The 60,948-nt window shown below is 44.1% G+C and overlaps 2 protein-coding genes and 1 long non-coding RNA gene across 3 annotated transcripts; 2 read left to right on the top strand and 1 right to left on the bottom strand.

Moving 5' to 3' along the window:
- Positions 1-1,978: 1,978 nt before the first annotated feature.
- FLT3 (fms related receptor tyrosine kinase 3) lies at positions 1,979-45,261 on the top strand. The gene is given in 26 exon segments (XM_064645430.1): positions 1,979-2,019; positions 2,021-2,089; positions 6,613-6,641; positions 12,894-13,018; positions 14,542-14,744; positions 15,488-15,603; positions 17,815-17,932; positions 20,447-20,583; positions 21,189-21,325; positions 21,407-21,560; positions 26,024-26,189; positions 30,152-30,258; positions 31,353-31,464; positions 32,980-33,158; positions 34,626-34,738; positions 34,830-34,962; positions 35,052-35,156; positions 36,697-36,807; positions 38,804-38,957; positions 39,326-39,456; positions 39,624-39,748; positions 40,105-40,227; positions 40,859-40,970; positions 41,054-41,153; positions 42,500-42,605; positions 43,613-45,261. Coding segments are annotated over 26 exon segments (3,144 nt in total). The 3' UTR covers positions 43,751-45,261.
- Positions 45,262-53,868: 8,607 nt separating this feature from the next.
- Positions 53,869-57,618, top strand: CDX2 (caudal type homeobox 2). Its single transcript, XM_064645429.1, has 3 exons — positions 53,869-54,507; positions 56,752-56,897; positions 57,080-57,618. Exons 1-3 carry the CDS (start codon positions 54,006-54,008, stop codon positions 57,245-57,247), a joined length of 816 nt encoding a protein of 271 aa, XP_064501499.1. The 5' UTR covers positions 53,869-54,005; the 3' UTR covers positions 57,248-57,618.
- Positions 54,948-56,660, bottom strand: LOC135409624 (uncharacterized). Its single transcript, XR_010428279.1, has 2 exons — positions 56,533-56,660; positions 54,948-56,403 (listed from the first exon to the last, which is right to left on the bottom strand). It is a non-coding gene; the product is annotated as an uncharacterized LOC135409624 (long non-coding RNA).
- Positions 57,619-60,948: the final 3,330 nt, after the last annotated feature.

Raw genomic sequence — 60,948 nt, 5'->3', positions numbered from 1 at the left:
ATAACATTTGCTTCCATCTCAAATGCCTGAAACCGTTCTTCTCTAAAATAAATGGCTTGCTCCTATCAAACATGATCTTGCTGATTCAAAATCCAGAACTGAAAAAAAAAAAGAGTGCTTTTTTTTTTTCCTGATTGTACAGTTCTGATGCATGCCTGAGAAAGTTATTCAACAACCTGTGGTCCATTTTCAGCTCCATATACAGGGATAGTAATATTTACTTCAAAGAGCAATTGTTAGATATTATTCATTCATGGTTGAAAGTCTACGTGAGCTATTTGAAGAGAAGGTGGAGTAAAAATGAAAATGAGTATTTTATGATCTCCTGCTTTGCATGATTGCTGATACTACTAAGCAAAGCCTGTCAAAGAGGGATTTCTGTGTTTTCCTTTGACTGAGCTTTGCCAGTTTTGCAGGCTGCGTAACAAAATAAATAAAAATTATTAGCATCCAGGATGTGATGGTGCCCAAAGGCTCTTATCAGCATGGCTAAGAGAGCAAAAGGTGTTAGAGCCCCAAGATGTGATTATCCTCCAGGAGGACTGGTGTTCTTTCTCTTGAGATATTATTTAAGCAAGGCAAGGTATAAAGGGAGGCAGTGTTTCTTCTTGTAGGGCTAGCTGTTATAGGGGAAAAAAGTGCAAATGCTTTTGGACATACCAAACAGCTAGGATTTGAAGGATCAGAAGTATAGTTGACAGAAGAAATCCTGAGATTTGCTAATTCTGTGCATCTCTCTAGCAGATCACTCTTAAAAACAATGTTGATGTAAAAAATGTTAAGCATTCAATGAATTACATATACTTTCTTAAAAATGCCTGTGTTCCCTTTAAGAATCTATTGTCTAGAGATAACACTGAGTAATAAATTGTGCAGACAACAGATGATATCCATATGATGAACCAGAATCATCAGAAATCATAACACTTAACCAGCAAAGGAAAGCTAAACTATAATAACACCTGGAGGACAATGTCTGCAGTATCTTTAGACTTAAGGCACAGGGTCAGTCTTTAAATTATAGGCTCAGAACTGCAAAAGTTTCAGGAAAGAAAAAGCATCTTGTCTGTGTTATTTGCTTGAAATAAATGCTCCCCAGCAGCAAGGAATGTAATCCCGAGAACTTCAGAAGACAATATAAAAAATATATATGTAAATACAGCTATATATATTGAAAGCACTATTCCAATTTCGCATCTTAACTTTTTCTGGTCATACCAAACAAGAGTGTGTGGCTAAAGGGAATGTTATCTAGCGTACAATTAGCCTTGTGATAGTGAAAAAGGTGGGAGGGTGGATGGGCTCTGGGAACTGAGGCAGTAGTAGTTTCATGTTTTACAAATTGGAGAATTTTTTGATGAACAGAGACTTTCAGTGACCTTTCTCATCAGGGGAGGTTTTCAATTAACAACGACTCTTGCTCCCTTTTTTTTTTTTATTGCACCCCTTATTACTGACGGATATTCATGAAACCCAGTTTTGGGGCACCTGAGAGAAATGAAGATGTGAGATGCTGCCTAAGATCTCCCTGTGACTGGCAAATGAGAGGAAATCTTATATAAGCAAGGACTGCAAACTCAGGCCCTAACAAGCTCTGGATTAGATTCTGGTGTGTCTGACTGCACAAAAACTGCAGGGTAATATGGTTGAAAATCCCCTCACAGAACATACATCTGTGTATGTCCATTACATCCCTATGGCAGGAATACAGGAAAATATGAGATGGGCCAGCACACTTCTGCTTTTTAAGGAGAATACCAGAAATGCATAGGACCCAGACACCCACAGGATCTGTCCATCTCCCAACGATACACTGATTTGTCTCCAACAAAACAGCTGACAAACATTCCAGAGCAAGTTCAGGCGCTGAGCTCTGCACTGGCAGGAAGGTGAAATCAATGAGCACCCCAGGGAGAATCAAGTTTGATCCTGTCTTTTTCCCAAAACATACAAACACTTGGGTGCAAGCTGGCTATGAATGCTGGATAAGGCCAGTACCTGGTTGGCTTACTCAGGGAAACTGTTGCGCCCAGCAGACCATATATTCATGGTCATCCATCACCATATATTTCATGGATCAGAAGATAAGGTATCGCTTCTGAAAATTCCAGAAGGGGAAAGATTATGCAGGAAAAGGGTTGTTTTCCAATGGAAGTAAACGCAACTTAAAAATATGGGTGTTTTATTTCTTTTGAGATTTGGAACAATTTGCTATTCCTCTTTTTCTCCAGAAAATTCCTCAGGTCAGCCATATTTCAAGCTACTGAAAAGCAGGAAGATGCCCAGAGAGCAGCATGACTTCCTGGGGTGCCCCCTCTTCTGTGTCCAGTAGTGGGTGGGTGTGTGCTGTTGTGGCTGCTCAGCAGAGGCAGGTTTGTCAGCAGAGCAGAGCTGTGGGCATCCTGTCCTGCTGCAGCATCCTCATCAGGAACCCCTTCTATAATGACCCCCAAAATAATGGAGTACCTCTTGTTCACATGTTTCTGAAAATGTATCTTTCAAAATACCTGAAACTTCATGAAACTCATCCACATCTCAGCTAAGAAGCTGTTTTAGGTCACTGTGTTTAGTTAGGTTTCCTGAAAATCTTCATGGAGATGTTTGCTGCAAAAGGCAGGGATGGAAAGATCCAGAAAGCAGCAGTGGGAATTAAATCAGAGAGTAAAACATTTAAAGAGTAAAAATGTGTAAGAGCAGGAGTGATGACCAATAAACGCAGAAGGCAATTTCAATTTTATATAGTAACACTAGAAAAGGACAAGGTCTGTTTAATCACAGTGATCAAACACTTCTAAATGAAAATAGGGACCAAAAAAATTAGTCCAGAGCCAACAAAAAGCAGCATTTCTCACGTGGGCAGGAAGACCTTATTTCCCATATGGTTTAACACTATTGCTGTTAATAGAAATACATTTAATAAGATGCTATAGGACTCTAAACTGAAACATGATGCAAAATGTTTCCTTAGGGGATCTGTAATCTTCAAGCACAGATAATACCCTAAAAATTGTTGATGTGTTTGAGATAGACTCTTCTTTTCTTCTCTATATTTAATAGGAAATAAGATGATAACAAAGCTAGACAGATGGCTGGATAAATGTCTGTTATCTATATAATGTGCCTATTTCCCATCCAAATGAAGCAATAGATCCCTAGTTTTTCCAAGGAGTTTCCTTTAAAACTGCTAAAAAAAACTGAACAGGGCAAACAGACAAAAACTAGCTTATTGCCTGGATATTTGGTTTTGTTGCTGTTGTAAAAGTAAGACAGCATTTACTCATTTGTTTGTAGATAAGATTTCTAATGTGTGAGATTTAAGGGCTAGTTTGAAAATGTTTTATTTTTACAACATGCTCTTTAAGGAGTATGTTGAATTTTTCATTTGTACAATTGCTTTGGAATTGCAATTATTTTTAACCCTAACCTCCTAATGAGACAAATAAGAACAACTAGTATTTATTTTTTTGTTAATTTTTACCATATTTTGTACCAAATAGCAGATAGTATTTTTCATCAAAGATCTTAGATTCATTTTCATCTTTTCATATTTTGTAGCAAAACTGTTCTCTCCCATTCTCCCTCTTTCTGTCCATCCTTCCTCCATACACAATTCAGGCCTTAAGTGTTCCCTCCTCACTCCCTTTTTCAGGAAAGTAAGGACAATATCCTCTAGTCAGTTGTAGAAATCTGGTTTCATTTAAAAGGGGAGTTTTACAATACTAGGATGACAAGTAGTATCATTTCTTTATCTGCCATCTTCTATTTTCAGGCAGATCTTTTTCTCCTTGTTGATGAAGTGCCAGGAATCTTATACCTTTACCTTTAGATACTTAAAGTATCCCTTGCTTAGAAGAAGTTAATAATTCCGCTAATGTTTGTAGAAGTGCTAGAGCGTGTCAGGCAACAAGACTGGAGTACTTTAACACAGAGCAGTTTAAAAAAAAAAAAAAAAAGAGTTAACGCAAACTTGCTTAAGTCATTAGATGAGATGTAGCTGTTTGCCTTGCTTCAGGCTTGTCTATCCAGCTTCTTAATGACACAAACATGCCATTCCCATGAGCAAACATCCTCTAGAAAACAGTCAAGAATAAGGACAGCCCAATGCCGCTTTCTGATTCGTGGGGGACCTCTGTGGTGGCATCACGCCAGCACTTCTTTGCCCACAGAATTGTCCCGTTGTTCACAACATCACAGAAGGGTTGATATTGAAAGGGAATTCTAGAGGTCTTCTGGTCCAACCCCCCTGCTTGAGCAGGACCACCTAAAGCCAGCTGCTCAGGACCCTGTGCAGGTAGCTTTTCAATATCTCTGAGGGTAGAGACCACCACTTTTCTGGGCAACGTGTGTCCATGTTTGGTCATTCACATGGTGGAAAAGTTTGTGCCCATTGCCTCTGGTCCTGTCACCAGGCACAACCAAGAAGAGCCTTGCTCCATCCTCTTTGCACCTTCCCTTCCGGTATTTATACCTCTGAGCCTTCTCTTCTCTGGGCTGAACAGTCCCAGCTCTTTCAGCCTTTCCTCATAGGAGAGATGCTCCTGTCCCATAATCATCTTTGTGGCCCTTCACTGCACTTTCTCCGGTATGGCCATGTCTCTCTTACACCGAGGAGCCCACGGTTTGACACAGGACTTCAGGTGTGTCCTTGACAGTGTTGAGTAAAGGGGAAGGACCTCTATCTGCTGACAAAACACCTCATAATGTGGCTCAGGATATCATTATTCACCATACTTACTGAGGTATAAAGGTAATGTGGGAGCCAAGAAGCAGCTCCCTTGAGAGGACAAAAGATGTGGACAAGAAGCAGAAGAAGAACCAGCCACAGTGTAGGCTCTTCCTCAGAAAGGGAGGTTGCCATGGTAGCTGAGGTTCATTATATTTTCAGCCACTTTTTAGCCACTTCCCAAAAAGGGGTGTCCTCAGCCCAGTTATTCTTTGTAAAGAACAGTGGCTGGAATGACCCAAAACATGGGTAAAGCAGCAAGGATTTCAGTGAGCACGCTGTGAGAACCAGCCTGAGCAAAGTCACTATAGGATCACAGTCCTGTGGAAGGGCTGTTGTTTATTCATTCAATCAGTCCATGCAAAGCAGAGAAAATGAATAATAACAAGCAAAGTAACAGTTCAGCTGTTTGAGCTGTGCCTTTATCTTGGATCCACAGGGAAGGTAGATGGAAAGTTATCTTAGTGAAATGAAAGGCAAATAAGCGTTTGAATAGAGCCCTGCAGTCTTTCCTCACCCAAGTCAAGGTAAATAAAAACCAGCAGAGGCGGGCCATAGAGATAAAACAGTTAAATGCTTTGCCTTCTTCAGCCTTCAGCATTTGCTTTGTGCTAAGGGGATTTTTTCCTCTTAGGTAAAAAGCATGAGTTATTGGCATAGACTGAGAACTCAAAAAGGTGATTTCAAAGCAAATCTATAAATTAAGGAGCAACACAGTGTTAGGGCTAGTTTGTATTTAGCAAAGAAGCCTGCAACAGCTAAAGGGGTTATGCTGCTTATAAATGTACAAAATCCTTCTGAAGCAGCAACTCCTTCATGGGGAAACAGAAAGTCTTATGTACTCAGTAGGGCAGATATATGATTAGAAAGTCTGAAAAATGATAGAAATATAGAAATAAGACAAACTAGGTTGTTATTCTTCCTGGCTTAAATAGATGCTGAAATCACAACATGAATCACGAAGCATGATTTGGGTATCAGTCTGCAAAAAGTAAATGGCAAAATTAATTACATTGGATATGTAATAGTATCATGTAAAAAATATGCCTGCACTTCATGTCATTCTTAGCTTATTTTTACTACATAAGGTACTGAATCTAACATACCTGTAAGTAACCAGTAAAAAACATGAGTATCTGCTGACTCACAGCTTTGGGGTAAGGTTTTGTCTGGTTCTCCAACAAAGCAGTGTAAAATACATCTTCAGTGTGACACCTTATTTGAAATCTTCAGCTACCTCAATTATTCTTTGTTAAAATCTCTATGTAATTTATAAGCTGCCTGCAAAAATCCATAGGTAGGGCTGTTGACTTTGCTCCTCTAAGAAAGGTATTAGCACTGAAAAGCCTGATTTTACCCAAAAGATGAAATTTGCTGAAATCTGTACCAAAAATTTCTTACGACATAACAAGAAACTTTGGAAATAGTGACCAAGTCCCTAGATATATATTAAATATATATATTTTTAAAAAATATGAAACAGTAAATTTCTTGTACCTGTTTTCATCTGGGACCTGAAAATGGACAGTTGATGAAAAGATGAGGAATAGTAAAAATAACAGAAAATAAATTTGTGGATGGAATTTTCCCTGCTGCTTGTGTCAAACTATGTTGGGGTAGGTGGGTCTTGGCTATGATCTTCCTGAGGCAGATTGAGCAAACTTCTCTCTTTCTCAGACGTTGAAGAAGATCTTTTAGATTAAGGCATAGATTAAATTTGGGAGGACTAGGGAAGTGAACTTCTTAGGAAAGGCAATGTAGTTTCACTACAGAAACTGACATAGAGTGAATGTTATCAACCATCAAAACCCTTTGCTGACACTTCCCCTGAATGCATTAGAAATAGGTTATTCACTGTGACAAGTTCTGGTTTAGCACCACTTCTGAAGAAACATTTTTGAGACTACTATAATAAAGAGCGGCACAACCTACTTGAAGGTGTTTTTCTAAGATGAAATTTTTTGCTGTATATTTACGAGTTGTTCTTGTGAAAAAAAATTCCTTTTTTTTCTTTTTTTTTTTTCCCCCAAATTCAGAGGATCATAGAGTCACTTAGGTTGGAAAAGACCTCTAAGATCATCAAGTCCAGCTGTTACCCTAGCACTGCCAAGTGCGCCACTAAAGCATGTCCCCAAATGCCACATCTACGTCATTTAAACACCTCCAAGAATGGTGACTCAACCACTTCCTTGGGCAGCCTGTTCCAATGCCTGACCACCCTTTCCTGAAGAAATTTCTCCTAATATTTAAACCTCCCCTGGTGCAACTTGAGGCTATTTCCTCTCATCCTCTGACCTGCTACCTGGGAGAAGAGGCTGACTCCCACTTCACTACAGCCTCCTTTCAGGTAGTGGTAGAGAGTGACAAGGTCCCCCTGAGCCACCTTTTCTCCAGGATAAACAACCCCAGCTCCCTCAGCCAATCCTCATAAGGCTTGTGCTCCAGATCCTTCATCAGCTTTTTGAAGTATTTTTAAACTTTCTGTCTTTCAATAGAAAATCAGAAAAATGTTAGCTGGAGACATCGTGGAGGAAAAGAAGAAAATAAAATCGGTCATCAGCGATTTAATTAACGCATGAAAGAATTTACAGGAAGCAGGGCATCTCCTCCATAAGCACGCAGGAGCCAGAACCGGGCGCGTCGCGTGGCCGGCGCTGCCCCTGTATCCCGACGCCAGTCCTGCGGGAGCACCGGGATGCGCGGGCACGCGCGGGGCTGTGCGGGGCCGCAGCGCCCCCTGGCGCCCCCGAGGACTTCCCGGCCGTGCGAGGGTGGTCGTGGTCCCCGGTGCCCCCGCACGGAGACTGTCCTGGGGACAAAGAGTGCGGAGTGCCAGCGCCCGGACGGGTGGGGAAAAATGGAGAGGAAGGCGGCGGGCACATCCAGGTGGAAAAATAATCCGGGTGGAGGGCTGCAGGCCACGGCAAACAAGACTGGCAGATGACAGTAGCATTCCAGGATGCTGAGTAATATCGGTGTTGGTTCCCACGACTAGTTTTTGACTCGGACTCTAAATGAGCACTTTCTGGAACCGCACGACCTTCTCCACTCCCCTCTTCTCACTGCTGTCCTGCCCAGCGATTCAAGTCTAGAGATTCTTGTTCCCTCCCACTAAACCCTACTGAAGAGCTACCACTCTCTATAGGCTTTCCATCTCAAATCTCAATCGTGCTTGAACACAACTGCAAATCATTAAATCAGTTCACGTGATGTTTGTTGTAATTAACTGGCAATACCAGATAAATGACTTGTCCTGACCTAGACATACTCTATCCAGTGTTACAACATCTGGTCACAATTAGCATGAGCTGCAACAGAGGCATCTTGTCACCCACCTTGCTTGTTAAACCTTGTTCTAACATGGTTATTATTCTGCAACATGGAGCAACATCTCTGGCCCCATCATCATGTGAGAATGAACTCATGGGATGCATATTTTTCTAAGCTGGGAGTTGTTTAAGCAGAAAGGGTGAAGACACCAGGGAAGGAAGATGTGCAAAAAGGTGGGGAAGGACAAAAGTTAAGTTTGATGGGAGAGAAAGAATATAAGGGTAGAAGGTAGGAATTCACTGAAGATCAGTTCTTTCTATGTGTCCTGCCTCCCTCTGATTTTTAGCATATTTGTATTGTACAGTTCTCACTTCAGGATCCACCTCTTTGGGGGTAATTTGAGAAAAAGGCAGCCACATGCAAAAGTGTGGGGTTTTCAAGGGTTAATGCATGTGTACTAAGCTCATCCCTGTCACCACTTTGAAGATTTGTGTCTTGGTAACACATGACTGTGGGAGAGCAACAGTTTTCCCAGAAAAAAAGGGTCCTTCTACCTCCCTTGATCAGGAAGAAAATTTTGGAAAGTTGATCTAGAGAGTCACATCCAGAGAAAATAGTCAGAAGCCAAATAAGATCCAAATCATAGTTTGCTTGGTTTGATATCTCTCTAGTAGATTTAGGCTTTTCTTCTCAGCACCATAACATGTAAGCCCACTTTTTGCCTTGTACAGGCATTTCCCCAAGTATGTGCCTACACATCTTGATGAAATCTTGGCTCAGTTTATGGCAACTAGACATTTGTCTGACTTCAGTGAGAACAAGATTTCTCCTACTGCTTTTATTTTTGCATAGCCTATAAAAAGATAAAGATGGAAAGCAGGCGTAAACAAACATTGTTCAGAGGCAACAATATATTTCCAATTCAGCTACACTACAGTTCGACAGTACACAATATAATTATGCATGCTATGTATTTGATATTCTTTATGCAGTGCTTTCAGTCCCTGCAGTTCTTAAGTTGGGCTTTCAGGAGATGACTGATGTGCAGACCATAACAGCAGTCCCTGAACAGGCCAGCTAGAAGCTGAAATATCAGGATAGTGAATCAGCGTTATCATTTTCCCAATATTTCTTTAATTGATTTTGCTTCTTCTGACAGGCTCATTCACGCTCTCTTTTTCTATCTTGACAGTGTAATGTATTTCTGTGAGACCTACACAGGTTTAGGCCACTCCATCATTTGTTTCTCACAGTAAAGCAGCTGGAATTATCTCAGGTTCAAAATATCTTTTCTTTTTCTGAAAACTCACTGGATTTCAAGGAATAAAGGTAGACCAGTGGCAAACTCTAGCAGTTTACAAGACAAAGAGTCTGGTTTTGTCTTACACATGAGGTGTCAGAGTGTTCACTGTGTTTACTACTCCTTTCCCAACATATACTCCCACATACCATCCTTTCCAGATGCAGTTCCAGTTCATCAGACAGCTTGTTTGCATGTCTGGCTCACAGTCTGGTTTCTACATCTGTCTGCTTCTGTCTAACTTTTAGCTGTGAATCTTCTCCCTGTCGATGTTTAAATATGCCTCTTCTACTGCAGTCTCCTAACTGTGAGCAAAGTGGCAATGTGAGCAAAGTGGAGTAATGCCACACTGGGATACACTGTCCTGGCTTGTACAATCAGAAGCTAAAATTATTCACAAATCAGAAATCTAAAGCAAGAGAATGCTCAGCAGGCCAAATGAGTTGAATTTTTGAGGTAATATTTTCAGGTGTTTTCTGCAGATGTGTTTTGGAAATCACTGGATGTAGGTGGGTTTCCATTAGCTGAGTCCTTGTCTTTGAGCGAGTTAAATGGTTTCTTGTTTGAAAAGGGCAAAAGGTAAATCAGCCAACAAACCAACAGAAGCGGAGAAAGCTGAACAGAGAAAGACTTGGCAAAAGGCTAGGGAGGGAGCTGATTGCATCAATGGGAGGAATCGATCATGTTTGGTGTAGATACCTAATGCGTTCTTGCCTCTTAGCTTCCTCTGGCATTCACTGTCTCAAGAAATGCCAATGTTATCTCTATAGCCAAAGGATGGAGATACATGCCTCCACAAAGAAATCCCATTCACCTTTCTTAGGTATAACAAACAGGGTCTTAGAGATTTGCAAAAGCAGACCATTCCCTGTGCATGCTGTGGAAAAGTGGCAACTAGAATGTAGTGTATGTTAGGTGCCTGAATGAGAAAGACTCAAACTACATTTGGCAAGAGGGCTGAGAAGAGGTTGTCAAAGTATTGCCAGATTAAAGCTCAGACACTTCCAGAAGATACAAATGGCAAGGAGGAGATGGCAGCAACTCTTACAAATTTCTCCCTATTTCCAGTTTTTCTGCTTTCATCACCTGCAGAAAGAGTCTCATCACTTTAATCTTTGAAGTGCTTCCTTATATATTTATGGTTTTTCCTCCTTTCAGCTCTGCACCTTGCTTTACATCCAAGCATCTCAGAAGCTGAGGGGGAAAAAAAAAAGCAAGGTGAAAAGCTGAGATTTAGGGCAGAAATTTTTCAAGTTGCCAGGAGAGAGATGTTATTTTATGATTCACTGCTTATTTGTACTGTTGAGAGCTGTCTTTAGGGAGTTAATGGAAATCAGACACATTTCACACTGCCAGTTGTACAGTCTTATTCTCTTTGGTGTAGTGGTGGGAACATGGTTACTGTAACTCCTTTCAGGCTAAAAGGTGACTTTTCGAGCTGCAGTCCCTGAAGAAAGGATTATAGGAAGCATTCCAGAGTGATGATGCCTTTGAGGAATAAGAAGTTTTCCCACACTGCTCCTCATGCATAAGGATAAATAACTTTTGCTACTCCTGCCAATGTTAGGTGCTGGGAAGTGAGCTGCCCTGGCTGTATAGGCTCCTGGGGTGTGATGGAGCCAGAGAGGTTTGGAGGAGGGAGAAGGCAGAAGAAAGAAAGGTCTTTCCCTTCCTTGCCCTCTACTTTCTGCATATTCTTTCCTCAAAATCATAGAATCATAGAATGGTTTGATTAGAAAGGGACCTTGCAGATCATGTAGTTCCAACTCTCCTGCCATGAGCAGGGACACCTTCCACTAGACCAGGTTGCTCAAAGCCGCATCCAACCTGGCCTTCCAGGGATAGGGCATCCACAACTGCTCGGGGCAGCCAGTTATAGTGCTCACCCTCGTAGTTCACCCTCATAGTGAAGAATTTCTTCCTAATATCTAATCAAAACCTACCCTTTTCCAGTTTAAAGCCATTACCTCTTGTCCTATCACTACATGCCCTTGTAAGAAGTTCCTCTCCAGCTTTCTTGCAGGCCCCCTTCAGGTACTGGAAGGTGCTATAAGGTCTTCCCAGAGCCTTCTCTTCTGCAGGCTGAGCAACCGCAACTCTTTCAGCCTGTCTTCATAGGGGAGGTGCTCCAGACCTCTGAGCATCTTTGTGGCCCTTCTCTGGACACACTCCAGTGACTCCATGTCCTTCCGGGACCCCAGTACTGAACACAGTACTCCAGGTGGGGTCTTATGAGAGCAGAGTAGAGGGGGAGAACCACTGTCCTCGACTTTCTGACCACAACACTTTTGATGCAGCCCAGGATACCGGTGGCTCTCTGGGCTGCAGGTGCACACTGCCAGGTCATGTTGAGCTTCTCATCCACCAACAACCTGGAGTCCTTCAGCCCAGGGCTGCTCTCAATCCATGCTCCGCCCAGCCTGTAGTTGTGCTTGGGGTTGCGGCACCTTGCACTTGGCCATATTGAACATCACGAGGTTCACACAGGCCCATCTCTTGAGCCTGTCCAGGTCCCTCCGGATGGCACTCCTTCCCTCAGTGCATTGACTGCCCCACGCAGCTTGGTGGCATCGGCAAACTTGCCGAGGGCGCACTCAATCCCACTGTCCATGTCACCAATAAAGATGTTGCACCGTGCCGGTCCCAAACTGCTCCCTGCAGAATGCCACTCATCACTGCTCTCCACTCGGACATCAAGCTATTGACCGCAACTCTTTGAGTGCAACCATGCAGCCAATTACTTATCCATATCCACTGATTTGTCCCACTGTCAAATTCCTGTCTCTCCAGTTTAGAGACAAGGATGTTGTGCAGGACAGTGTCAAATGCTTTGCACAAGTCCAGGTAAATGACATCAGTAGCTCTTCCCTCAGACACCAACACTGTAACCCCATCCTTTTTTTTTTCCTTTTTGAAAATGAGAGATATGTTTTCCCATTTCCTACCTGTGGGAACCTCACAGGACTTCCACAGATTCTCAAATAGGATAGATAATGGCTTAGCCACTTCCTCTGCCAACTCTCTCAAAATTCACAGATCCATCTCATCAGGTCCCACAGCCTTGTTCACCTTCAGGTTCCTTAGATGTTCTCAATTCTAATTTCCTACAGCAGGCAGTACTTCATTCTCTCCATCCTTGCCCTTGCCTTCTGTGGGAGGAATACTGCATGGTTATCCTCTGGCTCACAATGGGCAAACACTGACCTGCACTGCAGGGTTTGATGCTGCAGGGCCCTTTCCAACACACTGATGCAGAAGTGAAGTGCAAGAGGGAACCTGTCTTTGGTGATGTGGTTTCTAAAGGAGCCTCCATAATACACAGAAGCTTTTATCTTTAGGCATTTTCTGCAATATTATGGGACATACTTCTAAAGTGGGATGTGTTTGTGTTTTTGAAAGGTCAAATAAAGTTTCCACTCAGCTTCAACACACAAATGCACAGTTAGCAAATGCATACAGTATATCTGCATATGCATTTGGGCACTTTTTTAAAAGATTTAATCTTTCTACAGTTTTGTTATATTTTACTTTTACTAAAATTATTATCTCTGAGCAGACATCTAGACTTTATTAGATTTGTTTTCTCTTTCTGTTTTGCAGTTCTTGTTATGACAGCAGTTGCTTTCACTTCTACAATAACTCAAAATACATCTGAGATCACATGTGAGTTTATCGGCCAGAAAGCTGAGGGTTCAGGAGCATCAGAGACATCAGTATCTCCTAAGGTAATATAGCAGAAAACAATTTGCTTATAAAATGTTCCTGTCCATTCCAGAAATACCTTCCCAGAAGCTTACAACTCACTAAACCTTAAGATGTGAGGATGTCACAGTCAAAATAACCAAGGTTAAGCCAAATATGACTACAGAAGGTTAGAGGGATATATATATCACAATTCATACTTTGAAACTGTAAATAGTTAAGTACCAGTTTTCTCTAAAACTGACTTTTTAATTGACACCTTGATGCTGTCATATTCCTGGATGTTGCTGGCAATGTGTCAATGTAAAAATATATTTGAAAATATGTGGCCTTAAGAGGGGATTTCCAAGGCCATGGTGTGAATGGGTGTCCTGCCATGATGTGTGTGTGCCATGGCTGCTGGGACTGATAGGGAAGTTGTACTGCCCTCTATTCCCACCACCAAAGCCCATAAATCCCTTGACTTAGACACCAAAGCTGGACAATAAATCAAATACAACTTTATTTTCTTCTCTTTTGACTCAAAATGGCGGAAATCCAAGAAGAGATGATGTGCAATTAAATTATAAATCAGCTGAGACCTGCGATTAAAATATTTCCTGAGGATCCTTGTTTCATGAAAGTCTTATGAAATCTTTTTCATTTCTGAACAAATAAATCAGATAACAAATGAAGGTGTATCAGCCAAAGCTGTGCTGTCCTTCTATCTGACAAGGCAGAATTTGGCCATTATTTCTAGATACTTTTCATGTCAATCAAAAGGAAAAAGGAGCAAGGAATGAGAAGAACCAATCAGCCAAGCAAAATTGCAGGGCAGAGAATGCAATGAACTCCATCCTTTCATAAACTTACGCTGGATAAATTTCACCCACCAGAATAACAGAGACATTGTGGGCTCCTCTTCAGATGGAGCTATTTACTTGGCACCTTTTGCTGCAGCTGATCTTAGAGACTCATTAATCCACTGGTGGCTTTCAGAATGACTGCAGAGTGTTCTCTTTCTGTTTGCAATTCTCCTTTAGCCATATGCAATGGTGAGGAAACGAAAACCATGAACGCATCCAGCCCCAATGTTCCTTACCTACTAAAACGCCCAAGGAGTTGAGGAGCAGTCTAGCCAGATGATGCAGTGACAAGTAGTGGGATGCTAAAATAAACTCAACATTCCAACCCTGCCTTTACATTAAGGTTGCAAACACACAGGTTTTGTTGTAGTTCTGTGTCTTCCTACAGTTCTAAATAAAAAGAAACAAAGTTGAGTGTAAAGAATAACATATATCACTAAGGGAAGTTATCGAGTTTCTGGCTAAAATTGTTTTGTTATCTCTGTCTAGAGAACAGAATTAACTAATTCAACAGCAAACCTGTAAAGTTTCCTCATGCAGGAAAACTCAACATATTTATGAATAAGTTTGACAGTAGAAATGGAAAAAAAAAACAAACCAAACAAAATGAAAGTGTTATTTTACTATAATTTTTATTCGTATTTTGGCAAATAAAGTTAATTGCTGGTAAATACCTAACAATCTGTCCTTCTGCATTGCAGATTTCTAACATTTTGGAAGATCTTGGGTGTTATTTGAATTCTCAAGGAACAGAGAACATCTATAAAACAATTAAAAATGTGGAAGTCAATCTATTTCAAGATATTGAATTAAGAATAATAATGAGAATTTCAAATATCACTTCATGCTTTTGGTTCTTTAAAGAGAGAAAAGCTTGTAAACTTTTTTTGGACTCAGAGAATCGGTAAGTCAAAGGATGTACTGGATCAAAGAGCCTTTAAAAGGTCATTTCCTTTAGGATTCAAATGGAAAGTATTCTATGTGATCAATTTCACATTATGTATTATCTTTTTCAATCTCCTAATCTTTCTTAATGTTGTCACCCAGCTGCACATTGCTGATTGTCATTTAGATATATGTACACACATGAATCTTAGAACATTCCAAAATAAGCTTGTTCTTTTAACTTGTATAGCATCATGTGTGGGGGTCTCCAGGGGCTTTCTGATGTTGATCTATTTTAGCTTTGTGGTGCTTATGTTGGAAAATTGCAATTTTATAGTCAAAAAACTGAGGCATGAAGAATTATATGACTTTTAGGATCACAGAGAAGATCAGGAACAACAGCAACAGCATTCTAATTCTCACAGCCAAACCTGGGCTGGAACCTGAGACTGAATTATTGCCTCCTTGTGCAAAACTTCTAGGTAAAGCATTTTGATGTGGAACTCCTGAACTGTCTTAAGCTCAGGAAGCCCCTCCTTCCCAGCGCTCAGCATTAAGCATGTGGTACTCGTGTCTGTAAGTTCCTATGTGTGCTTGTGTAGGAAGACACGTGCTGAAAGCACTTCAGGCTGAAGGGCACTATGTAAATAACGAATACTAGTGGGTTTTGCAGAGCTAAAGAGCTAACATTTCGTTGTGTGTGCTGCATATTACCTTCTTTATGTTAACATGACAAATACCACTTCACTTTCTGTTTTATAGATATATTACATCTTTGACTTTTTCACAAATAAAAGAAGGACAAGCTGGAAAATACACCCTCTTGGTCACAAGCGAAACCAGCAATTACACAGTAGTTGTGCCTGTTCTCATCCGAAGTGAGTACATCTACATGAAAGGGGTCATACCACCAATAGGTCCAAGGGCAGAGGCTCAAGTTCAGCCAAAGCAATGAAGCTTCCATGAGCTGCATTTCAATCATCTTCCTAGATTAGCATAGGACTTGGAGGCTGAAGTCAGCATCACAAACTCTGTGAGAATCATCTTTCTTCAGTCAATAAACCATGCAAGTGAACAAATAAGGATGTAAATGCATGGTAGCTCTCTTCTGTGTGAGAGATTCCCCTCTGTGACAAAAAGGACAAATCGAGAGTGGTGGCTTTTGTGTGCTTTCAAAGCTTTTGGACTACATTTGTTTGCTTTCATTTTAACCTGTTTATTCTGGTGTTGCTGGCTGGGTTGTAATCTGGACCAGATCAGGATGTGCCTTTCATATTCTGGTCTCTGGTGCTCCCAAGTCACAGTTTGAGCCACTGCCACTTTTCCACCTGTGCCTGCTGCTGGGTCTTTCACTTCTCTCACAGCTTTTCCTTTTACAATTCTGTGTTCAGCAAGAGGTACGCTGAGGGAAGGTGAAAGAAAGTGTCCCTCTTCTCATTGTCAGCCTTTACTTGTAATTTACTGTGTTTTAGAGTAAAACCCTAACCCCATCAGTTCTGCAGCTGCTTACACAAGAGTGCCCAAGAAGCTGAGATTTTAACTGTTGTTAAATGTTCATGACAGAGCACCTGTGAGATGTGACTTTTTGAAAGGCTGGGAGTGGATTTGATTGATTTTTTTCAAGGTTAACACAAGAGACATTTCTGATGCAAAGGCAACTGCTGCAACAAAGTGCAAACTTCTGTTTCTAAGTTGGGGTGTCCAAAAACATCTCAAAGCAAAAAAAGACCCATGTTGACACAATTTTTTGAGAGAAAATAAAGACTATATTATTTTGCCTGAAAAGAGCCAAATTTAAAGATAAAATTTAAAAATGCAAAAGAAATTTCAAAAGCATAAATCCAAAGAGCTAAAAGACCCTTCTAGATACATGTTTAACAATCATCACTACTTGCCTTGTTTTTAATAAAGTGTAACAAATCAACATTTTTTATTCCATCTTTTAAAATATTTCTTTTCTTTAATTTTTTTCTTTCTCAAGTGTCAGAAAGTCACCTCCAATCTCTCCTTGTTTTATTTGAAAGCTTACTGTATGTCTCAATTATAATTTTAACAGCTTCATTGAGGGGACAAGGTATTAAATCTTTCATTAAGGATTTCCATCTCTACTGTATCAATTAGGCTTTAGAGGTAAAATGTTATTACATGCACAAGCAAGAATAGTTTGAAACACTGTCGATAAAGGTCTTTTCCATATCAATTGCTTGGATTGCATTCTCTTTGCTCCTGTGAATCTAATATCATAATTACATCTCATAAAATCCTTCAGGCTAGATGTGAATCCTTCAACTGGGATGTGAATCTCTGTAGGTGAACTAAACCTTCTAGGCCCAGCTTATAAGAGCTAAATGAGGAAAGAAATTAAGAAGTCATAAGTATTAGTTTCACCTTAGCATGTCACCTTGCAGGCAGTGGAAGTATGACTGAAGAAAATGTCACTCTTTTGGATGGAAGCTGTAATTTCATTGAAAGATGACCTAAAGCCAAACTCAGTGTTTTGCATTTTGAGTCAAATCTTCAGCGGTTTTAACACATTAAATTTTTTGTGCCTAGTCCAAATCTGCGCCTGATAGGTTCAGGTACTGGGAATTGCCCAGGAATCGTTTCCCTCTGGGTTATAGATGTAGGGCAGAAAAGTCTGCTTTCAGAAGTCATTATCACCCATTGTGTTTCTGTCTTGTATCTGATCTGACAATCCTACTTTGTGTACAGACTTTGTAGTCTCATCAGATACTCCACCAAAGGAAGTGTTTAGGATGTGATTTCAAAAGGTATTTGTGCTCCTGCCCATTGAAATAAATAGCAACCACAGCAAATTAACACCTTTCAGTATCAGTTTCAGGATTATCCCCTGATGTATAGGGAGGATGCAGGCCTTTGGTGCAGGGACCCCGTGAATTTAGCAATCAAGGCTGAAAAGCTCATGAGACCAGCTCACAATACTGCTAGGGCCGGATAATTTTCTGGTCCCTCAGTGTTGAAACCTCCTGAAAAAATTACAGCTCTGTAACTTCACTTACTATGAAATGAGCAAAACACTGTCTCATAATTATTTCATCATTCTTAAACATTTGCATGATTTTTAACAGAAAAACCAAGCAAGCCCCATTTCAGGAAAAGGGAAAATTCGGATTCTATCGAGTGCATATCTGAGAGCTACCCCCAGCCCTCAGTGGAATGGATATTCTGCAAAACACCTGAAAAGAGGTATGGTGTATGTTTATATGTGTGTTATATCTCTAAACTGAAAGTTTCCCATCTTCTAAAGAAGTGACAGGATGAGAGGAAATGACCTCAAGATGTGCCAGGGGAGGTTTAAATTACATATTAGGAGAAATTTCTTCACTGAAAGTTTGGTCAGGCATTGGAACGGGCTGCCCAGGGAAGTAGTTGAGTCACCATCCCTGCAAGTGTTCAGTAAAAGTGTAACTTGGAGACCCAGTTTAATGGTGAATACAGCAGCATTAGGTTGATGGTTGGACTCAATAATCTTAGAGGTCTTTTCTAACCTTAATAATTCTATGATTCTACACTGTTTAGTGCACCTAGTGAGCTGGGGAGATAACTGAAAAAGACCTTTTGGTTCAGAATTTTTTGAGATGGGCTCTGCTGTTTGGCACACCCACATGATGGTTGAAAACCTATGTCTGTAACAGATTGTTCTTAGAAATTTTGATTATTGTGCTCTTTTGGAAACTGTCAGCTCTTGGCTTTAAGAGTGTTATTCCAGATTCTAGTATTCTGATGTCAGAGGAGCAAATCAAAGGTATTTAATTTCCCACTAGTTTTTCACATTTATTTGAAATTTTAATCATACAACTATAGAATACTTCAGGTTGGAAGGGACCTTTATAGGTCATCTAGTCCAAGCACACTGCAATAAGCAGGGACGTCTTCAATAAGATCAGGTTACTCAGAGCCCTGACTAAAATGATCTTGAATGTTTCCAGGGATGGGGCATTTACCACCTCTCTGGGCAGCCTGTACCAATGTTTCACCATCCTCATCAGGAAAAGAATATTCCTTATGTCTAGTCTAGATCTACCCTCTTCTATTTTAATACTGTTATCATATCCTACCATAACAGGCTCTGCTAAAAAGTTTGTCCTCATCTTGCTTATAAGCCTTCTTGAATTACTGGAAGGGTGCTATAGTTTCTTCCTGGAACTATCTCTTCTTGAGGCTGAACAACCCCAATTCTCTCAACCTGTCTTAACAGGAGAAGTGTTCCAGCCCTCTGATCATCTTTGTGGCCTCCTCTGGACTCTCTCCAATATGTCCATATCCTTCATATGTTGAGGGCCCCAGAACTGGATATAATGCTCTAGGGGGGTCTCATGAGAGCAGAGTAGAGGGGCAGAATTATCTCCCTCCGCATGCTGGCCATGATGCTTTTGATGCAGCTCGGAATACAACTGGCTTTCTGGGCTGCAAGCATACATTGCCAGCTCATGTCCAGCTTTTCATCCCAGTACTCCCAAGTCCTTCTCTGCAGGGTTGTTCTTGATCCATTCATCCCACAGCCTGTATTGATACTAGGGATTGCCCTGACCCAGGTGCAGCACCTTGCATGTGGCTTTGTTGAACCTCATGAGTTTCCCATGGGCCAATTTCTCGAGCTCATCCAGGTCCCTCTGGATGTCATCCCATCCCTCAGGTATACCAAGTGTACCACACATCTTGATGTCATCTGCAGACTTGCTAAGGATACACCCGATCCTGCTGTCTATGTCACTGATGAAGATATTAGCACTGGTCCCAATACAGAGCTCTGAAAGACACTGCTTTTCACTGATGTCCAACTGGACACCAAGATATTGACCATTACTCTCTGGATGCGACCACCCAACCAAATGCCCATTCACTAAACAGTCCACCCATCAAATATGTATTTTTCCAATTTAGAGAGAAGGATATTGTGGGGGACCACGTCAGAGGCTTTACAGAAATCCAGGTAGATGACACCTGTTGCCATTCCCTTACCCACTGCTACTGTCACTCCATCATAGTAGGCCAGTAGGTTGGTCAGGCAGGACTTGCCCCTGGTGAAGCCATGCTAACTGTTTTAAATCACCTCCCTGTCCTCCATATAACTTAGCCTAGCTTCTAGGAGGATCTGTTCCATGATCTTCCCAGGTGCAGAGGTGAGGCTGACAGGTTGGTAGTTCCCACAATCTTCCTTTCTACCCTTTCTTATGTTTCCCTTTTCCCAGTCACTGTGGGCTTCACTTGGAGCATTAGAGCTGAGAGGATATTACAAGAGATCATAATTTTGTGAGCTAAATAATTTTTCCCATTCTGTTAATATATAAAGTTTATTCTATTAACAGTGGGAATAATGCCTTTCTCTGCAGTGTGGTCATTTGGGATCTGGGTCTCATAAAGGCTGCCGGATTTGCAGTAGCTCCCACCACCAGGAATTCAGAGATGTGGTGTGAAAGCTTAGTCTCTATGATTTCACTCTTATCTGGATTTTAATTACATCATTACCTGTCTATGAGCCAGTTTGAGCATATTCAGGTCATTTCAGCCCACGTTTCTTCCTAGACTGTGAAATTTTTATTTTCTTATCTTCATCTTTCCTAGTTCCTTTTTATTCAACTATGTAAGATCCAGTTTTCCCACTATTGTTTGCATATTCTCATGGCTCGGAGATTTATCAGATTTAGTTGCTTGAGGTTAACCAAATGAGTCAATGAATAATTGTGCTTGTAATTGCAGTTGCCCTGATAAAATGCATGAAGAAACTGGAGAAATAGATGGCCTACAGATGGAGCAACATGAATTATTTCGAACTTACATATGGTGCTGTGCAGTTAATGTCCTGGGCAGAGAATGCACCAGCCTCTTTACAATAGGTAACTTCCCTCTAAGGTTTTCTTGCATGCAAGCTCGTTTCTGACACTGAAATTAGTTGCACTATTCATCTGAGTATGCATTATGGGCTAAGCTACTTGTTTGTAATCACTGGAACAAATCTAACAGTGAATATGTTGCTCTGTAACAGCTTTAAAACCTAATTCCAATAGCTCTTTGTGATCTCTGTAGAAAACTTCTTGCTTTTCTATATTTGCTATGCCTGTATTGACTTTTTATTCATGCTTTTAGGACTGTGTTGCATGGAAAAGCTCTTTAAGATGTTCTCAAATATATACATATAGAAATAATTTTTAATTTATACATATATATGCAGGTTTGTTTCTCTGTTGTTTTCTTAATAAACCTGACCTGAGCTAAGCTGTGTGTTTGCACCTGTGCCCTATAGATATCTTGTAAATTATGACAAAATTTGGTTTGAGGCGTCTAAATCCATCAAATTTACTAATTTCATGATTATTGTAATTATCATTGCAATGAATAAATAATGAATATCTATGCAGCATTAGCAGAAAAAATGTTGATCTAACCAAGCATTTTTTCAGGCAAAGTGATAGTTGTTTCAGTGTCTGTTTTGATTTTGTAGATTTGAATGAAAGGCAAGCAGCACCTTTACCTGAACTGCTACTTAAGGTCGGGGAACCATTGCTGATCAGATGCAGAGCTGTTCACCATAATTATAAATTCAGAATAAAATTATCTTTTGAAAACAGAGAAGTTCAGGTAAGAAGATAGGGCATATTTTAAAATTGGTAGTATTGGCCACTATCAACTGATTAAATTGGAATCTCTGTTGAAAACTAGGGTCGCCTGTTCGGAGGATTAGAATACCTACCAGACCACTCAGCAATTCGGATCCAGTATGTATTTGCTTCAGAAGCAGGAAGAAGTGATAGTGGACATTACACCTGTTCTTCTACTGCTCATCCGAATCAAACTGCTTTGGTTACAGTTTTAGGTAATTCCAATCCCTGGTATGAATTTTTTTCCTCAGCTGGATGTTTTGCTTTATTTTCCATGTGGCAGTTCTTTGCTTGCAGGTATGCAGTACATGTTTATAGTTCCTTTGCTAAGGAAAAGGTCTGTTTGCACTTACTGGCAGTCCAAGAGAGCCAAGAGATTAATTTGAACTGAGTCATTCTGGTACCTGAATACAATCAACCTTTTCTTCGTATTGCTTTTCAAATAGTTCCCATTAATAATAATTCCCAGTGCTTTTAGAAGTGAAATTAAATGGCACTGGTTAGAGATCTAGTCCATATGATTGTTTCAATGGGATCTCTAGAAACACAGGCCGGGGTTCACCTCATGTTGCTGTAGGTGATGCTCAGCCAGTGTGCTGCAAAGCCAGTGGCTTTTTGTGGGGACACAAAGCTATAGGGTCCCTGGGGGCTATGGCTTGGGCTTTCTGGGCAGAGGGAACTTCTATAGTTGTGGAGCCCTTCTCTGCGTCACCAAGTGGAGATGCAGAGCAGATACAAAGAGCTAGAGCTAAAGCACTGCTGGAGCTGGCCAAGAATACAAGAAGTATGGTCCTGCCCTGTGTGTTCAGCTATTGATGGTTTGTATGTTAGTTTGGTCAGTCTGGTATGACCACTGACTGGCTTCAACCAATGTGAGACAGAAGTATCCTGCTGTGACTTCAGCATGGATTTTTAGAAGCTGTAGCCATGGACTCAGTCTCCTCCTCACCATTGCACCTCCCCTACTCACATATGGCATTTCCACCCCACCTTTGCTGTGCTTTTGAGGGTGGGGATGTAAGACAGACATTCTTGTGGCCTCTGCTCTGCTGTTTTGTATGGACCTTTCAGGTGATTGTTGCTCTTATACAGAAAAAAAATAGACACGAAATCTACTTGTATGGGCCTGATCTGGGTCCAACAGGACAGAATCAAACAGTTGGAAGGCTCTTGCTGGCAGGTTTTCCTACTCAAAACCCAGAACAAATGAGAAATGACCATTTCCTCTTATGGCAAGGGAGTGACTGACAAGAAGCCATTTGAGTTTGCCAATTTTTTTATGGGAGAGTAAATCTGAGAAAGAATTTTAGCTCCAAAACATGTGTAACTAGTAGCTGAAAATAAATTTAAACTTTTATGTTAATGGAGAATGTAAGCCCCAACAGATTGTCGAGTGATGAATGAATGCTGACAAAGATGGCAAGCTGCCCTGCAAAAGTGCTGCTGCCGCTGTGATGGATCCGAAGGGAAACCTGAAAATAGAGAGACAACTACTCCAATGTTATCCTTTGTTCTGAGTGTCTCCTGCTCTCCAGGCACTAAAGGGAACCATCTTCCTGGTGCCAAGCTACATAAGGCCTGAAAATTTTAAAAAGGAAACTTCATTCTACTTAAGTAATATGTCGATTTAAAAGCCAGTGGTGTTGAAGTTAGTCGAGAACAGTCTCAACTGCAAAACTTGTTTCTCAGATGGAAATAGTATACAAATAGGCACAAATCTGGAAAAAAAAGCATAACAAGGAAAGCTGTAGGTAGAACCATTCTGCTGGAGTAGGCACTGGGAGTAGTTTAATGACTAGTATGCCTGGAGTTGGAGTTGCCTCTGATAACAAGGCTCTCTGAAGCACTCACCATGTGTTTGACCTTAGATGTAGTTGCTCTCAGGGCTTACAATACTTAGGCAAGGAATGATAGGAAGTGAGAACAGTTACCCCAATCTCTTCAGAAATTACTTTCCCAGTGCAATATCCTCTTTTCAGATTCTGCTAACCACTGAGCGGGAAGTTCTCCCATCATTTACAGTAACAAAATACGATACCTGGGCTTTTTTGCTACATACATATTAGTGAACAAGAATGTAGAAGTGAGAGGATACTGTAGAGGTAGGGCAAGATCCTCCTCTTTATCAGTAGTGTGCACAGGTCAGAAATAGTGACTTCTTGGATATATAAACTATCAGGTGTGAACATGTGTGACGGTCACAGGGAATATTTGAGTCACTGTCCCTGGAAGGCTATATTTCTGAGAAGGGTATTTTTTCAATGCAAGACACGAACCTACAATGATCATCTGTACCCTTCTTAATAGCCCTTATGCCAACAAAAATTCTGAGGGCTCACTGTCTTTCCTGAAGAAAAAATCTATTTGTTTACTTACAAGGTGGATAAAAGTAGGTAATGTTGTCATACCTAGCACTAACAGCTGTGCTTCTCTCTCCAAGGTTCTGCAGGGACATCCTGTACTTCTGATCCACCCCAGCCTTTAGCATAATGTGTTAATGACAATCACGGCTGGTGTGAATTCATACTAGCATGCCAGGTTCCATTTCAGCACTTATATAGATACAGATGCAGCAGTGATATAGATACAGATTTCACTCAGTTGCCCATGTCTGTGTCCTACCTTTAAAACATTACTGTGCGTGGGTCAACACTTATAGCTACACTGGGAATCATTGTGATGTACCTTTACCAAGAGAAAAGTGATTTGATTGGCACACAGGGAAGCCTGGCTAGCATAGCTATATGCATGGGTGCTCTTCTAATCTCTAATAATGCATTGCAGCCAGACTGCTTTGTTTTGCTCTTTGCTAACTGATACTTCATCAACTTTTCCCATTTTGTGTGGCTGGTCAGGCCAGGCAGGGTGGTTAGGCCAGTTTAAAGCACAACGCAGATCATGCCAATGACTGCAGCTGCAAGGCTCTTTGTTTCTGCAGTTCTTATGCTCAGTTTCCACCAGTGTTGAATAAAGAATTTTTAGCACTACACAATCTTGCTTCAGGAATATGTAAGCTATTTTGCAATATTTGTTTTGTAAAATTTGTTTAGAGAAACAAATAAACAAATATAAACACAGAAACTTGTTCAGTCTCAACTTTCATCTCACCTCTGTGTCATTACTAAATTTAAGTGTCAGAAATACACTTAAACTTGCCAAAAATTATAAATCGAGCAATAACGTGCTATTTTGTTTCTCCTTCAATAAAGAAACTACTTTTTTTTTCTGAGTTATGTTCCAGAGAAACAGCATACACTGCTCCAAGGTCCTTGTATGCACTCTGGCGAAAGCCTTTACTCTTGGCTGGTTGTGTTGTTAACAGTACACTCAGAGATTATATTCTGCTTGGACGGACGAGGACCAAAAGATGAAGGTCCAATTTATAAAAGCAGTAAGCCTTTAATATCAAAAAGTAGGAGAACAGCCATGAAAGGAATTGCTTCTTGTTTTAAAATATTGACACTTTTTTGGTTTATATGGGAGTTTTCAGGTAGTATTTTTCAAACCAGTAAGCTAAGACAGAGATAAAGCATGCCAAGCAGAATATAAGGTTATAACCAGAAGAAAAACACTCAAAAGTAAAACCCAGTCTAGCAATATTTTTACAATGCAGTTTTTCACCATGTGGCTGATTAACACCGCCACAAGTTTCCCAGAGGTTGTAAAGTCTACTTCCTTGGAGATATCCAAACTCAACTGGACATGGCTCTGAGCAATCTCATCTAGTTGGACCAACTGTGAGCAGGAATTGGACTAGATATCTCTTCCAATGTATATGGTTCTGTGACTTTTACAGAGCTAATGCTAACCCCACTGATATCTTCAGGACAGCCTCCTCCCACACATCTGCTCTTCAGTCTCTTTGGGTAGGATTCATTTCAAGTTATGAGACATTTGGCCCCAGCAATGAATTTGGTTCCTTCAATAGTCAGTGTCAAGAAACAGATATTTCCAGAAGCAGTTCAGTACATCTTCGTTATCTTCTATTTTACGACAGGGTACATCTGGATATGCCTGTTTCATTCCACTGAGTTTATCAGAGGTCCAAACAAGTAGCTTAGATGGATCACAGAACTTCAGACATCTCCATTAGGTGAAACAAATCCCACACTAGCAGGGGAACTGCCAGCAGCACATGGTTCATGGACATCTTCAAAACACTTTTCCATGTTGCTGTCATCTTGCATGAAATATGTCTAATTTAGATGGAGAAATAAAGAAGCAGCTACAAGACTATTTTAAAAAATCTTCAGCTCGTTTCAGGGAAGGAGAACTACTATCAGCATCTGATTATGCTGGTGGTGCCCCCTGGTTTTTCTTCCCTGTAGGTGAAAAGCCAGGAGTTGCAGCTGTTAACTCCTGGAATACACACCTAACCCAAATCAAATAAATAATGACATTGTTGACCCTGTGATTCTGTAGGGCATATTGAGGAGAAATGTTGAAGCATTTTTAAGTGCTCTGGTCTGACCAAATACACAACTTCACCAGGCTCAAATCATTTACCTGCAACTGAACACAGTGACAACATTTCAATACTATTTTGAAACATTATCTTATTTTAACAGGATGCCTTTTGTAATGTAACATGATGATAGTGCTTTTTTTATCTTGTAACCAAAATGAAAAACATACATTAAGCAGCCCAGCCTAACATCTCTTTTTTTTTTTCCTCCAGAAAAGGGATTTATAAATGTAACTGACTCTAAAGAAGATTTTGAAATTGATGAGGAAGAGTTTTGCTTTGAAGTTAACTTTACAGCTTATCCACCAGTTAGATGCATGTGGTTATTTTCAAAAAAAACATTTCCATGTCAACGAAGTTACAATGTGGATGGACACAGGTACTTGAGTATTTTGTAATAATTTAATATGATAATGTTTCCTCTTTTTATCTCATTTGGACTGTTTACTGTCCATGTTTTGTACTCTGTGTTTTTAAAATGTGGGTGGGCCACATGATGAAACCACATGAACAAAAGGCACTCAAACACAATTTAACAAAAGGCACTCAAACACAATTTTGGCTTTCAGCAACAGTTCACATATATAACTTGTAGAATCAATTTATTCTCTGTTTATAATAAACCCTTTGGTAAGTTATGCATCTAACAACCTTTTAGTTTATATGCATTTTGCCATTCCCTTTCTCTCTAACATAATTTCTCAGTTTCAGATCTGCTGCAGTTTTTGTACTGAATCACAAGTTCTGCATGTTCCCCTTTTGTCATCCTGTTCTTGATGATGTTCCCAGTGTCTTTCAAACAGCTCAGATCAAGTCCAGGGACCTGTAGTTTCCAAACCTCTGTTAGATCTGTTTGACTGTGCCTGTGCCACAGAAACATACCGTTCTGCTCATTACCCAGGTCATGTATTCTTCTGCTGCTGCAGCAAAACATGTTTTGAATAAACCTGTTAGTTATCTACCTTTTCTGTTATTTCCTACAATGAACTTCTGGCATGTATCCTGTTTAAGGTTAATGTTTTCTCCATTCCCTAGGCTTTCTAATTTCTTGATAACATTATCTAATTTCCTTCAGAGTTTCTTTCAGAGTAGTCCCATGGCTTTGAAGGTAACAGCTCTTATTCACCTCAGTGAGAGTAAAGCCAGACTGCTCTTTTCAAGTTTTGACTTTAAAACTGAGCAGGACCTGGGCAGAAACTAATGTGGCTGCACTGATTTCTTCTCATATTCTTAAAACCTCTCTTATCATCTCCATAAAGCTGTGTCATAGCCTGGATTACACTTTTTATGATTTCTTTCTGCAGTATTTTGGTACCTTCAGTTTTATCCACTAGCTTGTCAAGGCATCTTTGCAACAGATTGGCCTTTTCATCTGCATCAGATGGTGTTTTGGAGTCAGATCTCAGTGAGGTTCAGAGACAGCTCAGTTCAGATTAGCAAATTGTCATCTCCTGGCAATGGCCACAGGAACTCTGTCTCTGCTGATAAAGTGAGGGCTGTCAGCAAACTTTGATAGCATTGCGTGGGTGTTGGTGACTAATCTGCAATGCCTGACATGGGCTCAGCAGATCTGCGCTTTGTGTCAAGATTGATTTTGGAAATGAAGTCTCAAGGGACAACTGTGAGCATTTGCTCATCCTTGTCCAATAGGTACCTCCCTCCAGCTGATAACACCGAGTTGATTTGCTTTGCAGCTGATATGGACCTCTTCTCACCACTTGTACAGGCAGCAGTCAGTTTTGCTTGGATGATTGAGAACTGGTGTAAATTCAGTGCAGATAAGATAAAGGTGCTATGGACTGCGCCAACAATAATAATGTCAAGAACTCTTGAAATAGTTTAGGCAACCCTTGTTAATTGGAAAGGTGCAACTGCTGGTGCTTTGGGATTTATGAGTCACTTCAGATAGCCTTTGCAGCACAGAAGCAGCAGTTGCCGAGTGCAGATCCCCACCTGCCGGATGGGGAAAAGTCCAGCCTGTGTCCCTGGAGCTGTGCGTTCTTGGCTGGCTCAGCCACAGCCATGGCCATAGCCACGATCACAGCCACCAAGTATTGCTGGGGTTTGGCCTGGCGCTTGCTTCAAACAGACAATTCAGCCATCCATCTGACTGTGCTATTGGATAAATAGATTTTTTTAATGTTAATTTTTGGGTAGTTATATTTTGCATTGTTTTATCATTCTATTTATTTTATTGAAAAAAATATGATTGAGGAAAAAGTACTTGAATTTGGTGATTATTTCATCTGACAAGTACATTCTTCTGTACAAATATCCCCCACAACTATAATTTTGGTTGAATACAAGCATTGGATAGGCACATCTCCCCTGAGGAAAGAAGCAGCAAGAGGTGAGGATGTCAGGAGATTCTGCCTGCAAGCTGTAGCACTGCAGATTTCAGTATGATTTTAAAGTAGAAAGTTTCCCGAAACTACAAGAGAAAGGTCATCACATATCTAAACCTATTGCGAAACTCACTTTGCATATTTTAGTTGATTTCTGTGTAATCCTGTCTCCCAACACTTCTACTTTGTTCCTTTCATATCCTTTTTCATTTCCTGTTTTTCCCATTATTTATTTCTGCCATTTTCGTATTAAGTTGTTCCTCCTTATTATAGGTCATATTAAATTGTATTAATTAGCTCTGTTCTTTTCTTTAGTTTTTCATTTCAAATCCGAGAGATCCATCTCTCCTATCACTACCCTTATGTGTTTTCAGACATTTCTCCTGAATTTCCATTTTCTATTTGCTTTTGTTGTCTCTCTGTTTCAGCACACTGTTGATTTTCACTTCCCTCCTAAGAGCAAATGAGTTTTCATAAACACTATGACCTCTGTTAGAATTTATAACATTTAGCTCACATGCCCTGATATTTTCATGTATCAAAGATATTGTTTTAGAATTTTTTCCTATTATTTCATTAGGATATAATCCTTCAGCCCTGGGATTTCAAAAGCAATTCATTATTTTTGGTTTGGGGTTTGGTGTTTTTTCCTGTCTTCAGTATCCATCTTGAGTCAGCTTAAAAGGGTTCTAATTTTAAAATGTCTATGAGTTCAAGGACAACTTTAAGGCCATTTCAGATGAAGACATTCAAAAGTCAATAACTACAAGAAGGTGTTGCCTTAGTGAGAAGGCAAAACTGCCGGTGGCTTCAACACAAGTTTTCCTGGTCTAGAATTTCAAGGCATTACTTAGTTCCTTTGTATGTATCTTCCTTAATGAGAAATACTCTGATCTTAGATCTCTAGATTTCTATATCATTACTGCTTTCTCTTACCCTGCAGATTGCAGGCTGTCTTTTTTTTCCTTCTTTGCTTCAAACTCACTGATGTGCCTGCTTGTCTTTACCACTTAAACATAGTTGAGGACATTCTACATGGTTATCCTTGAGCTGTCAGCAAAACCATCTATCCCCAAATGTCAGCAACTAAACCTAAGAGAGATTTTCTTAGGTTGCGCATCTAATGTTGATGAACTGCATTATCTGCCATTCAAATTTGACAATTGTCCTCACAACAATAACCTAGTCAAAAGCACAGAAATAGGATACCATCTCTGTAAGTTGGTATATTCCCTCCTCCCTGCCTCATCTCACATCTCATAAACCAGTGACAACAGGACAGTCATGCATGAATCTTTGAGTTGCTGCAGTTCTCAGTTGTTAGCTTCTGCCCGGTGACTTGTTAGAGCCCTCTCTCATCATTTCCATTGTCACAAGCTGTCTCCTGCATGGTGTGGGTCTTGGTTTTCTGCCATCCACTGGGTCAAAGGCCACAGGGATTAGTAGAAGTCTGGTCTTCCTCCTGCAGAACTATCTTGATGGTTGGCATTTCGTCTCATTGACAATAAATTTATGATGGTGACCTCATTCCTGAGTTTCCATGAGATCTTTCCGTTTGGAGAGGTTTATCTCTTACAACCCTCCCTGTCATTGTTGTTTCTTAATACTATTTGTCATATCAGCTAGAAAGTCCCATCAAAGTTCTTTGGAGAGTAGAGTTTGATCCTTTGCTGGTCTTAGCATCTGTGCCAGGATGTGTTACGTGCCTTGTCTTCCAATGGATTGGTAACAAAATAACAGCTTGACAGCCTATGTGCACTCCAGGCCCTGTGAGAAAAAATGCAGAATGAAATCAATACTGCAGAAAAAAATATACTCCCACAAAGACTGTTAGATTCTGGGATTTATATTCTCTAGTCAAAAAAAATTTCCCCTGTGTTCTTCATTAGAGGATGCTGAATTGTTTCCAGCATATGTATGGGTCTTGACTACATTTAAAATCTTTTTCAAGTCAATTTTTTGTCCTTTTCCTTCTTTGTTTTTCTTTGCTCCGCAGCATGTCATCAAAGTTCTGCAACCATCAGCGCCAGTCTGGGATATACATATTTTATGCTGAAAATGATGATATGGTTGTGACAAAAAAATTCACTCTCTACGTGAGAAGTAAGTGAGAAAACTATCCCTGTGAAGATTTGGCAAAGTCTGAGACCTTGTCACTGGTATAAATTAAGCTATTGTTGTTTTTCCTTGGTATTTGCCATTTCATTTACATAGATTTATTGTTAAAAATGGAGGATCACAAGGCAAATACATGATTCTCTTCACACTGCACTCCACTACTGAAATCCAGGCACAGGGGCAGAGAAAGACACTGGATGCTTGTGGGTTGTATTTCTTATCTTGGTCAGGGATGGAGAACAGAGAAAGGAGGAGAAAGTTACTAATTTTTTTCTTTCCTTTAGTCTATCATAAAGAGAATATGAGAAATTAGTAGATACTCAGAAAATTAATGCTTCTTAAGAAAATTACAAGCTTAGGATCTCAGTAAAATACAGTGACTGTATTCTAATTCTACAGAGCTGTGACATATATGACTGCTGCAGAAATGACATGAGCCACATGAGAAACCCATGATTTACACATGCACAGTCTTGACCGATGCTGTCAGTTATCTCAGTTCTGCCACATGACTGGAGCATGTCTCCCTTATTCCAGGTCAGGGAGCATTATTTATGATATGTTATGTGTGCAGGGATATATCCTGTGCACATTTTGTACGAGCTGGACCCCCAGAACTGGAGTGTCAGGGCAGTCCTAGGGCCAATCGCTTGTTCAAAGTCAGAAAAGCAGAAGTTAAGGCTTCTAATTTTGGCTCTGCCATTGTTTTGGTTTCGGTGTGCCCATACAGAGGAGTGGCTGCTCCCCTTGCCTTGCCCGGACTGCCATCCACAGAACTGAGGGAGGAGGAAGACTGCGGGCTGCACCCATCTCTCACAGTGACACATGGGTGGGCTATTTTGAAAACACAAAAGCAGACCTTGGTCTCAGCAGAAACAGTACACAAAAGTGTACAGGGTATTGTCACTTGAAATCTGATAGAATTGTCACTGTATATTGTCACTGACAGAAATTGTCTTGCAGAATCACAGAACTGATGAGGTTGGAAAAGACCTTTAAAATCACAGAGTCGAACAAGCCCAGCATTGCCAAATACACCACTAAACCATGTCCTCAAGTCTTGTGCTATCTTGTTGTAGGAAAGCCTGAAATTACGATGCAGCAGTTGTTCACGCAGATCTCATGCACTGCTGAGAGTTATCCTGCCTCATCCTGGATTTGGAGGAACTGTCTTGAACTGAACTCATCCAAGTAATAATTTTCTCACTTTTTTATTCATTGCAAAGACTATTTGAGCTATCTTTGGTTAAATGAAGACTGACCTGTAAAAAACCAAGTTTAAGATGCACCCTCAACTCTTTGGTGTCCCACTCCAGAGGAACCAGATGACCAAAACTAGGGAAAGCTTTCCATATTTTTGTTGACATCAAAGGAATTCTACAAAGATGTATCTCAGGCTCTTTGCACCAAAACAAACCCCACTGGGTTTATATCAACAGTTAGGTAGCTACAAAGTTCAATCTAAGTTTTTCTCTTAGCCTATCAAAATTAAAGTGATTCAGGGAGTGCATTGGTTAGTACAGGCTTGTATAATTGGTTAAGCTTTGGTTGAAACAGCTGTTATGGTGACCTGTTACCAAAGCCAGTGAAGTCAGGGAGAGTGTTTCCAGTAAAGTTAGTGAGAGTGTTTCCATTTCCTCTATTTATTTAGGGCAATGAGTCAGGCACTAAAATTTCAAGAGATGCTGAAAGAACTTTGAACTGTTTTATGAACTCTGCAGTTTTTATTTTAGATTTGCAAAAAACTAATAATCCTATGGTGCAGAAGAGTACTTGGTCAAATTATCCTTTATAAGGTCGTGGACAAAGCTCTAAGTATTTTAGCTAGACATTAAAAAAGATATCTGAACAATTTTCTTATCTATACCTCTGAAAAGGTTTCCTAACATCAATCTGTTCATGCAGAAATGGAAGAGGAAAGAAAGCGTCCAGCTAGTGAGTTTAAAATACTCCTTAAATCATCTTTCTGGAAAGAAAATGCTGTGACATTTCTTTTCTTGGAAACTTCCACATGTAGAAGCTAGTGCTATGTCTAGAGCTGAATAAATTTTATTTATTTATTTATCTCCTCTTTTATTTATATGGACAGTAAATTAGGCACTAAGCTGATGAATGATAGAAAAGCTAAAAGTCAAAATTATCTCTGTGTGAGCTTCCTTTCCCTCGAGTATAATGTTCCCTCTTTCTACATATCAGGTCTTAAATAAGTCATTAATACAGGGTGGATACTCTTCATCTTGAGTAAAAGAAACTTCGTGGTTGAAAACATACCTTCAGGGAAAGGACTTTAGAACTTTTACTGTGGGTTCATTTTGCATTTATAGTTTTAGTAGCAGCCCATTTGGAGCTGCTCAGTGTTTGAGGCAAGTATGAAACCAATGGGAATAGATGCAATATAGGAGGGTTGTGTCAGTTATGAGATTGGTGGAGGTCCTGGAGGTCAGCAGGTGCAAGGAGTGGCGGAGAGTGGGAGTGAACCCAGCGTAGGAGGTAGAAAACCCAATGCACTCCCTGCTGACCCTGCCATGTCCATCCCCAAAAATGAGACTGATAACTGATCTGAAGTCTCACTCTATCACTGATAAAAATCAAGCCCCCTCCCTTCTCCTCTTCCAAGACAGACATAAGACATGTTTTGAAACTTTCCACCTTCTCCCCTGGAAAATGTCAAATCAAATACCTAAACTGGTCCTCTTACTTTTTCAGCTGTACAGAAGAAATTGCAGAGGGGATTCACAACTTCTTGCCAAAGAGGAGATCCCTGGGATCATGGATTTCAAGCAGTACTTTGGATCTAAAGGAGACAGCAACAACCTTCTCTGTGGAGTGCTGTGCAAACAATTCTGCTGGTTCAGCCTGTAAAAAGAGTTTCATTATCCAGCCAGGTACCATAGGCCAGTGTTTTAGCACAGGTGTTCTCAATTAAAACTGGCATGGTAGAACTCATGGTATTTTTTATCTGGCTAAATGGCTGACCATGCAATGGCATTACAGGTAAAACACAACCTCTATGTGTATACAGCATCAGAAATGGTGGGTGAATGGGAGACAATTTTTTTTTCTCCAGTCCCAAAGCAGGGGCCTCCCTCATTAAAATAAGCAGAAACTTCACACAAATAGGAAGTGTGAGATGGAACCATGGCAATGTTGGGGTCTCATTTTTTATTTCATATTAGTAATCCCTACATGAAATCTGGATGCATCAGCTTCGGAAATAGCTGAGGTCACCTGATAACTGGTGGCAGATGCTAGCTCTTGCTCCTTTCCTAGAATTCATTGTGTTTCTGCTAGAAATGCCCATGGGAGCTCTTGTCACCCCATGGAGGTCATTGCATACACAAGCAAGATCATGACTGAGCCAACAGACCCACTCAAGGGTCTATCCTGTCTGGGAAGAAGGAGTACTGGGCAAGAGACCTTCTTAAACTGATAATAGACAGGTGGCAAAAGGTTAAGGCCTTGTTTGGAAACTGCTGTGCAGTCTCTCTTCTTGCCGAGACAATGAGATATTTCCTTGTTGAGCCAGAAAGTCAATATGATTATTTGCACTTCATACTTGTAACACCGTATATATCAGATAGAGCAAAAATTTCAGTTACAAGGAACGTGCTGTGGCACCTAGGAAGTGTTTTGAAACACCCATGTATTTGCAGTGCAGGGATTTCCTTTGTCATGGATGAACAGCCTGTTTGGTGCTTTTGACTACAGCTGGCCAAAGCTGTGACCACTGTCAGAGTTCGAGCATTCATGTTGAGATTACAATAGAAAGTAATCTTTATACTTACGCTCTTAGAAACAACCAGAATATGAGGGTAGGTCTTATGTAACACTCACCTACCCACCGACCCCTTACAGTAATATCTTGGCTTGTTAAGAGAGTTCCTGGCTGAGCAGCAGCAATGCTCCAAGCAGGCTGTGTACAGTCCACCCACTGATAACTGGAACTTTGGTACCTAACATACGTTGATGGGGGAAGGCACAGGGAGAGAGCAGGAAGATGCAATAAGAAGAGGAGTTGATTAGTCCTGTTTACGCTCACAGAGTTCAATCCATGGATCACACCGACACCTCCACACACTTAGATTTATCAGTTTATTTTAGATTTATTAGTGGATGTAGCTTTTTTTTTTTTATGAAAACAGATGTCAGAATTATCCAGCATTTAATGCCTCCTGCCCATCTTGGCTCCATCTCGCTTTGTATATGGCTCCATCTCACCCCCCATGCAGAGGAGGCTCAGGAGTGAGAGGGCTACAAACTGCCAGAACTGACCAAGCCACCATGGGTTCTCCTTGCATTTTCAACTGCTCACACAAACTGATTCAGTGGGTAGTAATATGTGTCTCTTAAAGTTGCAGGAGCTGTTTCTTCTCTCACGGACAATGATGCATTCTATGTCTCTGTTGGATTTTTTCTCCTATTGATCACTTTTGTGTTTGTGTTCATGTTTCTTAAATACAAAAAGGTAAACATAAATATCTGTCCCTTCTTCTTTTGTTCCTACCAGGCTGTTTCTTCTCTAAGACTTCTTACACTGTGTGTTTTTTCTTCCAAAGCAATTTAGATATGAGAGCCAGTTGCAAATGATACAGATGATAGGGCCATCAGATAATGAGTACATCTACATTGACTTCAGAGAATTGGAATATGATCTAAAATGGGAATTTCCCAGGGAAAACCTGGAATTTGGTGAGCAGTCCCTAAAGCAAACCCCAACACTGGAGTAATAGCCTGTACTGTACCAGCAGCAAATAATATTGGCATATTGTGTCTTGTAGGACAGATCCTTGGTTCTGGGGCTTTTGGAAAAGTGGTGAATGCGACAGCTTATGGAATTAGCAATGCAGGAGATTCAGTCCAGGTCGCAGTCAAAATGCTAAAAGGTATGATAAATTCTAGTGCCTTTCACAAACAACAACATATTCTAGTGGCTCCAAAGCAGAAGCAGTGTTGGAAATCCCCTTGTATACAACTTTTCAGTAGTTATTCACAAATGCTTGGCTTCAAAATCCTTAAAACGCCTTTCAAAATCCTGCTTCAGTTTGGAAAGGTATTGCTGAAGTGCCTTCATCCTGCAGGGTGTTGCCTTTTGTCCTACACACTAGAGAAGGTTTATGCTGTGTGGGGAAGTATGGAGCTGCTCTGCTCTAAAGAGGAAGAATGGAAATTCCTAGTTCAAATTAGCCTCCTGGTTACATCGGTGTCTCTATGAATTTTGGTGTAAGGTCCCTTTTTCTTGTAGTGCTGTCTAGCTGTGGAACACCCCTCACCTGCTGTGTCTGAGCTAGCTTGTTTCCAAAACTTCAGCACAATTTCTTGTAGTCTTTTCTTCTTGATGAACCCTTTCCATCCCTCCCCACAGGTCAGGCTTCTTAAACCTTGAATACTTCTTGGTGCTATGCTCTGGCTGCTCTCCAAGATCTCCTCATAAAAGCAGTGTCCAGGAGCAAACCTCCCTGGCAGCAAGAATGATAGAATTGTTTAGGTTGGAAAAGATCTCTACTATCATTAGGTCCAACTGTTAACCCAACACTGCCAAGTCCATCACTAAAACATGTTCCTCAGTGACACTACTATATGTCTTTTAAATACTTCTGCGGATGGTGAATCAACTGCTTCCGTGGGCAGCCTGTTTCAATGCTTGACAACCCTTTCAGTGAAGAATTTTTTCTGCATATCCAGTGTAATCCTCCCCTGGCACAAAGTGAGGTCATTTCCCCCATCCTCTGACTTGTTTATTGGGAGAAGAGACCAATATTCACCTCACCCACCTCTTGATACATATTGGGATGAACTTCACATTGACACCAGCACCCTGTCCACCTGTATGCCCACACAGCCACTTACTGCCAGCGCTGCCATGCAGCTCCATCCCCTATTTGCACATATGCATCAGTTTTACACTTCCTTGGTCCACTCCTTTGTGGTTGTCTCTATGGAAGCTCAACTTGATCATTATGGTTCACATACTTTCACATACTTTCTGAAAAACAAGACTAAAGCTATAACAGAAACACAGGGGGCCTTCTTAGCTATTGGATTGCAACTGGTTACATGCCATATGGCTGCCAAGACATTTTTTTCTCTTAGCATTTCCCTGCAACAGGATTGACTGCCATTTTTTCTGTGCTTGTGGACACTTCAATAAATTGCTGTCATTTCTTGCCCAAGAATGACAAATGTTGACATTTGAGGGCTGCTTTCCCAAGCCTTCAAATGGTACATACACACACACAAATTTAGTTTCCACCTTTCGTTAAATCTTTTTTTACTGTAGAAAGATTTTTTTTTTCAGAATGTTCCCAAATATACCATCAGTTCAATGAATTTGAAATGAAGATTTGCATGTGATAAAGCATCATGACCATTTAAATTTTTATTTCTTTGCTAGAGATTTCCAAATCTGTGTTATTACCTTTACAGAAAAACCTGATGCCACAGAAAAAGATGCTCTAATGTCTGAGCTGAAAATGATGACTCACATTGGAAGCCATGAAAATATTGTGAACCTACTAGGAGCTTGTACTGTGTCAGGTAACTTGCAATTGTGGAAAGGTACCAATTAAAACCTCCAGACTAATGAGGACTCCTAAACAGATAAGAAGTATCAAAAACTTGGTTGTTAAAAACAGTATTAAAGACATCCAAGTCATAAATAATCACTTATTCCTCAGGCTGCTCTTCAGTCTCTTCTCTGCTGAATTCCATCTCTGCCCAATCAATTTTGCTGTTCTGTGCTGGACCAAAATAAGATGAAGATGAACTGAAAGCAAAGTTAAAGCTATGCAGGTGTACAGAAAAGGGTCCTTTCTGATTGAACTTGCATGAAGTGATACAACAGCCCTTCTGTAGAAGAGGATTTCCTGTTACAGTGGTGATAGCACTGATATGGGCCAATTTATTAAGAGGAGAGGAAAAACTTATCTGGTGTCAGGGACTTTTGTATCCACATGATTATGTTCACATAAGAAATAATTTTTTTTTCTTTTTTTTTAAATCATATGGATCACCAAACAGTGAAGTTGTAGAAAGAAAAGGGAAAATGGCTAAAAGCCAGACAGGAAGGAAAAGAAACCGAAAAAGAGCAAAGGCAGGAGGGCCACACAAAGAAAGAAGATGAATAATGGACAGAGCTGAAGTGAATAATGGACAGAGGAACAACTTTATAAAGGATCGATTGTAAAAACAAAGCTGAAGATTGAAAAAAAAAAAAGTAAATATGGGTTAAAATGAAGGCAGTAAGGGATTATGACTAATTAATTATTGTGTGACTCGTCATTGAGGAAACATACGCAGATATTCCTGTCCCAAGAACTGCTTCTCTGGGCAGCCCAGCAGTGAACAAGAGTGGGTGAGGACAGGCTAAAGAAAAGATGACCTTGACAAAAGGACAGGATTTTACCCAGTGTTGGTCCATGTCATGAACTATGACACCTGCCGCTGAAAAACTTGACTTTCTCAGAAAGACCAAGGAGAAAGTTAACTCTTGTTTCCTCAGTTTGCATCAGCAGCAATAATGTCACGCAAAGACATCTGAGGGATAAGAGGAAAGTAGAGAAATAGGTTGATGGTGGTGGACTTAGCTGAGTTGAAACTATATAGGCTGCCACAGCCTTCTGGAACATTAGAAAAGATGTGCAGGTAGGAGAGCTGCAGTGAAGGCCTGGTTAGTCTGGTAGGGTAGGGCAGGAATGCTTCCAGCCTTATCCAAATCCCATTTTCAGAAGTATTTACATGGTTCTCAAGACTTCCTTTCCATCCTCTGAGAGAGTTCACAGGCTGTTTCCAGTGTGCCCTACCTTGCTTGGCAGGGGCCTTCCAACAGAAATGGCTGCAAATTCATAGTTGGCTTTTCTGAGCCAGAAGTAGTGATGTCAGTGTAAGGCTTTGCAGGATGATGTGTGACCACTCTGAGCTCCTGCTGGCTTGTCATGACTTTTCTGCGAGCCTGCCTGGGTCAGGTCTTGGATGTATTTTTCCTTTCTTGAGAAAGTGACCTGACCAGTGTTCTACTCAGACACATCCCCTTGCAAGGTCATCCCCTCCTATAGGCCATCTCAGCAAGCACACTTGGGTTTCAGTTGGCCTTCGTGAAAAAAAAAAGGATATTTCCAGAGCATGAAGATAGCACAGATAAATGGAAGGATGTAGGTCAAAGGATACAAATTCACATCATCCAGATAGTTAACAGGGATCATTTTTTACTTGAACCATGCATGGTTTAGACAGTGTGTTGCATCTTTATTGTCTGTGCGGTCCTACCAGGAAGGATCTTTCTGTTTCTATAGGGATTTTCAGTACACATTGAGAGATGTACCATAAGGAAGAATCAGCTACACAGACTTTCCAAAGGGACATTACAGTCAGTAAACATTACCTGCCCATCAGCACAGTTTATCTACCTGGGAAGGAAAGATGTTTGGGATGTTTTAATACAGATTAGTCCTGAGAAAAGATGAGACAGCATTAGGGCTTTAATGGTGAGGGTGCTATAAATAGCAGCAAACATTTACATTTCCAACTATTTCAGGACCAATCTACTTGATATTTGAGTACTGTTGCTATGGTGACCTTCTGAACTACTTAAGGAGCAAGAGAGAAAAGTTTCACTGGACACTGACAGATATTTTTAAACAGCATAATTTCAGCTTTTACCACAATATTCATTTGGACCAAAATTCCAGGTAAAGCATTTAGCAACAATTTAATACTTCTTAAAACTACTATCAGTTCTTAAACTGCGTTCTCAGCTGTGCACTAAACTGGTGAAATCATTCAATTCTTGAGAATGTGCTTCGACGTACTTTAATAAATAATGCTTTGGGAGGAACTGAGATTTGATTCTCCTTATGATGTTCTTCACACTGGACTGCAGAATACAAGCAATCTCTTGTTTTTCTTTCCAGTTTGGAGAAGTCTCATGTCTGTGCATGTCTGTGCCCAGATTTTTAATATCAGTAACTGATCATGGTTTTCACTGTGAAACCATTTATGTGTAGAAGATTACATGATACACTGTGTGTAACCTTTGAAAATATGTTGCCTGCTCCAGGATAGGGACTCACCTGAAGTATGGTGTAAATACAACTCTGTGCAGAGAAGATGAATTTGAAACCATGCAAAGAGGTCAAAACATAAATGTGACACCTGGGTCAAATGGGATACTGCTGTTCTCTGAGGAAGGTAAGAGACTGATTGATTTTATCTTTACTAATTCTGTTATTAGGATAAAAAAGATAGATGCTCTTTGTGATGTTGTTCTTGGTAGGAGCACAGGAAAATTCTTAAAACTGTCCGTGGAATTAATCAGAGAGTGAGGAAGCCAACTCATACTTGGTTATTTTTTACAGATAAAATTAAGGATGCAAGCACACAGGTGGATGAAGAAGAGGATTTTAATGTGCTCACTTTTGAAGACCTTCTTTGCTTCTCTTATCAAGTTGCCAAAGGAATGGAATTTCTTGAGTCCAAATCGGTATAGTGAAGGGTAGCAAATTTTTCAGATAGAAAAGGCAGTAAAAAACCATCAGTTTATAAAAGGCAGGTTGAAGAACAGAGACACTCAGTGGCAAGCTTGAACTATACCTCCTTCCCTGGCTTAACAGCAAAGGCTGAATTGCAGTTTTGGGCACCACCCTGAGTAAGATGCATCTGCACTGAAAGCTTGTGCCTGCTCTGGCCCTGTCCCCTAGCCATGATCAACCAGGGAGCATCCAGCTTGCCCATTCACAAAACTGTTTAAGTGGAAGGAGGGAGCAACTCAGAGAGCAGGGAGTTGTCTTCCTCTGATACTAAATGCTGCAGAGCATTAACCATTCCTTTCCTTCTAAGTGCATTCACAGAGACCTTGCTGCCCGGAATATACTAGTGACGCATGGAAAAGTGGTGAAAATATGTGATTTTGGCCTTGCCAGAGATATAATTAATGACTCCAACTACATCGTCAGGGGGAATGTAAGTTCATGAGCACTCTCTGGCTTTCATACCATTTTAAGAATTATAGGGAACCAAGAAAGTGAAGTTTTAATTTTTAAATTCCTTGTTAGCTTTGCAGATATCTGTACCGAAAGTGCAGAAATCTCACTTTTTCCTGCCCCTGGCAAATGCAAATTCTTAGCTTATGGTTAAACTAATCAAGCTAGTACTGTAAACGAAATGATACCCATGTTCTTTCTAAAGCACAGTGAAATCCACTGATGGAAGCACTGGGAGTCGTTTACTGTTGCAGACAGTAATAGTGTAGGACAATGTGGGGATATGCCAGATCCTCTGCCTGTATGAAGAAGTACAGTGTGGGCTTCTCCATCTGAGCCACTCACTCTAGAAGTCATAAGAAGGAAGGCAGCTCTTCCAGGACTGAGCTCATCTCTCCTTAAATAGTCATCTAAAATGGATGAGATTAATTGGCTCCTTAGAAGTGCCCATTTCTCTCTATAATGGGAATTTCAAAGGACTACTAAGAGAGACACAGCTCTTGACATGGCAAACATGAATTGATCATATTCAAGCAGTGAGAACTACAGTGAGTCATCTAGAAAGCCTGTGTCAAAGCATGACCTGGCCTCCTTTCCCCCTGTCTGTACAGGCTCGTTTACCTGTTAAATGGATGGCTCCTGAAAGCTTATTTGAGAGGACGTACACAATGAAGAGTGATGTCTGGTCATATGGAATATTGCTATGGGAAATATTCTCTTTGGGTATGTTTTGTAATAGGACAAAAGAGCAGTGTTTGGTTTTGTTAGCTTCTGAATTAACATGTATTCTCCAATAATTTCCACAGGTGTAAATCCTTACCCTGGTATTCAGGTTGATACAAATTTCTACAAATTAATACAAAGTGGATTTAATATGGACCAACCATATTATGCTACAAAAGAAGTGTAAGTGTACTTCTTACATGATGCAGAGTATGTGAATTTATATTTACCAGATCACTGTTTGAATGACCTTTTATTTATTCTATACTGTGTCTTGCTCATAATAAGTTGCGAAACATGATATCTTCCTCTAACTCTGGAAAAGGCTGCCTGATCCCGCAGGTTTTGTTCTAAAGCAGAAGCGATCAACACCAAAGGTTATGTGTGTTTGAAAGAACTAATTTATCATATTTATTTAATTGTGCCTTCCTTTCCCAGGAACCAATTCTTGTTCCCAGATCACAGATTTTTTTTTTTCCCTTGTTTTCCTTTGGTTTTTTTTCTTTTTTTTTCTTTCCTTTATTTTTTTTCCCAAGAAAAAAAAAGTATCAGTTTTGAATATTGACTAAATCTTTGGCAGGTTTTTTTCTAAACTTTTTTTTTTAATTGAGCTTTACTACATTTGTTTCGGTTCAGGGTGGCTAGGGATCCTGTTAGATAAGAACCCTGCTAAGGAAGAGTTGGGGGGAGTTATTCCTGTGCTCTCAGTAATATGATTTTTAGCCTGTGCCTCTGTGCCTGGGTGGGCTTTGCCTAGAGGTGGACCCCAGGGGACAAGAGAAGATGATAGGGAGCTATGAGACCTGGAACATGGAGAAAAAGGAAGGACTTTGGATTGTCTGAGCTCTTCTGGCAGACATTTCATAGATGGTCTAGGGACTCAGTCCCTTGCTATGACACTGTACTGCTCTTATCCTCTCCATGGAAATGGCATTACAGGTACATGTGATTCTGACAGGATGACCCATGAAAGATTGCTGTGGTGCTTATAAATATCAAGGAACCTCTTGTCCCAGTAACTTTGGAAGGAACTTTAATGGATAGGTGCTGCGCAAGTGCCTGATGAAACTGCAAAATCTCTAAGGTGGTGTTTACATTTTAGAAAGACATTCGTTATGTCAAATTACATAAAAAGACTTGCTGTGAAAAGTGCTCTCAAGAATACATAGTCCATAAGGAGCAGGTTCAGTCCCAGAGACAGATAGGAATTGTTTTCCTACAATTTTCTGTATGGAAACTGGAAAACAGGGTTAGCATGCCAGTATGTGCCAGCCAGGATGGAATTCTGGCCCCAATTCTATGAGGAGGATTTTACTAAGGACTCTTATAAAACCATGTTCTTCATTTCACCCTTGATCCTTATCTTTCTGTGTCTTTTCCTCGGATGAGGAAAAGAGTAGTTCTGGCCTGTTTCTATAAAATCATTCTGATGCCCCATGATTCCCATTCAAATCCTGCAACACTATGTAGTCATTTACAGATAGTCCAAGAGCTAACACATTTTCTGTACCACCTCTTTGCTTCTGCAGCTATCACATGATGCAGTCCTGTTGGGCCCTTGACTCCAGAAAAAGACCCTCTTTTTCTTGCCTGGTTTCCTCTCTCGCAGGTCAGCTGGCTGAGGCAGAAGGAGCAGTAAGTAAACACAGAAATACAAACAATGTGAACAATGTTTGGGTTTGACTAGGGGAGTTTGGGGTTTTTTTGTATAGCTCCATAGTTCAGAATGAGCTGAGGAATAGCCTTCTGCTTTCTCTTGAAGTACACAACTGTGTTATGGATACAGTGCCCATGGATCTATGTAAGAGTTTGGGGCACTTTTTTCTGCCATCAGAAAGAATCCTGACCTTCCTGATGAGGAGCATCTTCCTCCCACTGCCTGCACTGGGACTCTGGAAAGCTGAAAGGTCTCAGCCTGTGCTGTGGGGATGTGCTTCTCCTATGCAGGAGCCGGTGCAGTTTGCTTTGGTGATGCTGATAGATGCCATGGGAGGGGAGCTGATGCCAGGGATCTCACGGGGGGCTCACCATAGGTATGTGCTGCCATGTCCTCACAGACAGAGTGCTGCATGTCATCCTCAAAGTTCAAAATACTAAACAGGATCTGAAGAAGCCCTGTTCCATCCATACCAGACAGTTACCTCTTCTTCGGGGACGATAATTTCTTTCCAAATTCTTTCCAATTTCTTTCCACTTTCTACCTGGTTATCCACCCTGGACTAGACACACTATTTCCCAGTGCAGTGTCCTTAAAAACCTTTTAGGATGTGAGGAGTGACTCTTGCCTTTGCAGCATTGAGCTTCTCAGAAGGCTGTTAACCTGGCAGAAGCTGCCAAGTGTAGGAATGAACTAATAAGCAACTTCAAAGCACTATGTCTATGAAAAAAATCTTCCTTTATAATCTCCAGTGCCATCCCTCAATCCAGCTCTTTTTGGCTGGATAAGATCCATGTCACTTAGACAGTAGTCTGGACTTCCTTTGGAGTCAGTGGGAAGTAAACTAGCAGACATGAGTGTGATTCTCCCTCAAGAGGAGGTGGACTGTACATGACAAGTGTCTGCTTCATGAGGAGAAGAGCAGGCTTCCAGGTACAATAAGTAATAATAGAAGATATCTTTCATTTCCTCTTCCCAATTCTAGGTTTACCAGAATATGAAGAAAAATGCTGCTACAAACAATTCCAGCATCAAAACTAAACCAGGAGGTGTAAGCAGAAATGAGGAGTCTCTGCTGTTCCCAACTGAGCGCCATAATGAAGACCCTCAGGCTGAAAAATAATCTGGGTTGTGGATTTGATTATTTTCATAAACTCTGCGTAGGATAAGTGTTTTACACCAGCTCTAAGAAGAGATTTTGTCACCAAATGCAGCACTGTTTGCATTTTTTGTGGTCCCATCCATATTTATGTGACTTTGAGAAGAAGAGATAATTCATTTATTTGAATTCAGCAAACACATCTATAGCAAGACAGGTCTTTTTGCTGCCTCTCTACAACTGGATATCTCTTTTCCTGGTGTTGTGTAAATAGCATCTAACCACTGTATTGAATTCATACTGTTCTTGCCTCATCACAAGCAAACATGAGAAAATCCACAGATTTTTTAGTCAATGTTTACAAGCATTGACTATGCACTAAAAAGAGATGGTTTGATTTCCAGAGGTGCTGTTCGCAACTTCATCTCCAGATGTCACTGAGTGTTAGAGAAACAAAGACCATTCGAGTAGCCAACTTTAGATGCCAAGTTTTAGAGTTTCATCAGTCTTGTTTTTACAAGGAACTCTTAATTTAATTGTGTATAACTGTCTTATCCTGGATATCTCAATCGCTGTAAAGTAGTTGACCGGTGTCATGTTCAGGTGAGTTCATTTTATCAAGCTTTGAGTACTTGGGTGGCCTCTAGTCATCCAGGTTACATTCTGCAACTGCTGGTGAGCCCTAGACATTTGCAGTGAGTCATTCCTTTCTACCTAAAATAAGAATCTAGAATAAACAGGAGGACTGATATTTGGAGATAACCTTCTACCTCCCTGTTCTAGAAAATCCAGGTGGCAGTCTCCAACTGGAAGTCTCATTTCAACTGAATTACAGCTAGTTACATTCTTGGGGCTTTGTGTGTTTTAATATCAAATAAAAAATGTTTAATTTTGAATAAATTATCTTCTGTAGCAATTTAGGAGTGTAATATCATCACTCCCAATTCCCAGATATCAGCCTGGATGTATGAATCCTGCTGCACTAAAATGAGAGTATTACCTATTTAACTTTCTCGCAGAGTCCCAGGACAATAACCAGAGGCTTGATGTGTTTTCAGTATAGTTAGAAAGACAATTATTTTCATTATGAGGTTAGGAATTTGTAAATGCAACTTCCATCATGATTAACAGGATACATTTGTCTGCATCTCAGTGAATGAATATGAGAATGTATTGGTTAACGGTTTTCTATTTTTACATTTTGTAAGGTGCTAACTTAATTTAGAATTTTTCAGTGGCATGTGTTATAAATTAATAACTTTTTTGATAGAATATACTATAAATTTAGCTGCTCTTTACTAATTTTGTCTGAAAATAATGTAATACAGTGATTATGACTTGTATATTTTTGTTGATAGTTAATAATTAACAAGGAGTCATAAATTTTTTAATCAGATATAAACTACCAAAGAGTAATTTTGAAATGTTCAGATAGAAATAAAACTTTAACATTTCATTTTCTGGAAAATGCATATTATTTTTAAATTTATTTTAGTACTTTCAAAGTGTTCATCTACAAGATATCACTGTTCAGCACTGTTAACACACAGCCTTCATCATCTGGAAAGAGGATCTTGAGTGTCTTGTGCAGACAGTTTTCAGCTTTCAGAGCTAGAGGAACTTAATGCTGAACTGGTCACATCCAAGACCAACTGGCCCTGGAAGCTAAGCAGATGTGAACTTGGCTCATAGAAAAGCAGATGGGAATCCCACGTGCTTTAAAACATGCCAGGGAGTTGTGTCAAATATTTTTCCACAAGAATTAAAAAGGAGTGGGTAGGGGCCATCTGGCTCCATCATCACTACTAAGCTGGGACTTGGGAATATGAAGGCAAACAGAGAACCTTGGAGCTAACACAACTTCTCATGATGCACACATGAAAAGCAGATCAGGCAACACAGCACTCTGTGAGGAAGTGCAATCAGGAGAAAAACCCTCCTGTAAGGGCTGATCATGTGTAGAGTTGTACACCTGCTTCTCCACACAGCAGAGAGAGCTGCAAGAGGTACTGAGTGAAAAATAATATCTTCTAGGAGCACATTTCCTTTCCAGGATGCTTCCAACACAACTCAGCAAAGTGGTTTGCTGAGGCTTGTGCAGAGCCACAGGCAGTGGAGTAGTTTCATGATTCTTAAAGGAAAATGTCCACATTTCTCTTATTAGAATCCAGACCCCTAATCCGTGTCTCCAGGAGCTGATTGCCTGGAGAAAGTGACAAAGTCCCCCCTGTAGTGAAGGGAGAGAGTTAAGCTTGTTTGAAGACCTCCAGCAGAGATGCCTTTAGTCTAAGCTGGATGCATTAAGTTAGGCTGAGACTGACAAGGATTCAGTAATCATTGATGCAGGTAGAAGAGCAGAAGGGGTTGAGGTCAATTCAAGGCGCCAAAGGGCAAAGGACACTGCACTCTCCTACTTAGCAGTAGCAGAAATTAGAAGGAAGATACATTTGACAACCGAAGCTAAAGAACAGGATGGCATTGAGGAATCTGTCCTAATTTTCTTTCGCTTCTACCTGCAAGAGCACCCCTCAGAGCTGGCAGCCCGTTCCCGAGGAAGCGTCCCCGCGGGATGCCACGCGACAGCCCGGGGACAGCCGCAGCTGGCACTAGGTGGAGCTCCGGGACCGCGGCTGCCGGGCAGGCAGTGACGGAGCGGGTGGTGCAGAGGGGACAAGGAGCCGGGCTGGTGCTCAACAGAAGGGCCTGGGCCAGCGGCGGTGTCTGGACCAAAGCTACAGGACATCAGGAGACCAGAGCTGGGGATAGGGGTGTCGACCAAAAGGAATTCACAGCCAAAACTTCGTAGCAGAAACCGCGGCTGGCCCAGTTCCAGGGCAAACGACTCAGTCCCTGACCTCAGTGCATCCTCCCAAACAACCATGCCCATGTGTCACAGGCAGCAGGGACAAGAAAAAGACTCTAGTCTGGATCAAGAGAAACTGGATGTGCTCCTCCAACACGTCCCACTCTTGTGTTTGGGATACCTGAGATGGGCTCTGGGAGGTCCCTCTGGGAGAAACTGGGGCTAACCATGTGTTGAACCAGAAGAGGAGAGCAGAACTGACCCTGCCATGCATTCTGGCAGTGGCTTTCAGTCCACATGTTCATGGGAACTGTGAAATGGGATGAAGAAATCCAAGGTCATAGCTGCGACAGAACTATTTGCAGACAGGTTATTTTTTAGGAGGCAACACTTCTGCTGGAAACTATTTTGGGGCAAAAATCAAAGCAGGCAGAAGATAATTGGATTAGGACATTCCCCACGGAGCTGGATACATCAAATCTCAGTCCCCTACTACCGTACACAGTAGTAGATCAAGTGCTCAGTGGCTCAGGGATCACTCTTCCCAGCCAAATGCAGTGCAGCACCAACGAGTTGATGCCTTCTTCCCTCCCCCATCAGTGGCTAATTAGTTAGACTATGCAAAGCAAACCAGCTTTAAAAAAAACAAGGCACAAAAAGACCCATCCAGGTTTGTGGTTGAGGAGGCCACAGATCACTTCAGAAAGAGTGATCTGTGGCCAGAGCCCAGCTTCCTCTCACCCTTGGTGAGCATCCCAGCACTACAGACTGACAGGGAAGAAGTCCCTGCCAGGCAGGCTGTCTCAGACCAGGGCTGGATTCAGGCTTCCTGACATATTTATCAGTGATGACATAAACAGAGGGACTGCTCAGGTCAGGGATTCTGTGTTATAGGTCACTGGTACATTAGAATTTATGTGTTTAAGGCTGTACTGGAAGACTGGTAGAGTAACTCTCCTAGCAGAAGTGTAGGTACCTTGGCATACAGTCTGGTTCAGATCTCAGCCAAGAAGAAATTTTGAAGACCTGTGTTGTGGAGAGAGGTGGGAAAGCAGTGATGCTCCTATGGTCACCTCCACAGAGACACATGAAGACTGGGATGGGATCCATTTCATTTGATACTGCTTGATTGGGATGAAAAACCACTGGAGGTCCTGACAGTGACCCACTCCTCCTGCCATGTGTTACCTACACCCATTCATGATTCTTTGCACTAAGCTAATTCTAAATTAAGCTTTGGCATGTAGCTGTGGCAGCCCATATGTGCCCAGAGAAACCTCTTTCCAGGTGCAATAGGGTTCCCCTTCCTCCATGGCCTATGCAATGTCTACATCACCTTCTGAAAAAAGACCAGAAGTTGCTTCTAATGACAGCCCTCCAGTCCCACCAGTGCCATGACAGCCCCATCCTCAGAAGGGGTTTGGAAGCTTCAGATCCTAAAAAGAAAGAGATGCCGTGTTCTAGTTTCCACTATATTTCTCTTGGAGAAGCGGCTGCCTGATGTGGACTAAGATCTCCTTTGGAAGAGCTTCCTACGTGTGGGTGTGCTCTGGGTGTGGAGGGACTGGGGAGCTAAACTGAGGCAAAGCAGGGCTGGTCCCCGCTGAGCAGCGAAGGAGAGCCCAGGGGAGGGCAGCGTGAGCCATGGCTGGGAGCCGGCCCTGGATCTGCCTGCCATATCTTCCACTCCTTTTCGGGCTTCTTTTTAGACCAGAAGAAAATGCGGTGAGACTCCCCTCCCAGGAATTAGAAGAAGACAACTGGGAGCAGATGGGAGGCGGTGGAGAGCAGTGAGGCACTAGTTACTCCTTGGAGCCAGGAGGTCTGAGGTTTTATTTTGGACAGAACAGGTTTGCCGGTGGAGAAGACGAATCTTCTCCTGCTTTCTTACAGCCCCAGAATAAAGAAAGGTGGGAGCCTTGGCCGGTTACCCGTCAGGCCAAGAAAGCACTTGGCGCTTGCCTGCTTTGGACTCCTACATTTTCTAGCATGAAATATTGTCCACAAAGCACCACGGCCCTGCAGGGATGTATACAGTTATAGCCTCACAAACAACAAACCATCTGCATGGGCCAACATCACCCTGTGTGTCTGCTGACTGACAGAGTTTGCAGGATTGGGCTTGCCACAAAACACAGGCTGAGGGAGATGGTGGTATGGGGCAATCACCCCACTGCATCTCACCACGGAAGGGCCTGAAGCCGGCAGGGGGAATAAATCAGCAGGACTAGTTGCAGAGACGGGAAGACGTGCCCACGGGGCGTGCATCATCTCCCTGCTGAGGTTATGTTTTAATGCTGGGAGATGTAGGAAATGAATCAGTGAGGAAGGCAATGAAGACACCAGAGTTTATATTGCCCTTGGGAGATGGGGATAGCCCGGGGAATCGCTGGTGGCAAATGTGTGCAAACCATTTCACAGCTGGAATTTGGTGTTTTGCTCAGCTCGCGTTAGTGGCTCTTTCCCGCCAGCTGGGCCGGGAGGGCCAGTTTCCCGAGGAGCGGCGTGTCTCTGGGAGACGGCTGGAAGGCCAGAGAGCACCCCTTGCCTCGGGGTCTCGGCCCGGCCGTGCCTCCCTGCAGAGCCGAGAGCGGGGAGCACCGCGCTCCCGCTACATCCCTCACCGGGCGCTGCTGGTGCCGAGGGAGCGAACAGGGGCCCTGCGTGCTGCGGGGAGCTTCCGTGGGCGGAGGGGGGGTGTCCTTGGCGGGGAGGTGTGGTAACAGTCGAACTCTGAGCTCCCTTCCAGGGAGCGGGACGGCCCCCGCCCACGCCAGCCGGGACCGTGCCGCCGGGGCCGCGCCGCCGGGGCCGCCCCGCATGTGCCCGCTGCCGGGTCACTCACGGCTCCAGTGACCGGATCAGACCCCGACTCTCCCAGGTGGGACATGCCAGCAAAGTCCGGGCACAAGCGCTCTGCAGGCGGCCGAGGCGCGCTGGTGGGGCTTTTCTTCCCCGTGGCATTTAAAAATGATAAAATAAAATAATAAAATAAAATAAAGTAATAAAATTCAACCAAGGCTATTTCCTTAGCCAGCAGATGTGTGCCGGAGGCCTCTGGTCGCAGTTCACCAGAGACTTCCAAGAGAGCTGAGCAATGCCAAGCCCATGTAAACAGGGTCAGGGAGCGCGACAGGGATCAGCCTTTGGTCCTCCCGCGTCGGACAAACCGAGCGTCTCCCCAGGAGGATCTGGCCACTGGACCCGAGCGGCTGCGATCACACTCATTGGCCTCCGGCTGCATGAAGCTTCTGGTGTATAGTATTATTTATCATTATTTTTCCCCTTTTCTGCTTACGTTCCTACTTCCTGAAGGGGAGCAGGGCGATGTGAACTCAGGCCTGACAGCACCTGTGCAAAGAGGCAGGGCCGGCCGGGGCCGCAGGGGCGGCCCGTGGCGGGTGCTGGTGCGGGGGCGGCGGTGCCCTGGCTTGACACAAGGTGCCACCTTCCTCCCCGTCTCTGCATCTAACCCGCTCCTAGAGGCATGTGCTTAAACAAGACGAGTATCAAGCCCACGATAAAAGTATTCTGCAACGTAATCTACATCAAAGCCTCGGGGGCTGCCGGCTTGAAAAGATCCAAGATGTTTTCTAAGTCCTTATCATGTCTGTGCTTAGGGGGAGTCATAAATTCCACAGGTCGGACTAACACACGATTCCTCCTTCCCTTCTCTCCCCATGGTCACCAAAGGACTTTCAAGCGGGCTTTTTTTCCCCTTCCTTTCTCTTTTTTTTCTTTTTTTTTTTTTTTTTAATTTTGCAAACAAAGCTCCCGGTTCCATGTCGTTAAGGTCCTCCCCCATACTCCACCCCGAGATTTTCCTAAGTCACGGAAAAATAAATTCTTTACAGCACAAAACTATTAGAAGTAAAGACGATGAATCCGCACAAGGGTCCCGCCGAGACGGAGCAGTTGGTGGAGGAGGGATCGCGGGCACTGCGCGGCACTCGGTCTTTCCCGAGGCTTATGGGGAGGTGTCTGGCCCAGGACGGGGTTCCTCTTGCTATGTGCTCGGCCCATTATCCCCCAGTCCGCCCCAGCCCCGTGGCCCGAGGCGACGATGAGCGGCGGCTCCGAAGAGAGGTGTCCGCTCCAGACCCGGGCACCGACCGGGGCCTGCCCCCTGGCATTCCTCCGCAGTCATGCCGCTGCCCTGACTCCCCCTCGGAATAATGTCAGAAATTATTTTTTCAGATCAAGACGTAAGGCTGAAGCTGAAGGAGGAAGGCTGGGTGCCCGGCGTCTGCCCAGCGGTCATCGTGGCGGGGAGGGGGAAGATACTTCCCTGCAAGCAGTGTCCCCCATCAGGCACTTGTCAGCTTGAGAGGCGTTGTGTCATATTTTCCCCTCAGGATCTAACGAAATAGGGAAGAAAAAAAAACAAAACACGAAGGAAGCAAAGAGGGAGATACCAGGCCTTCGCCCGCGCTCTGGTGTCGGAGTCCGGTCCCGGGATCCTCTCTTCTCTCCCAGAACTGCAGCTCTGGGCCAGAGTCGGCGGGAAAACCCGAGACGAAGGCAGCAGGGAGCGGGCAGCTCCCTCCTCCAGAACGGAGCGGAGTAAAAGGGGGAAACTCGGCCGAGAGAGAGACCTTCTCTCCCCACTCTCCTCGGGAAGTCTCGATCTCTGGGTAGGTCAGGAAAGGGGACAAATCCTGTGCCAGTCGCAGGGGAAAGAAGCCCGACCAGCCTCACAGGCATGTAGATATGCGCGGCTCAGGATCCCTCTTATTGTAAGACAAGAGGGTCCCGGCGCAGTGTATCCTCACCCCTAGCAGCCGGGCAGATCGCTGGGACAGGTCGGGTCCGGGGGGCAGCTGTTCGGCGGCGGAGGATGCTCCAGAGCATTTATCCGCGGGGGGAGCAGGACTCGTAGGGGACGGCTGGTAGGGCCGGTCTCCCCAAGTCCTGCCTGTACTCCGGGGGCAGCTGGATGCCAGGTGATTGCGGTGCTGCCTCGGAACCATGTCCTGCTCCTTCGCCGTCGTCCCGGGACTCTCATTCGACTCCGCGGCCGATGGCCTTCATCCCGGCCAGCATGAGCTGGCGTCAGGTCTCACCCCGAAACGCTACCACCTGCCCGCCAGGGATTCACTGATGGAGCCTTAGACACAGAACCGGCCTGTTTCGGCGCAGGTCAGGATTGTGGTGCGTTTTTAATACAATATGTTGAGAGTTTTGTCATTTTAATGACCCCTTTCTCCGTTTATGGCATCATCAAATTCACATCTGCATAGATCGGCTCTGTCGGTGCTTATCGGGACAGGCGGTTACATTGAAGGTACACAGCATTTCTTTTCCACAGTTACATTTCAGTCTCCTGCTCAGAGAGCTCTGGGGGCTTTAAGTCCGACTCCCTCTCCCTCTCGCCACTGCTGGGGCGGGGGGAAAGTGTCACAGTAGGAATGGGCAACAGGGAGAGAAATCCCGTCAGAGAAGGCGGCTAGCAGGCGTTCCTGCATCCTGCTGTTGTGTTGCTGTTATCGTAGAATCGCATCCGCGGCAGTCAGCGACAGCCTAAGGATGACAAGTGACAGTGTGGGTGCAGGCACGGCTGTGTGGAGGGTGGGGGTACGCCGTTCCTCGCATCCGGGGTATCCATAGCAGCTCCGAGTGGGCCGCCCCTGGTCTCTTTCCCAGGAGCGATGCTCCGTCCTTCACCTCTTGAGCGTCCCGGTCTCCCAGGGCCACTGATAATGGACCCCTCTGGATATTTAGGAAGAGGTAGCTGAATTATTCCCACTGGCATTAAAACATGGCTTTGCATCAGCCCTACGCTCAGCGCCAAAGGGCCCAGTAAAATGGGGTGGAAGGAGAGGGCAGATTTTCAGGGAGCGCGAATAGGGAGATCTGCCTCTGCAGAGCTGAAATCCGCCCTCAGCTGCAAGACGCCCCGTCTTAATGACACTCCTCGGTGTGCAGAACAGCCACCCACGTGGAAGGAAATATACCCTTGGGACACGGCCACAGGGATCTCCGTACTAATACCTGGGACACGCGTGTCCGGGATAGCGCGGGGCCTGTGGGAGAGGCCCCGTAGGACCCAGCCGCAGCAGCCCCAAGGGGAGCGGGAGAGCCAGCGAGGACGGCTGAGACAGTGCTGCGCTGCCCCGGCGCTGTGTGCTGCGAAAACGGGGGCACATTCCCGTCCCCATCCATTTTTTTCTCGGCGGTTGAAAGGTTTCCTCGCTGTGTCATGAGAAAAGATGCGAATATGCAAACGTCGTCTCGCATTGTCCCCGCTCAGGGTGAAAAGTTAAAGCATAAAAGCGGCTGGGGGAAGCTGAGAGGGGGTCGCCTCTTCAAAGGAGACTGGCTGGGCCGGGGGAGCCGGCTGCCGCTTACCCGGGAACCGCCCTTCCAGGGCCAACATTTCCACAGGGTTTCCAAGGCGTCGGGGAGGGAAAAAGTGAGTGTGCGTGGAGGGGCAAGTCGTTGGGTTCCCCGCGGGCTCGGCCGCGCCACAGAGAGGGAATCGCACCCTGAGGTGGCAGGCTCCAGAGGCTGATGATTGCCCCCTTGGGGAGAACCATCCTCTGCCTCGGTCTCAAGGCCCCCGCGGTCCCAAGGACGGAGGGATGATCCGGCCTTGCTCCCGCGGTGAATCCGAGGTCAGTGGGTGTTTCAGACGAAAGCACCCCCAGTCTTCGTCCTTTCCCAAACCCGGGGCCCAGCCTAGGCGCGCTCGACCTCGAAACTCTGCAGGCACACGCGGAGGAAGGAGACAGCACCCTCGGAGTGGGGATTTCTCCTCTTACCTCGCCTTCATCGCCCGTGACCGAGTGGGACCGGGATCGGGTGGGAAGCGCAATGGAAAAAGCAGTAGGCCGTCGCGATGGGGTTTGTTGCTTAAAACTACCACGACAAAATGGCTTTGTGGATTTTTAATCAAAACTCCCTCCTCTTCCGCCCCTTTCCCCTCCACCTCCCAGTCCCGAGCACGGAGAAGAGCTGGTTAAAGTGCTGCCTGCAGATCGGCCGTGATACACGGCTCCCATATTCCCACCCTCGCCCTTAGATCTCCCTCTCTGTCTTTTGCAAGTCTCTTGATTTCATCCTTTGAACCTGTGATTGGAGGTTAAAGTGCACCAGGTTGCAATGGAAGGAGGAAGCTCTTAAACAATAAAGGCTTGAATATTTAGCTGTGATCAGGTCGCTGCCCTCTCCTTATCTTTTTAAATGCAAATCGTCTTTTAGGGGTAGAAGCTATATACCCAGCGCCTCTCCACGTCACCTGCCTTTGGTGTGTCTGGGCCATTACTAATAGAGCCTTGTAAACAATCGTTAATCATGTAAGGGCTGCAGGCCATTGGATTCGGACCGGGAGCGCGGAGGAGCGCGGAGCGCAGAGCGGGGCCGCGGCCCCTCCGCCTGCCCCCTCCCCGCCCCGGGCAGCCCGGCCCCACGCAGCAGGCGCGCCGCGGCGAGAGCCCCGAGCAGCATGTGGAGAGCCGCCGCCGGGGCACCGCCAGCATGTACGTGAGCTACCTCCTGGAGAAGGACGGACCCATGTACCCCGGCCCGGTGCGGCACTCGGGGGGACTCAACCTGGCGGCGCAGAACTTCGTGGGCGCCCCGCAATACGCGGACTACGGCGGGTACCATGTGAACCTCGACGGCGCCCAGTCCCCCGGCCCGGCCTGGCCCGCGCCCTACACCGCCCCGCTCCGCGACGACTGGGGTACCTATGGCCAAGGGGCACCGCCGGCCGCCGGCTCCGTCCACGGCCTCAACGGGGGCTCCCCCGCCGCCCCCATGGCCTACAGCCCCGCCGACTACCACCACCACCACCACCACCCGCATGCCCACCACCACGCCGGCCCCGCGCCCCACTGCTCCGCCGGGGTCATGCAACCCCTCAACGCCGCCAGCGTCGCCGCCAGCGCCGCCCCCGAGCCCCTCTCCCCCGGTGGGCAGCGCCGCGGCCTCTGCGAGTGGATGAGGAAGCCGGCGCAGCCCCCGCTCAGCAGCCAGGGTAAGTGCGGGCCGGGAGGAGGCGGGCAGGGGGCTGCCCCGCCGACGGCTCCACTGGGGCGCCGACGGCTCCCCGTGCGCCGTGAAGCGCGGGAGAGCTTTTTTTCGGGGAGAGCTCCCCGAAACAAACCCCCCGAGGGCCGGTCCTCGGGAGCACAGGGCTGCCGGCCTATGCCGACAGCCCGTCAGCGCCGCCGAGAGCGGCCCCGCCGCGGTGCCGGGCCGGCTGCGGTAGGAGCGGCGCTTCGCCAGGGAGCAGCCGCTGCCGGCCCCGGGGACTCTGTGCCCGGGGGGCGCTCCGACGGAACAGGGTTGAATGGCCCTGATCCCGAGGAAATGCTCGCTCTTCCTCCCACTGCTCCGCTCTCCTGCTTATAGCCACTTAGAAGATTTTTATAACCAATTATAGTCATATAAATCATCGGCCGGTGTCGCTCCGCATTTGTTTCTGAGTCACTGGGCGCCTGCCCTTTATTAACGTCTCCGTGCGGCCAGGCCTCCCAGGCGGCCGCCCGTCGATTCCTGCGGGCTGTGCCGTGCCCCTGGCCGGGCCGGACCGTGCCATCGGGGCCAGAAGGTGCGAAGGCGTGCCCCGCCGGTGCCCCGGCGGCGGGAGACCGGTCCTGGCTGCTGCGGGCAGGACGGGTCAGGCCGTGGCCGGCGCCACACTCCCTTGTGATGTTAATACCCCTGCAGACCCTCTCTTTTATTTCTCCCCCCCGCATCTGCCAGGAGAGTTGCGTGTCCCCCACTTTGATATACGCCTCCCACGACTGCTGTCTCCTCTTTTGCCTTTTCTTTTTCTTTTTCTTTCTCTCTTTTTTTTTAACATTTATATATATAGTGGCCAAAAAAAAAAGTATGGCGACTTTGGCAGTAAATAACAACTTATGTCATTCCCCTCTCATCCCCTGCCTAGCGCGACCGGCGGGAACGGCGGGGGCTCCCCGGGCGGCTCGAAGTGGGGATCCCGGTTACTCCCGAGGCCGCCGCGCCTCAGTGCCCCGGTGCCGACCGCTGGCAACAGTCATGTCCCGGGGGACGATGGCAGTGGAGCTCTTACAGGCCCGTCGCTCTTCCCACAGCAGCCCGTGGTGTTCCCACAGTTTGAGCTTGTGCGGCGGTGGCCGGTCCCTTGTCTCCATTCAAATTCTGCCTTTGGAGCCAGTGTTTATGTTAATGTGCAGAGCTGGGGGGATGAAAGCGCCTGCCGCCATTTGTTCAGTAGTGGTAATTCAAACAGAATGTGGCTGTCATTAAGGCTTTGAGAAGGGTTTTTCTTTGATAAGATCTCCTTGTCCTGCATTGTTTGGGATTGTGTTCCCTATTCACTGGCTCTAGGGAGTTTTCTCTGATCAGGCTTGTATCTTTACAGGGTGCTTTTGTTGTGGTTTTCAGAGAGTTTACCTGAACAAAGTCAGCTTGCTAGCCATTAAGCACCTTGGGGGCAGAGACTCCCCTTCGGCTCCCTGGGGAACGGGAGGGCAGGGGACGCAACCAGTTAAACAAGAAACCCTCGGGAGAAAGGAGGTCACCGGCTGCGGCGATGCACTCTGACTGGCCGCTCTCTGGCATCCGCCTTCGGATTTTGTTGGGATTTGAATTTTCGGGGTTCGGTTAGCTTTTTTTGGTTGGTTGGTTTTTTGTTTTTTGTTTTTAATTGAGCGCTCAAGTTGCAAGTCACTCTTCCGGGGTCTCCAAGAAACCCCTTAAGTCTCTTCGCCGACGCCGGAGCAGAAAAGGGGAAGCTGGGCCGGGACCCGAGCTGTCCCCGCGTCCACTCCGGGTTCTCCGCCCTTAGATCGGTGTTTCTCGTTTAGAAATGAAATCCCCGGGTCCTGAAAGGGACTTTTCTTTCTTTCCCTTTCCCCCTCTCTCTATAAAAAGTTTTTTCTCGCTGGGGAAGGCAAAACAAAACCGAAACCCAACAAGTGCACAATGAAGATGTCCCCGCGCAAGGCAGGGGCGTGTGGCGGGGCCAGGGCTGGCAGCTGAGGTTGAGAGCCTGCGCCTGGTATGCCCTTACCTGCGGCATGCCTGGGATTTGTATCCCATTCCCCAAGGAAGTGCAGAACGTCTTCTCTCTCCTCTGCTGCGCTCAGTAGAGCCCAGGGCGGGGGAAGAGAGCAGGAAGACCAGGAGGTGGGTGGGAGAACTGCTCCTGATCGTTCTGCGCCACAGGGGGGAGAGCCACGACCAGAGCCTTTGGCTTTGACTTTCTCAACCATGGCTTTTTTCTCCGCAGTTAAAACCAGGACGAAAGACAAGTACCGAGTCGTGTACACTGACCACCAGCGGCTGGAGCTGGAGAAGGAGTTTCACTACAGCCGCTACATTACCATCAGGAGGAAAGCGGAGCTGGCCTCCAACCTGGGGCTGTCGGAGAGGCAGGTCAGTCCCACGAGTGGCGCTCCCCACGTGTGGCCGGACTGCGCGGAGGCAGGGATGCACGGGACGGGGCTGCACGGGGGGAGGAATGCACGGGGTTGGGATGCGCTCTCGGTGCGAGCCCCTGAGACGGGTCACATCCACGGTAAACTGCCCCCCCTCACTCCCTTGTCTCCCACCGGCAGGTGAAAATCTGGTTCCAGAACAGGCGGGCGAAGGAGAGGAAGATCAACAAGAAGAAGCTGCAGCAGGCGCAGCCCGGCGGCGCGGAGCCTCTCAGCCCCAGCGCCTCATTGCAGGGTCCCGCGGGGGGGGCGGCCGCCGCCGGGCTCGGCCCCGCCGCCCCCCAGTGACAGAGGCCGGAGACAGCGGTGCAGGGACTGCTGGAGAGCGCAGCGGGGCCGGGCCGAGCCGGGCTGGGGGGCACGGTGGGAGCGGCCCCCCAAGATGCACTACACCGCCCCACGGGGCCGGCCGTGTGTACAGGTGTACAGTGTATGTGTCTCGTCGTCCGGGGCAAGCGTGTCCATCGCTTTATTAATATTATTATTATTATGTTTGGGTGCTTTTTTTACCCCAGAATTTGTTAGATAAAATGGGGGCACTGCCTGCCAGTCAACCCCCGGTATATCTCAGGGATCGGTCCAAAAGACCTTAGAAATGTTGTTGGGCTAATGATGAATTTTAGCAGGAAAAAAAAAATTAAACCACTTTTTTTATTTTATATTTTATTTTATTTTCTTCTTGCAACCACTGGGAATATGCAAAATGTTCATCCTGCCCTAAGGGTCAGAACAGACAAGATAAGGCACTGTTTAAATGTTCAGAAGTGAATTGCTTAATGTCAGACACTTGTAAAAGAGCCCATAAATCCAGTGCTGATAGTCATCCAGCCAGATTTATTAGCTGTAGTGCAAAGAAATTGGACGAATTTAGTTTCTTCTGGAAAAGGTGTCCCGTCATGCTAGAGTGAGGAGCCTTGTTTGCATGTGCAATGTCCTGTTGGTTATGTTATGTGCTGTTTCTCACATCCTTACAATTTTTATCTTGTTTGGAGGGGGTGTTTTTTGTTAGTTTTCCAAAGTCCCCTTGATTTTATCAGCTTTCTGTAGACTTCATCACAGCTCCACCAGGAGCAGAAATCCTCAGAAGAGCCTGTGCTATACCAGAGCCCACCTTGCACTTGCTATGGCCCATTTTCACACGCTGGCTAGATGGTGGGGACTGGAGTAGAAATACCAAACAACTCACCTTAGATAGAGGTGAAAATAAGAAAAGTCCAGCTGATTGGACAGATGTCCATGGCTGCTTGCCATATGTACTTTTTACTTATGGCTGGGAGAAACCCCACTGAGAAGTGAGGCCATGCAGACAGGTTGGGGTGACCACATTGTTACTCCATTTGCCTTCTTTGAGGCACTTTGGTTTTTTCCTTACTGAACCTTTCTTATTTTTTTGTTAAAAGCCAAAGACAAATGCCAAGTATCTACAGAACTGCATGGGGACAACTGGTTTGCCAGGGCCTGGCCCTACTGACACAGTAGCTCTCTCTGCCTAAGAGAACTCGGGGAAATCGTAAGGACCAGCCCCAAAACCTTTGTACTGCATTTTGGCTACATGTAGCTCCATGCCTTGCTGAGCCAGAAGCTGACAATCTGACAGCGGACAGTTGGCCATGCAAACCTGATTCAGGGATCCTGTGCCTGTGGGAAGACCACAGTGGGAGTCACCACCTCCAGTTCAGGGAACCTGCTTGATTTCGTGCCATGTGCATAGTCTTTGGAGTGGGTTTGGCCAGGAGACATGGGTGCAGCACCCAGGCAGTTAATGCTCATTGCTCATGGGATTGACACACAGCCCATCTTGCTGGGTCCAATGTCCATGGTTTGCTCTGGATCAGAGGGAGGCAGGAGCCAGATCCATCTTTCTTGGACTCTAAAGGGTCCTTGGAACTTTCAGGAGGAGTTGCTTCTCTGGGAACAACTAAAGCTGAGCAGCACCCAAACCGAGGGGTCTCGGCTCTGCAGCGCCAGAGGAGAGCAGTTGCACCAGGAATGGCCAAGTTAGGAGGACTTTGCAGGCACCATGATCCATTCCTTCCTCTGAGGTCTCCCCAGGCATGGAGGCTCTCAGGTGGCAGCAGCCATGATGCAGCCAGGGTGCAAGCAGGCCCGAGTGGTGCCACCCCTTCGAGGATGTCCTCTGGCGCCCAGGGCCACCCCCGCAGCATTGATCCCGGCCGGCTGCTGCCGGAGCTGCTGCGCGTTGCTGCGATACGCCTGTCAATAAACCCTGTTTGGATTGTGGAGCAGAGCACAAGGTTTGTTTGTTTAGTGGTTAGAGGTTCAAAAGTCGGCATTGTCCCACTGCAAACGAGCACAAGTTTTTTCTCCCTAAGGAAAAGCTGGCTGCGGTGAGAGGAGGGAGAGATATCGGTGGGCCCTTTTATTTGCTTCCAGGAATAATTAATGGCAGTGCAAAAAAAGATGACCACGGAGTTATGAAAGACCATCAATAAGTAAATTAATCACAAAGGATCTGCGGGTGTAAGAGGTGCTGCTTAGTGTGGGGGTTTTTGCATCTCTCCATGCCTGCTGGGCTGGGCTGACAGGGGACTGGCAGAATCTAGGGCTTTTTACTGCAGTGGTGGCACACAGCTGCCCCTGGCACCAGGCCAGGCATGGCAACTTTGGGACAGTCCCTGTAATCCTTCTGTAGTGTGCTCTGGGTTGATTTTAATATTGAAAGTGTTAAAATGTCTCTTTTTTGCCTGTAGGACTTATGAGAAAGAGAGTTACTCCCATTGAGGTGAACTGCTTGATGTCCACAAAAGTCATATGTCTCCAAAAAGTTCATTAGATACATATAAACAAGCCCAACATGTTTTAAAAATCCCCATTGCAGATCTCTTCCTCTCTTTGTTAATAAACATTCATTTTCTGAGCTCTCTCCACATTCTTGACCATGGTAAGGCAGAACTCAAATTTCTCAGTGTAAGAAGGAACCAACCAAGCAAATCATATCCACACCCAATCTCAAACATGTCCCCACTCCCATCACCAAACAAGCAAACCATCAACCTTCTGGTTTCCTTGCTATTCCTTGTGTACCATAAAGGAGTGTAAAAAGGCACAAACTTATTTATTTGGGTGGATATTTGAGGCATCTGAATCAATCCAGTGGCTGGACCATGACATTGAACCAGAAGTTCTGTTTGTGAGAGGTGAGCTGATTGTGGTGACTCCCCAGTCAACCCATGGGTATTTTCACCTCTCGCAGAGCTCCCCACTGTCCTGCAGCAGCAAGCTGAGCCAGATTGGTGGGGCACAGTAGGTCAGAGCTGCTGTAGCTTGCTTGCCTGGCAGGATCTGGAGCAGATGTCCTTGAAAAAATATCCAGGAAATTGGAGGGTTTCGTCCCAAAATTGCAGGATGGCAGTTCCCTGCTCTCCTTCTCTTGCTCTCTCTTCTCCTTTCCTGCTCTTATCACTGTACAATAACGAAACATTTAGGATTCCTTCTCTTGGATTAGCTTTTGGACAAACATCAGTTTCTCAAGAAAGCTCTTTGAATTTGGGGTAAGTCAACAATACGTATCATAGCCCAGCATGGGGAGAACAATAAGGTACTTAGAGGACTTGGATGGCATCTAGAGCGAAGTTCTGTTTTCTCTAATCTTGAGTATCTTTCAGGGGCACTTTATGTGTCACCAGTCTGATGGCTGAGCACTCTGGATCTGCAGGATGAAGTAAGATTTTTAAAAAGTAATAAATAAATAATTCAGCAGTAAGCAACAACTTCAGACACATCCCCCACCCGCCCTTTTTGCCCACACAGGTGACTTCTGCGAGGCAGGCTGTTTCCATCCATGGGTGAAGCAGCAACTAGAAGCACACATCCCAGTCATATAGCAGAGGGCAGAGGCCATCCTTCAGAAACCAAGAGGAGATTTTGCTATGCATGACTTAAATTCTGGCTCCAGAGGGCTGTGAGAGGTCATAAGTTTCTCTTTGCTACTCCATCAGTGGCTGGTGTGGAAGAGGAAATAATGGAGT

Source organism: Pseudopipra pipra, chromosome 2, assembly GCF_036250125.1.
Source record: "Pseudopipra pipra isolate bDixPip1 chromosome 2, bDixPip1.hap1, whole genome shotgun sequence".
NCBI classification, from domain to species: Eukaryota; Metazoa; Chordata; class Aves; order Passeriformes; family Pipridae; genus Pseudopipra; species Pseudopipra pipra.
This window is presented reverse-complemented; position numbering and strand designations above follow the sequence as displayed.

Coding starts and splice junctions, on each gene's coding strand:
- CDX2 (XM_064645429.1), top strand. CDS start 54,006: ATGTACGTGAGCTACCTCCTGGAGAAGGACGGACCCATGTACCCCGGC. Junction 54,508..56,751: donor GCCCCCGCTCAGCAGCCAGG/GTAAGTGCGGGC, acceptor TTTTCTCCGCAG/TTAAAACCAGGACGAAAGAC. Junction 56,898..57,079: donor TGGGGCTGTCGGAGAGGCAG/GTCAGTCCCACG, acceptor TCCCACCGGCAG/GTGAAAATCTGGTTCCAGAA.